General features: G+C 46.1%; 2 protein-coding genes across 2 annotated transcripts in view; both read left to right on the top strand.

Annotated features, from left to right (window-relative positions):
• The window catches only part of LOC144932327 (NXPE family member 3-like), a 16505-nt gene extending 8423 nt beyond the window's left edge, over window positions 1–8082 (top strand). The window contains exons 4-7 of the mRNA XM_078856266.1: window positions 1330–1487; window positions 1822–2065; window positions 7593–7673; window positions 7910–8082. Of these exons, the coding sequence (XP_078712392.1) occupies window positions 1330–1487; window positions 1822–2065; window positions 7593–7673; window positions 7910–8082 (656 nt within the window). The remainder of the gene's footprint in view (window positions 1–1329; window positions 1488–1821; window positions 2066–7592; window positions 7674–7909) is intronic.
• Window positions 8083–44860: 36778 nt separating this feature from the next.
• On the top strand, window positions 44861–61916 carry LOC144932326 (NXPE family member 3-like). Its single transcript, XM_078856265.1, has 7 exons — window positions 44861–44968; window positions 46053–46193; window positions 46960–47714; window positions 53846–53898; window positions 59497–59763; window positions 61043–61200; window positions 61488–61916. Exons 1-7 carry the CDS (start codon window positions 44861–44863, stop codon window positions 61914–61916), a joined length of 1911 nt encoding a protein of 636 aa, XP_078712391.1.
• The last annotated feature ends 10173 nt before the right edge of the window (window positions 61917–72089 follow it).

Here is a 72089-nt window from a genome sequence, read left to right as displayed (position 1 = left end):
CCCTCCTCACTCACCACAAGCTTTACCCCCAAGTGCCAGAAGTATCCTCACACCACCTGGCCACCTGTTATCTCGTATCCGCATCGGACTCCTTATATTAGCTATCTGCTGCCATCTAACCTCATCGTGCCATCTGTGCCTGTATCTGCTTGAAACATATAACGTAAATCATAAACTTGCATATTCCATTTATTGCAGTAACATTTTGAAATGTATATAAGATCCTACAAATGTGGTGAACCACCCTGTACACTGAACAAGTCATCTTGGAGTTATGGTGGTGAGCAAGGCCTGTATTGAGTTGAAGTGCCTCTTCCAAAGATATTCCCCGATTGAAAACACGAATATACGTAGATATACATTTTGTATCCAGAAAAGCCCAATGAGCTATGATTTTCGATTTCACTGGCTTCTATCCCAAGCTGTTCGGCAGTGGCGAAAATTTACTGAAGCCTGTACATTGGTAAATAAATAGCAGCAAGTCACTTGCCGCTCTGCTTCCTGCAAAAGTCAGAAGTGCTCTGCCCCTCCTGGCCCCATTAAAATTTGGGAACTGAGATTGCATAATTAGTAATATAAAGATAAAGAAAGCTAAGTGACTTACTTTGAATCTGGACAGTTTCCCACAAGTAAACTAAGTTATCACGTTGACTGATGGTCTCAAGCTGGTTCATAGACTGGATAAATCCAATGAGCTATAAAGCTCTTTTTCACAGATTTCCAGGAGGGGTTGGTCAGCAAGTTAAAATAAACAATACAAAAAACGATAGAAGTGCAAAATAGGGAAAAAAGGTAAGCAAGCAACTAAATACAAATAAATATAAATTAATTAATTACGTCAGATTTTGCATCATTAAATGCAAGCTTAGGCAAGAAAACAAGACAATAAAAAGTCCCAAACCACACCAAGGCAACACACAATCCCTAAATAAAATGGCTCATTGCCGTGGGCTCAATTATAAAGCATGTTGAAGGACTGACTTAGAGCAGACTATTCTGTGTAAAGCATACAGGAGAGTCGTTTACTGTTTTATGAGAGGCCTAACACGTTCCTTCGGAGTGGACAGATAGGAACTTGGTTGGACAGCGCATTCGTGACGCACTTAAACCAATCCGGGAGCATACATGTTTGGGAGGGGCTATGCACGACAGACAAATAATCCCTGTTGTTCCTACCTGTATTAAAGTGACTCCATAAGTAGGTTAATGATGTTTTTTTCCCAGGGCTAATTCCCGACAAGATGAGTGACCCTCTTCCGTTGTTTGCGTGTGGACAGAGCTCATAGAATAACACATTGCATTCTTCGTTTTTGTTGTCTCTTTTCTCAGCCCTGAAGCAGTTTAACTTACACATTCCAACAATTCACCAACCTCGACTCGCCGTGGACCCCCAAAACGACATCTTGCTTCGCTATATTCCGCATGGTTACCCATACTTCTGTTCCCAGTTGCAGCGTGTCAAGGACTTTCGCCATGCAGCGCTTGAGGTGTGGTGCACAGTAATATTTTCATTTCATATTGCATCATTCATACCAACAGCATCCCAGTGCACCAACATGCGCGTGGTTGATCTCAACAGATCTGATCCGAAGTGTGGAACACAACACTGTGGAACAAAACATTGCATTTTTTTTTTTAGATTGTCAGTGATTGTTCTAATCAGAAGGTGATGGGGATGGTGTTGCTTATATTAACAATAGTTTTGTTTGTTGCATAATATCCTTCTGCATTATGAACTTTTTAGTAATTGTTGGGTCAAAACGCTTTTCCACCAGTCTGACGTCTCGGTGTTCCCTCATGAACCCTTTCCATATTCGCAAGGTGGATGCCATCTCCGGTGGGCCAATGACGGCTGTGGCAGTGTCGCTGGGGGCCCACTTTGTGCCGTTCCCCTTGGTCGACGCGTCCCGGCGGTTACTGAACGTGCGCGCCGCGATTCTACGACTGATCGCACGCAGTCCGAAGACGACCATTGTCATCAAGACCATCAATATGCGCGAGACGGGCATCAAACTTGCCAGTTTCAGCAACTGGCTGGCATTCCGCATTTGGGCATTGACACGACGTGTGTTTATGGACCTCCCCGTTGTGATAATTGACGCATGGGAAATGACGGCGTCGCTCAATAGCTATAATCTACACCCGGCTGAGTGGATCGTGCACAACGAGGTGGATCTCTTCCTGGCACACGTGTGTCCAACATAGTGTTCGCAAAACTGAGCACTTTCAACACTTGCCATTGTAAAGTATGCTTCCATGAAAAACGATATTTAAATAAAATAGATTGACATATGATTGAATCCAGCATCTCACTGTAGAATTTATAAATATGAATTATGACGTAGGAAAGAAACGGTGTATTGTAATATGATTGTACCCATATGCACCTTTCTTTGCTCTCATCACTCTGCACTAGAGCTCCAGGTAGATCTCTCCACAGTAGCACATGTCGCAAGCTTCTCTCTACACCAAGGACCAGGACCGTTCCTGCCCAACGTGAATTCTCCACCGTTTGGAACGGCATCCCACTTCACATTCGTAACATTCAATCAACACCGACTTTTAAAGGCCCCACTTCTCTTGTCTGGCATTCGAGTGAAATTGAGCTTGATTCGGCACCTCAGAGTTCTGGTCATTTATGTCTGTGAAATATTGTGTTACAAATTTCACAATTGTTATTATCAAAAAATGTTGTTATGACGAAATGAAATGTTACATACCTTGCTTAATTTTTTTTTGGGACTGGGTTTAATGGCGGTCTTCATTTTCTAATATTTAGTAGTTGTGGTGTGAAAGGCAGTGTGAAGGACACATCATGAATAAAATACTCATGAAACATTAATGTTTTTAAGATTAGTCACACAAATCAAATAAATGTACTATATATACTGTCATTTCAAATTTAGTTGAAACATCCGAAGTCATAGAAACAAGTCACGTGTTATTTCCAGAGCAGCAAATCACAAGGGTTCCCATTAACTTTATTCTGATGGGGGGGAAATATTGTCTCCAAATCCACAACTCAGTTCCAGAGTCCTTGTTGTAAAGTAACAGCATGATCTACATGCTTGGCTGATTGGCACCCTGTAAGGGTTACACTTTTTTTTTATTAAGTAAGGGAGAGAGAGGAGTTCGGCTCCATTTTCTTTCACATGCAATTCCCTCAATATTATAGGATACCAATGCGGACGTTTAAAAATGATTTAATGACAATAAAAAGATGGACAAATAACTTTATTACAAAGAGTCTTAACAAGATTTGAAATGTATTAACTACTAGCGGGAAGTACCCGGTGTTGCCCGGGCGAAAAACACACACACACACATCGACTTACACATACATATGTACTCAAACATACAAATCGACTCACACACACACATCGACTTACAAGCGCACATATCGACATACACACAAACAGCGACTCACACACACATCGACTTAAACACACACATCGACTTAAAACACACACATACATAGACTCACACACACATCGAACTACACACACATATGGACTTACACACACATATCGACTAACATACACACACATGGATTCACACACACATCTACGTACACACACACACAACTGACACACATAGACTCACACACACACAGCGACTCACGCACACACATAGACACACACACACACGGACTTACACACACACATCGACATACACACACATCGATAAACACACACATGGACCCACACACACAGACACATCGACTTACATACACACATCAACTCACACACATCGATTTACACACACACACATCGACCCCCACATGCACACATCAACTTACACACATATCGACTCACACACACATCGACTGACACACACACATCGACTTACACACACACATATCGGCTTACACACACATCGACTGATATACACACACATCGACTTACACACATCGAATTACACACACACATCGACTTACACACACGCACATGGACTTACACACACACACATCGACTTACACACAGACATTGTCTTCCACATACACACATATCGACCCACACACAAACATCGACTTGCACACACACACACAGCGACTCAAACACACACATCGACTTACACACAACAACAACCGCCATTCACAACTAAGTGGTGGTGATGTCATCACGACGCTTGTGCCAGGCTATGTGCACGTTGAAGCCACGTGAAATGTCGAAGGCCCGCTGGCAGGAGGTCACAGGGCAGATCCAGGTGCCACGAGTCAACTGACTGAGATGACTGGTTGATGCACCACCTGTGCCCTCTACTGTGCCAACTTGCTGTGCTTTAGCCCCCCGGCGCTCCGCTCATTGTTCTGAGCGTCGCTCCTTCACCCTCCATTGTTGTTGGAGGGCGACTGCCTCCAACTGCCCAGTAGTGTCCTTCACGAGCCTACTCCACAGAGGCCGATCTTGACACCGCTGGTACCAGTCATCGGCAAGTCCACTCAGCTCCACATCCTCCTGTACCACATCACTCCATCTCTTCTCGAACCCATGCCGCGCCCGTTTAACCCCCTCTGTTTAGGCATGCGGTGACTGGGCATGCGGGTCGACATGATCCAGCCAATGCAGCTTTGCCTGCCGGAGGAACTCACCGTTGGGACTTTGTCCAGATTTTTCGAGGATTTGTGAGCTCCTCACACAATCCAGCCTGGTTAAACCCAGGATGGATCATAGGCAGGCCAGCCTAAATGTTTCTAACCGACGAAGATGTTCCATTAGGGGGGTCCATGCTTCGCAAGCGTAGAGAAGGGAGGGAATGACCGTGGCCGAGAAGACCTGAAGCTTCATGCGGAGTGACAGACCAGGTCACTTCCATACAGTGTTAAGCAACTGATGAAAAGATAATGCCGCTCGACTGATTTGGAGTGAGATCGCTGCTGTCCAACCGGAGCCGGTCATGAGCACACTGCCCAGGTATGGGAAACTCTCCACTCTCTCCACAACTGCCCCATCCAGTGGAGGTGGAGTGTCCGATGGCGCAAAATAGCCAGGCAAGTGCTTAGTTTTGGTGGGGCTGATGGTAAGGCCCCCCCTCTTAGTGGCATGCTCCAGATTCAGCAGCAGCGCCTCCAACTCCTCCTCTGAGTGAGCGGATGGAAATTCCTCTGGTATAGCCATTAAAGGCTTCATGAACTTCGTGGTCAAAATAGATGTTAACTAATGTGGGAGCAAGAGGACATCCCTATCGCACCTTGTCTCAGACTCTGGATCGCCTTCACTACTTCCTAAACAGATGGCACCTCAGCCAGCCACTCACAGGGGGTGACTTCTTCTTCCCATATTTGAGGCACTGCAGCCTCAGCAGGGTCATCCCCACTTTGTCCCATGATGTTTTCCAGGCTGAGAAATTTCCCCTCCCTCAGGACCTCACAAAAATGCTCAGAAAATCTGCAAACTTTTTCCTGGGGGTCGGAGATTGGATCACCGTTATTTACCCTAATGATGGTAATAGGTGTGGCACTGCAGGTTACTTTAATGGAATTAAAGAGCGATTTGTGATCGCGGGCCACTGAGGCAGACTCCATCTCCTCAGCAACCTGCGACCACCACTTATCCTTGCAGCGCGTCACAGCTCTCCGAACCTCTGAGCGAAGGTTGTAGTAAGCCTCCTCATTCTCCGACGTGGGATGCTGTAGCTAATGAGAGTAGGCCTGTCGCTTTTTCTCAGCCAGCTTGAACACCTCCTCTGTCAGCCAGGGTCTCTGGGGAGGTCTGGACCGTGTACCAAAAGCAGCCATTGCAGCGCGCATGAGCCACAGTCCTAAATCTTGCCCATTTCGTCTCGACATCAGGAGGAGTGGGAGACGATGCTAACCCCAGCTGCAAGTGATGATGAAATTCTTGCTTGCAACTTTTATCAGCTAGCTGAGACCATGCCACTAAGGGTTTGAATGGGATCCTGGGTGTACACCCATCACCAGAGTGGAAGAATGGCAGGCGCATCTTACAGATGACAAGTCGATGGTCAGTGGGCAGATCAGCTCCACGGTAGGTCCTGGTGTCAAGGACATGAGCCCGCATCCGCTGTTAGATCACGATGTAGTCCAGCAGATATTCTTGCTTGGACCCGGCATGCATCCATGATGTGGTGTGGATGCGCCGATGCCGGAACAGCGTGTTAGTAATTACAAGCCCATGGGCTGCACAAAAATCTAGCAGCCTCCTGACGTTGTTATTGAGCTGATCTGGCCCATGCCTTCCAATTACTCCAAATCAGGTGCCAACATCATGACCAACTCAGGCATTGAAGTCACCCAACAAGATGACTCTATTCCAAGGGGCCACTTTAGCTAGCACCTGAGACAAGAGGTCATAGAAGGCATCTGACTCATCGGCCTTGCCTGCATCTCTCCATGGATGTTCGTCTTCAGTGGGGGCATAAGTTACCACGACCACCACTCCTCGCCTCTGGTTGATGGGAAGGCGAGCCCAAATTAGCCTGGAGCTTACAGCTTCCCACACCTCACTGCCACGCTCCCACACACCCTTCAATATTTTATTCAGTAGAAGAGCCACACCCTGTTGTTTGGCAGTTTCCTGCCCCGAGTAGAGGACTGTCCACTCCTCATGGTGGCAGGAGCCAGAGCCGGTCCACCGGACCTCCTAAATATCACAGAGATCCAGGCGGTACCGGTCCAGCTCTCGACAGAGGAGTGGCAGACTTTCCTCCGCAGTGAGCGTTCGAACATTCCACGTGGCTACACGTAGTGATCTTTAGTTGTTTCTGGAGGAACCCTGAGGGTAAAGATTAAATCTCCTGGCTCCGACAAATGGGGTTTGGCCAGTAGAAGTCATCAACGCCTGTTCCCCCGGGGGCCTCCGGCACAAGCTTATTTGTTACATTTTGTGGTCGTGGTTTAGTGGCAATTAATTAAAGGTGGAGGGGTTACCAGCCGCTCGCACCCTTCCAGAGTCCCCAATTAGCCGCTGTGGTGGTTACAAATGCCATGAGGAAAGGTCAATCGGAATTGGCCCTACCCCCACAGCACTGCCCACGATAGCGTTGCCCGTCCGGCACCAAAAGGAGGTAGGGGGTTGTTTTGCCGGACACACACACATGGACTCACACACACACATGAACTTACACACACACATCGACTCACACACATGGACTAACACACACACATTGACTTACACGCACATCGACTTACACACACATACATAGACACACACACATCGACTTACACACACACATAGTGACTGACACACATCGACTCACACACACACATCGACTCACACACACATATCGACTTACATACACACATCCACTTACACACACACAGATTGACTTACACAAAATCGCCTCACACACACACATACACATGGACTTACACACACAAACACAGCGACTGTCACACACACACATTGACTCACACACACATCAACGGACTCACACACACATGGACTCACACGCACAACGCACGCACATATATGGACGCACACGCACATGTCGACGTACACACACACATGATTACTTGTGTAGAGGAGTAATATGGGGACGTGACATCATGAGCGCTGGGCGGTGCGATGACGTCATGTCTCCTCGTGGTACTTAAGGGGGACCCTGTGACTAAAGCGGGGTCGTTGTGGAAGCCCGGGATGAAGAGAGGCTGAAGAGACAGCCAGGGGTAGAGCTCAGGGAGTCTGGAGAGAAGCCGGCTGAAGTTGTGGAAGGTGCTGCTTTCCCCGGTCGGCCGGTGTTGGCTGATCCCCCGATCCGACTCGAGGGAGAGAGCCCAAGAGCTAGCCGAGCTAGGGACAGACAGAGCCGAGGGTCCACGTGAAGGACCCAGTGTAGGGCACCTACCCCTGGTGGAAGTTATTATCAACCCCTATTAATAAACCAGCGCAAGCCCTTACTTGAACACGTGTCTCCGCGTCGTCATTTGCACCTCAATAACTGGTGTCAGAAGTGTCTCCAGCCTTCGTCGACTGGCTTGGCGCGAGACAGAAGAACCCACCTGTTGTGCATTCCGACGACGACAGCATGGAGGAGGTTCCCACAGTGTTCCCGGAAACCAGGGCCCAGGAGATGCACCCCGTGGAGCCGAGCCGGCCGGAGCAAGAAGAGATGGCGGCGTAATATGTACTGGCCATAGTAGCATCTGCTATCACTACAGTACTTTGTACTGGCTGTAGTAGTAGCTACTATCACTACATTAGTATGCACTGGCTGTAGTAGTAGCTACTATCACTACAGCAGTATGTACTGGCTGTAGTAGTAGCTTCTATCACTACAGTAGTATGTTGTGGCTGTAGTAGTATCTGCTGTCACAACAGTAGTATGTCCTGGCTGTAGTAGTATCTGCTATCACGACAGTAGTATGTTCTGGCTGTAGTAGTATCTGCTATCACAACAGTAGTATGTACTGGCTGTAGTAGTATCTAATATCACTACAGTAGTGTGTACTGGCTGTAGTAGTATCTACTATCGCAACAGTAGTGTGTACTGGCTGTAGCAGTAGCTATACCAACTCTACAGCAGTGTGTACTGGCTGTAGCAGTAGCTATACTAACTCTATAGCAGTGTGTTCTGGCTGTAGTAGTAGCTATACTAACTCTTCAGCAGTGTGTACTGGCTGTAGAAGTAGCTATATTAACTATAGCCGTGTGTACTGGCTGTAGTAGTAGATAAACTAACTCTATAGCAGTGTGTACTGGCTGTAGTAGTAGCTAAACTAACTATAGCAGTGTGTACTGGCTGTAGTAGTAGCTATACTAACTCTATAGCAGTTTGTACTGGCTGTAGTAGTAGCTATACTAACTCTATAGCAGTGTGTACTGGCTGTAGTAGTAGCTATACTAACTCTATAGCAGTGTGTACTGGCTGTAGTATAGCAGTGTGTACCGGCTGTAGTAGTAGCTATTCTACTGTAACGGGTTCCGGAGACACTTGTAGAGGTAACTTCTTTATTACAATACAACACTCCAACAGTCCTGATACTCTGTTACAGCCTTTGGACACAGCCTATGGACACAGCCTCCTCCTAGCGTACCTGACTCTGGCTACGCTCTGGGGTCCTCCGGCTACAATTACTCTAGGGGAGGCTACCTGATCCGACCCAGCCAAGGTGCGGGTCTAGACTCTGGCTTCCTCGGAACTCGCTCTTACAAGGACGTAGAGCCGGGAGTCCCAGAGTCCCACCACTGGCCCGCACAGCATCCCGGCCCTTACAAGGACAAGTGGGACGAGGGGGTCCAGGGTCCTAAGCTGGCTGGTCTTGGGTCTTGAGCTGCGACTGGCCCCGATCGGCCAGAGAGCGGCCCTTTTATCCCTGTTGCCCATCGATGGGTGGGGTTGTGTGGGCTCCCAGATACCCCACAGCCCCCCGTTGGTGGCGCCAAAGGGCATAGCTGTCTGGGTTGTCTGGGTTGTCTGGGTTGTCTGGGATCCTAGAGCCCGGCGCCGAGGGCTTAGCTGCCTAGGATCCTAGAGCCCCCAGCAGCCCCTCCCCTCTTGGGCTGGCACAGTGGCCCCTCCCCTGGGGGTCCGAGGTACCTGCAGATGGGCCCTGTCCACCACTGCCGGTAAGTGTGGCCCATCTATGGCACTACATTACCCCCCTCTACGTAGCCTCCAGCCGACCCGGCTGTCAAAAATACAATGGTACAATAAATTATGTGTTAACCATCAGAATGAGTGTATGCGTGTGTGAATGACTAAATGGATGACAAAACAAGAAAAAAATTAGAAGAAAGCACCTCTCCTCCTGTGGTCACGCGTAAAAAAATAACTCTAAGCCACCGATGCAGAACAACTGTATAAACACATATGCAGGACGAACGCACGCCCCAACCGCCCACTATGCATGATGGCAAGGTGAGTGGCGGCGCGTTGGGACGAGAGTTCGTGGGCGGGGGTCATGAAAATCATTTGAGTTTGGAGCGAGTCCGAGTGGCAGGTCCATCGGTCGCGACGGAGGCGGGAGCGGACCGACGACCCGCTGTTGTGCTTGTGTCCTGGGTCGCTGATCCCGTGAGCAAGCTTGTTCCCGCTGGGTCGGCCGTGGCGGGTTTCATTCCCGAGGCACCTGAGGGCAGGACAGCAGGACCTGCCCGTGAGTTAGATCCAGCATCGTCGTGGCGCGGCTCGTCGGACATGTCACGCTCTCGGCCCCCGAGAAGTGAAGAAGGTGTGTAGGGTTGAATGTAAGGTTTTAGGCGTCACGGGTGCACGAACCAACAGCGCTTGCCATGCTGGATCCTGACACACTGCGGGCGGAGAACGCGAATAATAACAACCGGGCCTCTCCAAGGCTTAAGCAGTTTTGAGGAAGAAGCCAATGGTACCTGCGGGCAGTGGAGCCAGGCGCGGTCCCCTTTTACCCAAACGTGGTGGGACGTGCGGAGGTTCCGCAACCGCTCGTTGGCAAGCTGACGGGCTTCTGAGTAATTTTGAGCAGCCTCCCGGGCATCCACGAGACGACGCACATTAGCACGGATGTGGTCGGCAATCTTAGCCTTGGGTGTGGGCTGTTTAATGCGCAATTGTACGTCAATTGGGGGCAAACCTCCCTACCATACATAAGATAGAATGGCGAGTACCCCGTGGCAGCATGGGGCGTCATTCTATAGGCGGCCAAGACACCAGGTATGTGGAGATCCCAATCAGTCTGTGACTCAGACACCTGGTGGCTTAGCATGGAGGTAAGTGTCCTATGTAATCGCTCGACCATACCGTCAGTCTGGGGGTGATATGGCGAGGTGCGAATTTTGTGTGTCCCTAGCAGTTTGCACATATCCCGCAACAGGGTGGAAGAGAAATTTTTCCCTTGGTCGGTCAGCAGGCGTTCTGGAGCACCCTTATCCAGAACGTAGCCCTGGAAAAAGGCCTCCGTAATGGCTGCTGCAGACTGGTTGGGGAGTGGCCAGGCCATGACCCATCGGGTAAAATATTCCACCCCAACCAAAAGGTATTTATTACCCCGAGGAGTAGCGGGAAACGGACCCAAAATATCCAATGCGATGATCTCATTGACCCGAGAAACCTTAATGGATTGGAGCGGCGGGCAGGACGGCCTAGCAGGTGGTTTCCGCCGTGCACATTCTGTGCAACCTTGCACAAGGTCAGCCACATCGTTTGCCATGCCCGGCCAGAAAAATTCCAATTGGAATTTAGCTAGTGTTTTCTGAACGCCCAAGTGCAAAAGGCGACTGTGGGTTTCCCACACAAGCCGCCCCCGCAGGGAGGTGGGCACCACCAACGTGTGGGATTGGGACCCCCCATCCCAATGCATGAAGACGCCTTCCCGGATGACAAATGATACAAGGCCTTCCTGCCCCCTGTGACCCTTGGCATCCCTAACGCAGCGTCTCAATTTGAGGAGGGAGACATCTTCCATCTGAAGACGTCCCCAGTCGTCCAACCCGAGGCCCAGCAACGCGTCCTGCGGAACTTGCGTGGAGGGAGCCCCATGGTCCCTGACCCCATCCCCGGCCACAGCGGCAAGGGATGGGGGTGGTCCCCGTCAGGCTGCCTACAACGCCCCGTACCCTAAAAACAAGCACAGCGCCCGTCGGTCAGCAGTCGCGACAACCCGTCGGGGTTCCCATGTTGAATCCCCTTGCGGTAAATGACGTATTGTAGTGCCGCGTGGTCGGAGCGTACTGTGAAATGCCTGCCATACAGGTAGGGTCTGTACTGCTTTATGAAAAAAACGATAGCAAGCAATTCGCGGCGCGTCACGCAGTAACGTTGCTCCTCGGGCGACAGCACCCTGCTGCCATAGGCGACGACGCACTCCACTCCATTGACAATTTGCGACAGAACCCCTCCAATTCCGGTGTTGCTGGCATCTGTATTCAGAATGAACGGAGTGGTAAAATCTGGATAAGACAGGGTAGGAGCAACCACCAGTGCTTTTCGGATGGCATTGAACGAGGCCTGTTCTAACTCTCCCCAATGGAATTTTACACCTTTGGCCGTTAATGTGTGGAGGGGCTTCGCGATGGATGTGAATCCCGCAACAAATCGGCGATAATATGAGGCGAAGCCGATAAAACTCCGCACCTCCCCAACAGAGGTAGGAGTTGGCCATGAGCGCACTCAGTTTGTCTTTTCCGGGTCCGTGGCAATGCCCGAGCGACTGACAATATGGCCCAAGTAACAAACCGAAGCCCTCATGAGGTGGCACTTTTGCGGTTTGAATTTTAGGTTAGCCACCCGCATTTTAAGGAAAACTGCCTTCAACCGCATGAGGTGTTCATCAAAAGTTTTGCTGAACACGATGACATCGTCGAGGTAGATTAGGCAAGAATCCCACTGGAGCCCAGCGAGGACCAGCTCCATCAGGCGCTGGAACGTCGCCGGGGCTGAGTGAAGACCCATAGGAAGTGTGTTAAATTGGAACAGTCCCTGCGGCGTGCGAAAGGCCGTCTTTGGTTTGGATGCATCATCAAGGGGTAGCTGCCAAAACCCCGAGAGGAGATCCAAGGTGGAGAAGTAGTGCGCACCTGCTAAGGCATCGAGCGACTCGTCAATCCTGGGAAGCAGGTAGGCGTCGGCTACAGAAATCTTATTAAGTTTCCTGAAGTCAACACAAAAGCGGAGGCTCCCATTGTGCTTCTTAACAAGAACGATCGGCGCCCCCCATGGGCTATTTGATGGCGCAATCGCATCGGCCGCCAACAAATCGTTGACGGCCACTCGTACATGTTCCTTCTCGCCGGGCTCAACCGGAATGGGTTTTGACGAATTGGAGCGGCATCACCCGTGTCGATGTGGTGGCTAAGCAATTTAGGACAGCCAATGTCGAATTTGCCTTGACTGAAAACGTCGGCGAAATTGCTCAGCAGCGTGCGTAATTTAACATGCTGTAATGGTGACAAATCGGCAGAAGTGGAGCAAAGCGCGTCGAGCCATTCTGTGTCAGGACCTGGCTTGGCAACGGAAGAGGACTTGCCCCCTACGTGACCCACGATCACATCTCCTGACGGGGCTGGCATCGCGTGAGCAAGCACTATTCCCTGTTGAATAAGGCCGTTTCCAATCCCGCGTTAAGGACCTGGATAAAGGGGTCATGGTCGCTTCGCACGAGCGTTTGTGCACACACGAGGTCCGACACCCGCTCAGCTGAACGCGAAGGCCCGATCACAGCACCCCCCCTGAACGCGTCGTAGTCAAGGGGTTTACGCAAGCCGGAGGGGAACCAACATCTGAGACCCGGGAGGAATGTGAATTGTACAGACCGCCAATGCCTGCACCGTCATAGATGCGGAGTGCAACCGAGTGGGTGTGGGCAGGAAAGCCATGCGTCGGCCGGAGGGGAGCTCAATACAGCCCTTGTTAATGATAATTTTAATGTTCCGAGGAGGCACGGAACGGCGAGGGTTGATGAGACCAAAATGGGCCCAACTAATTGGACGTCAGCAATGCGGATCTGAGCATTGATCCGTCTGGTGATGCCCAATGAACCCCCATTTGCGGCATAGCATGGCACATCAACTGGCTGCAAGGGACGGCATGTATCGGGCAGAATGTTATAAATTATGTCTGAAATGATGGTCGCCGACGCACCCGTGTCGATCAACATACGAACATCAACCCCCTCAATGGAACCCACTACGGCGGAGGACCCTGCTGCCGCGGCAACGACCCTATGGGCCAACTCGGACCATTGACCTGGTCCGAGCGCCCAGTTGCTCAATGATGGGTCCGAATCCCCCTCCTCCGAAGCATGACCCCCCTGTGTGGTGTGAGGGTGCGTGCTTGGTGTAAGCGGGGGCCGAGAGTGCGAGGTGTCGCGACTCGCCTGGGTATGCCGAGGATACGGTGGTGAGCGAGGCGCCGAGGTCGGAGGTCCTGTAGTCCGGCGTCGGGGGACCGGGCAGCCGGACGCCACATGACCCCGAAGGCCACAGTTGTGGCAGATGATGGACGCCCCGTCCTGGCGCGAGGTTGGCTGGTCCCGCTGGTGGTGATCCCGCTGGGATCGCCAGTTGGACGATCCGCGACTTTCTGTTGCCGCGAAGGCCTGATGAGGCCCCGAATGCACGTCATAGGCTTGTGCATCAAGTGGGCCTGCGCAGGCGGCGACGGTCGTGTCCTCATCACAATGGAGATGTGCTTGGATGCACCTGGCAGCACGTAGCGACGAGAAGTCGTAGTCGTCAGATGCCGGCATGGCAACTCAAAGCTGCCGGGCCAAGCTCATGAGCTTCTGCAGCATGAGTGACTCCACAGCGTCTTCATCCATGCGAGGGTAGGCAACCCCCGCCATGGCCAGCAGCGCGCTGCGGTACCCCAGCGCCGACTCGGAGGCCTTCTTCTTCCTTTCATCGAAGCGGTGACGTGCTTCGGACGGGGGTCCGTAAATCAGCCGCATCTGATGAAGGGCGTCCGTCAGCGTGGCTCGTTTCGCCTGTGGCACCGAATGGAGTGCGGCAAGGGCGTCGTCTAGCATGGCCAGGAGGGCGTGAAGTGCTTCATCCCCCGACCATTCGGACGTCTTTATATGAGAAACGAACCGGCGTTCGAACGCTGCCCACTCACCCCCAGCTGCAGAAAATGCGTTGAGTGCCGGCAGGCGTTGCTGGACGTGAGCCCCGCGTTCGTTGCCTGGTGACCTGGCTGAAGCTGGCCCCGCGTTCCCAGCGCTGTCACCCGGCGGTGAGGGACGCAGCGCTGATGACGCGGCGTTGCTAGGTTGCAGACAGCTGTCGTCCGGTAGTGAAGGTCGCAGCGCTGATGACGCGGTGCTGCTAGGTTGCAGACATCTGTCGTCCGGTGGTGAAGGTCACAGAGCTGATGATGTGGCGTTGTTTGATTGGACCCCGTTGGGCCCAGAAGTGACGTTGCTCCCAGCGGTCATTGCTCCCCCGGCGGAAGTGACGTCACTCCCGGAAGTATCCCCCACATTTGTGGCGGGAACGACGGTGGCGTCCGCCATCTTTATGGTGGAGCCGGCGGGCTGGGGCGGCCACTGCGCCGCTTCTCTCCCTCCCGCCATCGCCTGTGAGCGAGGTATGTTGTCCAGGATGGAGATGGTGGCGTGGAGCAGCTCAGTGAGACACAGCAGTGTTTCCTCCATTGCTGCTCCCGACGCTGGAGGAGGGATGGCCGGTGCAGTGGATGGCTGCTCAGCCGGCGGTGCGGCGTCGATGTCGGCCCGAGTTGGCTGCCCCGTCACCGCTTGTTCCACGACATCGCTGTCAGGACTGTCTCCATGGCCACTCCCGGAGACACTTGTAGAGGTAACTTCTTTATTATAATACAACACTCCAACAGTCCTGATACTCTGTTACAGCCTAGGTACACAGCCTAGGTAGACAGCCTAGGTACACAGCCTAGGTAGACAGCCTAGGTACACAGCCTAGCGACACAGCCTAGCGATACAGCCTACTCTTAGCGTACCTGACTCTAGCTACGCTCCGGGGTCGTCCGGCTACAATTACCCTAGGGGAGGCTACCTGACCCGACCCAGCCAAGGTGCGGGTCTAGACTCTGGCTTCCTCGGAACTCGCCCTTACAAGGACGTAGAGCTGGGAGTCCCAGAGTCCCACCACTGGCCCGCACAGCGTCCCGGCCCTTACAAGGACAAGCGGGATGAGGGGGTCCAGGGTCCTAAGCTGGCTGGTTTTGGGTCTTGAGCTGCGACTGGCCCCGATCGGCCAGGGAGCGGCCCTTTTATGCCTCTTGCCCATCGAGGGGTGGGGTTGTGTGTGCCCCCAGATACCCCACAGAGCACACACAGCCCTCCCGTTGGTGGCGCCAAGGGGCTTAGCTGTCTGGGATCCTGGGATCCCAGCGCCTGGTGCCGAGGGCTTAGCTGTCTAGGATCCTAGAGCCCCCAGCAGCCCCTCCCCTCTTGGGCTGGCACAGTGGCCCCTCCCCTGGGGGTTCGATCTACCTGCAGATGGGCCCTGTCCACCACTGCTGGTAAGTGTGGCCCATCTATGGCACTACACCTGTATAAAAGACACCTGTTCACAAAAGCAATCAATCAGATTCCAAACTCTCCAACATGGCCAAGACCAAAGAGCTCTCCAAGGATGTCAGGGACAAGATTGTAGATCTACACAAGGCTGGAATGGGCTACAAGACCATCGCCAAGCAGCTTGGTGAGAAGGTGACAACAGTTGGTGCGATTATTCGCAAATGGAAGAAACACAAAAGAACTGTCAATCTCCCTCGGCCTGGGGCTCCATGCAAGATCTCACCTCGTGGAGTTGCAATGATCATGAGAACGGTGAGGAATCAGCCCAGAACTACACGGGATGATCTTGTCAATGATCTCAAGGCAGCTGGGACCATAGTCACCAAGAAAAACAGTTGGTAACACACTACGCCGTGAAGGACTGAAATCCTGCAGCGCCCGCAAGGTCCCCCTGCTCAAGAAAGCACATATACATGCCCGTCTGAAGTTTGCCAATGAACATCTGAATTATTCAGAGGACAACTGGGTGAAAGTGTTGTGGTCAGATGAGACCAAAATGGAGCTCTTTGGCATCAACTCAACTCGCCGTGTTTGGAGGAGGAGGAATGCTGCCTATTGTTGTATGTGTCGGGTTATGAAATTTTGATAAAAATAATAAAAATTAATAATTTTCCGAAAAATGCGCAAATCGCATTAATTATGTTAATGTGTGTATTAACATGCATAAATTATGATAATGCGTGTAATGATATGCATAAATTATGATAATCACGGAGATATTTTATGCGGATGCTTGCGATGATGTTAGTGTGTGCAGTTATGATAATTTGGCTCAGCTTCGTCTATCCAGAGTTGTCAATCAGGATAACACGATTATCATCGATTAAATATTTACCGATTATCCTAGCGTGTGTTATGATATTTAAGGTCACAGTTTCAGATCTCGTCACAGGTACAGCTCTTATGGATAAGAGAGTTTTGCATGGACTTGGAAAGAAGCACTCGAACAGTTGGTGTGAAGCAATTTTATTCTAACAAGCATGTGACATTCTATCATGCAGGTCAAACATGCGTCAATAATTCATGAATAACCAAACCCCTATGCATTTGCGATATCATGCGTTCGATTAATATGAATAACTAAAATTCTTATGCAATTACGAGACTATGCGTTTGACTAAAATGAATGAATAACTCAAAACTCTTATGCATTTAACGAACTGAATGACAAAAAAAAACCCTCCTAACAACCAGGCATCTCATTAGTTCATTTTTGTAACGATCACAATCGGCGACTGGCCGAGTTTGAAAACAAGCATGACACACTTCATTTTGCGGTAATTAAAATCACTTATTATACCCAAGAGGCGAAAGTATATGTCAATAGATTCATCGGCAAGTGTGAAATCCTTTTAACGGAAGGTTGGAGTCAATGGTGGGTGAGGCGTGTTGCGGGAGAGCGAATTTGGCTCGGTTTTAATTAATTCTTCCGCGAGACTCTAAGACAAAGGAAACTGGTTTGACAAGATTTCCTCTGTGTTTCCTTGAGTCTGTGTGTGGGAAGCGATACGACCTCTCTGCTGTCTGTGCGAGCGTCAGCTGACACTTTTTCCGCTGTGAGGTGAGCGGCGGCGCTCGTCCAGAAGGCTTTGACTCTTTTCCTCCACGGCGGGATGACGAGTCGGTTTTGGTTGATGCGGGTCGATCTGGGTGTCGCTCGTTGTCGCTCGGTGGCGCGCGGTGGCGCGCGGTGGCGCTCGCTTGGCGCAAGGTGGCGCAAGGTGGCGCAAGGTGGCGCAAGGTGGCGCAAGGTGGCGCAAGGTGGCGCAAGGTGGCGCAAGGTGGCGCTCGTTCAGCGATCTCCGCCTTTCCTGCGGGTTGTTCGCTGGTCGTCACTCTGACGAGGAGCGATGCTTCGTTCGTGGCAGGGTGGACGTTGGCGTCTTTGTTGGCTTCACTCGCAGCTCTGCGACTCAGGGTAGCGATTCTTCTCAGTTGGTGCAGACCTCGGCTTGTAGCGGCGCGTCGCTACCTCGCGAACCTCGTCCTGCTGGATGACGAAAACTTCTTCGTTGTCGGCGTTGAGATGAGATGGGGCCCGTGGCCCGGACGATGTGGTGGGGCCAGAGGCCCTGACGATCTGAGTTGGGGCCCGTGGCCCGGATGATCTGCCCTGGCGATGAGATGGGGCTCAGAGCCCTGGCGATATATTTTGGATGGATTTTCCTTCGGTTTATATTGAGAAAATCCCCTCAGTTTCCCGAGTTGTTCAAAGTCTGTCATAAAACCTTCCTGTGGGTGGGACCATCTGCATCCGTGTGTGTGTGTCGTGTGTGTGTCGTGTGCGTGTCCGTCCGTGTGTTTCGCGTGCGTGTTTGTCCGTGTGTTTATTAGCTTTGAAGACACAGCTGTGTGTCGTTCTGGAAAAGGGGGGGGGGGTGGGGCCTCGTGACGGCGCCACCGAAGTTATCCATCAGACCGATGATTCGCGTCGAGTTATATATATATAAAAAATATTCGAATCCATGTTTTTGTTACTGAATAATATTTGTCGCGAAAACCTACGCGTTAAGCGAGCTTAATTGTTCCCTCCCTTGTGGGATCATATCTTCTGTCTCACACAGCTTAAGTTGTTTTGGTTTGGAAGTTGAAATGCGACTTATTTCCATTATGCCCCAGTTATGCCGAAACCGTGTTCCCGATGTTTCATCGTGACCCGATCTCTCATGGAAATGTTATTTCCTTGCGTGTGCAATTTTTGCTGTCCGTGTTGTGGGAAGACAAAGACGGTTGTTTCCACGGTGGAAGCACCCGGCGTATGCGCTCATTTATTTATTTCCGAGAGCGTGTTAATTTCCTTTGTTAAGAATATAATTATATATTCCTCCGTGGTGCCCGGCCCTGCAAGGCTGTTTCCGAGAGGGTGTCATTCCAACCCCCTGCCTGCCATTCCCCCCTCCCTTGTTCCTCCTGTGTGAAATTCGGGGAGTTTTTATGATCTTGATTACCCTTCTTCCATGCCCTCTTTTCTTTGAAATGAGGTGTGCGCACATCTGTGGGAGTGTGGGGGCGTGTCTGTTCTCACGTTGCTTCGTGTCTATTAAAAAACGATATTTTATATGTTGGCAGAATAATTTTAAAAAAAATTAACAAATAATATAAAAAAAAAATAAAAAGGGGGCGTATACACAACAGTCCGCCCGTTTGAAAATTATCAGGGGTCGATTTGGCCACTGGCGAATTTTCAAACAAAGTAATGCCCCCTTTTTATGTCATGCATCCCATCAGCCGCCCTTACTCTCGGCGGTTATTTCTTATGACGCGCGTGCACGTATTACAATCTTAACCTGGTTACATCTGAAATAAGCAAAGAAAATAAACAACACGTTAAACATCGATATTGCGTTACATCGGTTCTCATACATCATAACTCCGACGAATTTCCTTTTTTGTTTTTGCTCAACAGGGTTACATTTGAATTAAGCAAAGAAAATTACAACACGTTAAACATCGATATTGCGTTACATCGGTTCTCATACATCATAACTCCGACGAATATTCATTTTTGTTTCTGTTAAATCCTGGGAAACGCTAGGTAGCGGTTTCGAACGCATTTATGCGTCACCTTCCTCATGTTGCCTGGTTTACCACTTATCACTTTGATAATTCGATTACGGTTTTCGGGTTCGTCTTTGTAGTTTCCTTTCTCACTCTCTCGCGTCGTGATAGTGTGTGGTGAAAAATTGTGCTGCACATACCCAGAATTCGCGCACACGACCCACTTTGACACTTGGTTCGTGGCGTTCGCTCTCTCTGCGATTACATGCACATTTGCCGAGTCAGTGTGTCGATTTACTCCTGTGCCTCGTAATGTTGCCCTCTTTGTTTTTACGAGTGTGTTAGATTCCAACACCATTCCCGATATGTCATGAACATTCGTCTCCATTTTAGCACTCCGATCCACATAAATTTTGGTTTCCCTTGGATATTTTTCATTCAAAGGCTCACGCCTGCGCTCCTCAGGGCGTGTCTCTGTGTGCTCTCTTTGTCTCTGCTGTCTGTTATCTACTGTCCGATCACGCCTCAATGCAACCCCGCCCCCGCATTCGATTCGCGCGTCATTTACAAGAGCACTGCTCGTGTTTTTGCCCGCCCTGTCACTTGCAGCCTGCTTGTATTTCCCATTGAGCTCGGGGTTTAACAAAACCTCGGCGGGTGGTTCATCCTGTATTTGGACCGCATTCTGTGTTATTCCTCTATTCCCTCCTGGTATAGCCGGTGGAGGAATTGGTCGGAATTGGATCGATTGTGTTTGACCTCCCATCCTGCGATTCTCCTGAATGTTCGCATCCATACCTCCGCGGTCTGTGTAACACCTTCCCGCTAGGTGGTTATCTCGCCATCTTAGTGTGCAACTTTGGCCTCGTGTGTGTCGTGGCATGGGGTGTTGGTATGGTTCTGTTTTGAACCTCCCCCTCCTGCGATTCCTCTGAATGTTCGGCTTTGTGCCGCTCTCATTCTCGTGCCAACCTCTCTCTGGGTTATTTTGCCATGTGTGCGTGCGTTTTTGCTCCGTCCTGCATTGTGGGACTGCTCGGTGATTTTTATTCCTCTCTGAGAGGCTGGGTTCCTTATCCCTCTCCCTGTGTTCTGGATCCGAATTACGATTCTTAGCTCTGTATAACCATGTCATGTACGCCTTGCTCTCTATGCGGCGTAAGGATGCGGTTTCTGGATTCAAAACCATTCTCACCCTTTCTGTAATCTCTGGGCTCAAGGATTCGAAAAACATAATTTTGAACATTTTATCTCCTTCGTGGTATTGATTCACATCGCCTGCGTAATACGCTCTTTTAAATTGTACGAGGTAGTCACGTGGATCTTGGTCCATGCCCTGGGTCATCGATTTTACAGCATGAAACCCCTCAGTGAGTGTCGAATATTCTCCAAACTTCCGAATCACTGCCAGGCTCAGTTGTTTAAAATCATTTCTAACCTTGTGTGGTAGTGACTTTACCCATGGAATAGATTCTTTCTGTAAGCTCCGTTTCAACAAACTCGCTTTTTCATCCCGTCTCCTCAGCCCTCTAATCATTGCCTCCTCTTCTACTGTTGCGATATGTGTGTGTATATCCATAGTCTGATTGTGTGGGTCAAAATCGGAAATTCTGACTAGAGCCTTGTCCATCAATTTAAGGGTTTTACTGTTGAATAAGTATTCCGAAAGTTGATCGCCGACAGCGTCATCATCAAACAAGTTATCATCAGGCAATCTGTCACTTTTATCTGTGCTGTGTCGCTTGTGTTTAAGTGGCGTGTATTTTTTGTGTGCGCGCCCGGTGCTGTGTCGCTCGTGTTGCCATTTCCCTTCAGTTTTTGCCTCTGCCCTTAGTGGAGCATGTCCAGTCGACTTTACTTTAACATTTTGCCTCCCTCTATCTGTGAAGTTGTCAGTCTCACATGTTTTTGTTTGCATATGTATCTCTCCCTCCCTTCTCTCGAATTGTGAGGGTTTCCCTTTGTCAAGGATTTTTTGTTCGATATCCATAATTTTTTTCCGATCAGTCCCTGGACTCTGTCCACGTACACAAAAGTGTGATTTACTGTTACTTCCATATTTATTCTGTGGATCAACGTCTGTGAGTTTCGCTGGTGTCGCGAGCACTGATTTCTCCTCCCTTACGATGGTGTGAGGACATTTTTCCTCGTTTATTAGAGACGATTTCTCTCCTGTTTCCTTTCCGAATTTTCCTTCATTCCACAATCCCTGTCTGTATGCCTGTGTGAAAAGGAATGAGTCCTGTCCTGCCTTCTCTGCAGCTTTTGCATCGTGTTCGCCTTCGTTACATTTTATCCAGTCAATTAGTTTCCCCCGAGGTGTGTTCGTGTTATCGATACAGCTCCCTTCCCATATGTCTCTCTGACTGTACTGCTTTGTAACAGATTGGTCGGTACGTTTTAATACGAGCTCCCAGTATCCCGTAACCCATTCAAAAATTATTCTTAATCCTAGCATCTTAGGTATGGCCAGAGTTACTTTGACAATTCCTTTTAGAGTGCATATAAAACAATTATCTCACAGAGTGTAGTCAGTTTGACTCGAGCTATTGTTATTTTCCGATTCAGAGTGCGTACCTCTAACACCATTTATCACAGGATGCAATCGGTTTGATACGATATTATCTTAATTCCACTGTCTCTGTTTCAACCTGCTATTCTGGGTTTTAACCTTAGAGGGCGTTTTTTTTGTTTTACGCCCGTTTACAATCACAATGCAATGTTTGGTCACGATATTCTGGTTAACACGAAGTGATTCATTCCTTCATCCATGCAAAACACTGTCTGTGAGAGATCCCGGACGACGCCATCCCATTATGTTGTATGTGTCGGGGTTATGAAATTTTGATGAAAATTAATAAAAATTAATAATTTTCCGAAAAATGCGCAAATCGCATTATGTTAATGTGTGTATTAACATGCATAAATTATGATAATGCGTGTAATGATATGCATAAATTATGATAATCACGGATATATTTTATGCGGATGCTTGCGATGATGTTAGTGTGTGCAGTTATGATAATTTGGCTCAGCTTCGTCTATCCAGAGTTGTCAATCAGGATAACACGATTATCATCGATTAAATATTTACCGATTATCCTAGCGTGTGTTATGATATTTAAGGTCACAGTTTCAGATCTCGTCACAGGTACAGCTCTTATGGATAAGAGAGTTTTGCATGGACTTGGAAAGAAGCACTCGAACAGTTGGTGTGAAGCAATTTTATTCTAACAAGCATGTGACATTCTATCATGCAGGTCAAACATGCGTCAATAATTCATGAATAACCAAACCCCTATGCATTTGCGATATCATGCGTTCGATTAATATGAATAACTAAAATTCTTATGCAATTACGAGACTATGCGTTTGACTAAAATGAATGAATAACTCAAAACTCTTATGCATTTAACGAACTGAATGACTAAAAAAACCCCTCCTAACAACCAGGCATCTCATTAGTTCATTTTTGTATTGATCACAATCGGCGACTGGCCGAGTTTGAAAACAAGCATGACACACTTCATTTTGCGGTAATAAAAATCACTTATTATACCCAAGAGGCGAAAGTATATGTCAATAGATATCATCGGCAAGTGTGAAATCCTTTTAACGGAAGGTTGGAGTCAATGGTGGGTGAGGCGTGTTGCGGGAGAGCGAATTTGGCTCGGTTTTAATTGATTCTTCCGCGAGACTCTAAGACAAAGGAAACTGGTTTGACAAGATTTCCTCTGTGTTTCCTTGAGTCTGTGTGTGGGAAGCGATACGACCTCTCTGCTGTCTGTGCGAGCGTCAGCTGACACTTTCTCCGCTGTGAGGTGAGCGGCGGCGCTCGTCCAGAAGGCTTTGACTCTTTTCCTCCACGGCGGGATGACGAGTCGGTTTTGGTTGATGCGGGTCGATCTGGGTGTCGCTCGTTGTCGCTCGGTGGCGCGCGGTGGCACGCGGTGGCGCTCGCTTGGCGCTCGCTTGGCGCAAGGTGGCGCAAGGTGGCGCAAGGTGGCGCAAGGTGGCGCAAGGTGGCGCAAGGTGGCGCAAGGTGGCGCAAGGTGGCGCAAGGTGGCACTCGTTCAGCGATCTCCGCCTTTCCTACGGGTTGTTCGCTGGTCGTCACTCTGACGAGGAGCGATGCTTCGTTCGTGGCAGGGTGGACGTTGGCGTCTTTGTTGGCTTCACTCGCAGCTCTGCGACTCAGGGTAGCGATTCTTCTCAGTTGGTGCAGACCTCGGCTTGTAGCGGCGCGTCGCTACCTCGCGAACCTCGTCCTGCTGGATGACGAAAACTTCTTCGTTGTCGGCGTTGAGATGAGATGGGGCCCGTGGCCCGGACGATGTGGTGGGGCCAGAGGCCCTGACGATCTGAGTTGGGGCCCGTGGCCCGGATGATCTGCCCTGGCGATGAGATGGGGCTCAGAGCCCTGGCGATATATTTTGGATGGATTTTCCTTCGGTTTATATTGAGAAAATCCCCTCAGTTTCCCGAGTTGTTCAAAGTCTGTCATAAAACCTTCCTGTGGGTGGGACCATATGCATCCGTGTGTGTGTGTGTCGTGTGCGTGTCCGTCCGTGTGTTTCGCGTGCGTGTTTGTCCGTGTGTTTATTAGCTTTGAAGACACAGCTGTGTGTCGTTCTGGAAGGGGGGGGGGGGGTGGGGCCTCGTGACGGCGCCACCGAAGTTATCCATCAGACCGATGATTCGCGTCGAGTTATATATATATAAAAGAAATATTCGAATCCATGTTTTTGTTACTGAATAATATTTGTCGCGAAAACCTACGCGTTAAGCGAGCTTAATTATTCCCTCCCTTGTGGGATCACATCTTTTGTCTCACACAGCTTAAGTTGTTTTGGTTTGGAAGTTGAAATGCGACTTATTTCCATTATGCCCCAGTTATGCCGAAACCGTGTTCCCGATGTTTCATCGTGACCCGATCTCTCATGGAAATGTTATTTCCTTGCGTGTGCAATTTTTGCTGTCCGTGTTGTGGGAAGACAAAGACGGTTGTTTCCACGGTGGAAGCACCCAGCGCATGCACTCATTTATTTATTTCCGAGAGCGTGTTAATTTCCTTTGTTAAGAATATAATTATATATTCCTCCGTGGTGCCCGGCCCTGCAAGGCTGTTTCCGAGAGGGTGTCATTCCAACCCCCCGCCTGCCATTCCCCCCTCCCTTGTTCCTCCTGTGTGAAATTCGGGGAGTTTTTATGATCTTGATTACCCTTCTTCCATGCCCTCTTTCCTTTGAAATGAGGTGTGCACACATCTGTGGGAGTGTGGTGGCGTGTCCGTTCTCACGTTGCCCCGTGTCTATTAAAAAACGATATTTTATATGTTGGCAGAATAATTCTAAAAAAAAATTAACAAATAATATTTAAAAAAAATAAAAAGGGGGCGTATACACAACACTTTGACCCCAAAAACACCATCCCCACCGTCAAACATGGAGGTGGAAATATTATGCTTTGGGGGTGTTTTTATGCTAAGGGGACAGGACAACTTCACCGCATCAAAGGGACGATGGACGGGGCCATGTACCGTCAAATATTGGGTGAGAACCTCCTTCCCTCAGCCAGGGCATTGAAAATGGGTCGTGGATGAGTATTCCGGCATGACAATGACCTAAAACACACGGCCAAGGCAACAAAGGAGTGGCTCAAGAAGAAGCACATTAAGGTCCTGGAGTGGCCTAGCCAGTCTCCAGACCTTAATTCCATAGAAAATATGTGGAGGGAGCTGAAGGTTCGAGTTGCCAAACGTCAGCCTCAAAAACCTTAATGACTTGGAGAATATCTGCAAAGAGGAGTGGGACAAAATCCCTCCTGATGTGTGCAAATCTGGTGGCCAACTACAAGAAACGTCTGACCTCTGTGATTGCCAACAAGGGTTTTGCCACCAAGTACTAAGTCATGTTTTGCAGAGGGGTCAAATACTTATTTCCCTCATTAAAATGCAAATCAATTTATAACATTTTTGACATGCGTTTTTCTGGATTCTGTTGTTATTCTGTCTCTCACTGTTCAAATAAACCTACAATTAAAATTATAGACTAGTCATTTCTTTGTCAGTGGGCAAACGTACAAAATCAGCAGGGGATCAAATACTTTTTTCCCTCACTGTAGCCCGCATGCCCAGTCACCGCATGTCTAAACAGCTTTTGTTCGGCCGGATCGAGGGGGCTAAATGGGCGCAGCATGGGCTAGAGAAGAGATGGAGTGATGTGGTACATGAGGATGTGGAGCTGAGTGGACTTGCCAATGACTGATACCAGCGGTGTCAAGATCGGCCTCTGTGGAGGAGGCTCATGAAGGACGCTACTGGGCAGTTGGAGACACAACAACGAGCAGAGCGCCGGGTAGCTAAAGCACAGCAAGTTGGTACAGTAGAGGGCACAGGTGGTGTATCAGCCAGTCGTCTCAGTCAGTCGACCTATAGCATCTGGGTCTGCCCCATGACCTCCTGCCAGTGGGCATTTGACACTTCACCTGGCCTCAAGGTGCACATAACCTGGCACAAGCATCGTGGTGACGTCACTGCCACTTAGTGGTGAATGGCGGTTGTTGTGTGTGTACGTCCATGTGTGTGTGTGTATATAAGTCGATGTGTGTGTGTGTAAGTCGATGTGTGTGTGCGTAAGTCGATGTGTGTGTTAGTCGATGTGTGTGCATGGCTCCATGTGAGTGTGTAAGTCCATTTATTCGTGTGTGTGTAGGTCCATGTGTGTGTGTGTGAGTCGCTGTATGTTTTTAGTTGAAGTGAAAATATAAAAACATTGTGTGTGCATGTAAATCGATGTGAGTCGATGTATGTGTGTGTAATGTGGTATATGTTGGGTCTTTAAAAATAAAAAATAACGCGTAGGTATCAGAATTATGCTAATTTATGTAACTATACACATAGTTTCCCCGATATAACAGTAATGTATGCGCTTATGCTAATGTATGATCATTATTCTTAGCTTCGTTGTCTAGGGTTGTATTATCAATCGGGACAATACAATAAATTGTATGAAGTTATGCCAGTGTGATGTAATTATGCTAAATTAAGCTCGGCTTCGTTGTCTAGGGTCGTATTATCAATCGGGATAATACAATTATTCTCGCTTTAACATTGACTGATGTCTTAGTGTGTTTATGTCAGGTCTCCAAATTCAAATCTCACCGCAGGATACAGTTCTCATAATTGAGATTATTACGCATGAACTTAGGAAGGTACCAATCAGACACTTCTGTGTTCAGCAATTTTAATTTCTAAACGAAAACATACACTCTAATATGCGAACTCTTATGCTTGGAATTGTTAACACAGTACTCCTGGAGATGTTCTCCTCATTGAACCGTACATTTAACCCTCAATTATCCGTACGTTGGAAGGCTTTCTCTCTATGAGATGCATTTAATCTTGGTTATGTGTGGTTGACTTATTTCGCCTTTTATTCTTCTGGATGACCCTCGGCCCAATATTTCATAATTATTAGTTGGTTTATGTTTATCCAAGATTCGTGATTTAGCATTGTTATTACCACGTATATTCCGAGGGTTTTATTAACCTTTGTTCCCCCGTCTGTGTCCCGGGATTTGTGCTGTTTATTCTAGAGTTACTATTATTATTATTTGATATCCCGAGGTTGGAGAATTACGTTTTGGCTTAAAAACATCCCTGACTGCCAGAATTCACTCTTTGGTGCTTTGGTAAGGTCGCGTAGGTAGAAGAATAAAAAAAGGTGAATCATTAGTATTAAAATAGTAAATGAGAAATAAGAATCCACTAATGTAGATTGTAGCCTGGTTCTTAATCGGAGTGTGTGGATCTATGATGTTCACTTATTCTTGTCGCTAAGTTTTTTAACTTTTACCGTTGTTTTAAAATAACCGAAAAAAAACTTGCCTGTTTGGTTTTCGCTGCTCGGGAAGTTGGTGATGCCTGGTTTTTATTACTTTTTATGGCTTATCTCCGGCTCTCTGGTCCCGAGTGTGAAAGGCGGCTGCTCGTGAGGAGAGGGTTTCGCGTGTGTAAGTCGATGTGTTTGTGTGTGTATGTCGATGTGTGTAAGTCCATGTGTGTGTAAGTCCATGTGTGTGTGACAGTGTATGTGTGTGGCGTGTACGTCGATATGTCTGCGTGTAAGTGGATGTGTGTGTGGCTCGATGTGCGCGTGTGTGGCTCGATGTGCGCGTGTGTGGCTCGATGTGTGTAAGTCGATGTGTGTGCGTGGGTCCATATGTGTGTGTAAGTCCATGTGTGTGTGTGTAGTTCCATGTGTGTGTGAGTCGATGTGTGTCTGTATGTCGATATGTGTGTGTGTGTAAGTGGATGTGTGTGTGTGAGTCGATAAGTCAAAGTGTCTGTTTTTTTCTTCTTGGTTCTTTCGGTAAAGTCACATAGAAGGGAAGTAAAAAAAAACATAATAAAATAATGTCTGTTTTTTGTCTTTGTGTGTGTGCATAAGGCGATGTGTGTGTGTGAGTCTATGTGTGTGTGCTAGTCTATATGTCTGTGTGTATTAGTCGAAGGGTGTGTGTAAGTCCATATGTGTGTGTGTGTAGGTCGATGTGTGTGTGGGTCGATGTCTGTGTGTGTGTCTTTTTTGCCCGGGAAACGCCGGGCTACTTCCCACTAGTAAATAAATAAATAAACGGAAACACCACTAAATTGCTAATTAAACTACTTTAAAGGTACATCATGGAATCTCCTTCTCCAGTACCAAAATATGAGAATAAGTTTTTCGCCTTTTATCTGGCAACAAAACAGGTCTCTCTATTCACCAAGGTTCCAGTGCCTGACACCATAACAAAAATTGGAGACTTAGTCCAACATGGACTAAACCCTGATCTCCCTGCGCTGGTTAGGCACTGCCTCACCAACACGTACTTCACCTGGAATGGTACCTTCTATCAACAAAATGAGGGTACCCCTATGGGTTCCCCCTTGTCACCAGTGATAGCCAATGTTTCCATGGAGAAATTTGAAACAGACGCCATCCAGACATCCACCCTGCGTCCTTCCCTGTGGGAGAGATATGTGGATGACACTTTCGTCATTTGGCCACATGGCCTCCCAGCATTGAACCAATGTTTAGACCACATCAACTCCATACCCCCATCCATCGAATTCACCATGGAAGTGGAGAAGGATGGCAAGCTCCCATTCTTCGATGCTCTGTTTGAGAGAAGGCCCAATGGCTCTTTGGGACATTCTGTCTACAGGAAGGCCACCCACACAGATTCCTACCTGAAGTCTGATTCCCACCACCATCCAGCACAAAATAATTCCCTCATCAAAACACTATACCATAGGGCCCACTGCATCTCTGGCAAACACCACCTGGCCAGTGAATTAGAACATGTACATCTGGCCCTCAAGATGAACGGATACTCGGACCGTGCTATCCGCCAAGCTGTTTCTCTTACCGTGGAGAAGCAACCCCCTGAGACTCCGATCAAAATCATTAAGTTGCCATACATAGCAGGCGTTACCAAAAATATTTTCAAAATTGTAAACAAACACAAGATCCAGGTCCGATTCAGTACAGTACACAAAATCCGTGATCTCATCCCATCCGTAAAGGATGTCATTCCTGACTTACAGTACCCCGGTGTCTACAAACTGAGTTGCATTTGTGGTGACTTATATCGGGGAAACGAAACGTCATATATCTGATCGCATTCGCGAGCACAAGTCAGGTTTAAAACACGGTAGGACGAATTCTTCTGCCGTAGCTGATCATTGTTTCAACACAGCGGGTTTTCATGATATTGTGTTCTTTGATACCAAAGTACTCTTTTAGCCGTCTGGATACTGCCAAAGATTTGTCCATGAAGCCATCCAGATATACAAACATAAACACAACTTCAACCGAGAGGATGGTTTCAAATTATGCAATCATTGGAAGGATGTCATCAACCAAGTCAAACTTTAGCTGCCTTATAATTTTACAGCCATATCCATATTTCCAGTCTTTTACTCCCAGCCTGATACACCACCATCACTAAGAAATTTTGATGTGCAACAGTGTTTCAATAGCGCAAACAATTGTCCCCCCCATCCCACTCTCCCCCACCTCCCCCCCCCGTTCCCCCACCTCCACATTCGTCGTACAGGAACCGTACTCACACTCACCCTCCCATCCCCTGGCATCACAAAAAAATAAGATGGTTATCTATCGGCTTAACTCATGCTAATCCCCTTCCCAACCGCCCGCGACGCCACACGGCCTGCCACATGCTCCCTCCCCTAGTACCCTATTTAGCTATTTAGAGAGCTATTTAGAGACGTGTCTCTAAATAGCTCTCTTCATACGCTACAGTAATTTTTTCTGGAGCGGCCACACCTGATGACGGATGTTTGTGTTGCTTCCGGAACGTCGTGATTTAATTTAGTTGTTTTAATTTTTAATTTATTTCATTTTTTACCTACGTGACTTTACCGAAAAAACCAAAGAGTAACAAAACAGGTGTTAATTTTGAAAACACCAAACTGAAACCTTTTACAGGGAATCATGTCTGCATTAACCACAATACTTGTGGTCAAAATGCAAACAAAAACATCCTCTGACACCGTTTGAGATGAGGCTCAAGAGAAAGCTGTCTCTGGTGTGGACCAATCAGTTACAAAGACAACACATATTATCAGAGTATTTTTTTGTTTGCATTTTATTTTCATACTTTAAAGGTGACGGACGCGAAATCGGAATCGTGTTGGCTCAGCACGGGGCTTATGGCGTGGTACCTGCCTACTTTTTTTAACGTCAACCCCACGGTTTGCGAGGCAAATCCTTCGCAAGTTTCGGCCACACACACACAAAAATGATTGTCATAGATATGATGGGTGGAGAAGGATTTTAGAGAGGTGTGGTTATATATGCATTGTGGAGAGTATTAGTTGAGTCATCTTTGACTCTTCCACGTCGGTTCATTGTCGAGGGAGGAGTGGATTACATCGTTCTTATGCCTCTTATGGAGTCAAAAATGAAGACCTCTAAGACAAAGCACGTAAGCATTACTTCAGTAATAGACATCAACATAAACTCAGGTTATCGCGATAATTCCACTTAATTATTTTCCTGTACATTTATAGATGTATCGCTCTGTGCACACTCGACTGCTTTATACAGTAAGACTAGGAACATTACTACTTTCAGGATACGAGTACAACACACAGATTTGAATCGGAAACTCTCTCAGGCTTAGATCCAAGATAGTCCTTCGTGACATGATGCAATAAAAATGTAACATTCCAGATTTTTTTAATGTATTGTCAGATTCGATAGTACAGTAAAAAATTTTGGTAAAGTTGCATCATCTGTGTATGAGTGTATGTCTGTGCACGCTCTTATAGAAAAACACAATGATTGATTATTCATAATACAGGTTTTGGGGTTATTTATTAACTTCGGGGAGTGTCAGTGGTGTTTAAATAACGGGTGCGAACACAATGTGAGTCATTCGGTCATAGGCGAGTTTATTCGATGTTCCAACAATTCATTTTCAATCATTTTCACATGCTTAATTCTCGGAAAATGTTCTAAAGTATTTCAACCTCAGCATTCTTAATAAGTGCCCACGAAGAGCATTTGGTAAATTGGTTAAAAAAAGAACCCCCCCCCCTCAGATTCTAATCTGAGGGGGGGGGGGGTTTCTTTTTATTATCTGAGGGTTTTTTGTTTGTTTTTCTTGGTGTGTATACCTGTCAACCGGAAAATCGAGTTTTCAGGTCCATATGGCATACAGCCGTTTCAATACGGACAAATAAAGTTTTCTATAATTATTTGTGTTTCTCCCTTGTGATGGGACTTTGTAGGATGAACATTGAGATTTATAAGGTCTGTACTAATGTAGGCACGGATACGGGGTTGTGAGAACCAGTGCAATTAGCGAGCTTATATTACCTACTACGCCTAGGACTAGGAGGGGATGGCACTCAAAGCTCCACTTAGAGAGATTCAAGAATATGTTGTACTTTTATCTCCTGACCACATCACAGCTCTAACCCTAAAGCCTGAATTAATATCATATTGTAGTCCTGTATGAACCAGTCTGAACCCTGGCATTGTAAATTCAAAATATTTTATTTAGAGCAGGGGTGTCCAAACTTTTTGCAAAGAGGGCAAAATTTGATAAAGTGAAGATGCCCGGGGGCCAATAGTTCCTTCCGACATTTTTACCACAACAGTTACGTGAAAACACACACTGTTATAAAACAATTATCATTGTCACAATTACCTTTATTTTTCAAATGACAATGTAGCCAAATATAAGCCACTCAGGCAGACGTGAACAACTCTAAAAATACAATTCTGCCTTTCATTCAGTCAGATAACATTGAACAAACTGTATAGAATACCTTAAATTTCCATGAGTTAAATATATTTGCCTCATGAACATTTTAAACAGGAGTTATAAGTAATGCAAAGTGGTCTGTTATCATTAAACTTTAAAACAAGTGAATTTTGCCCTTGTCTTTTACAAGATCTTTAAGAAAGCAAGAGTTTGTGTCACATCTACAGGTACATAACATCACCAGTTATAACCAAATCTTATTCAAGAGTTTAATAAAACAAGTGCCATAAGTCCAAGTGCATTAGTGTGCTTTAGGCTTTTCACTGTTAATAGTGACAGATGTTACCGTTCAAAACACTCAATTTCAGATTGATCAAGGAACAGATAACTTGCTGACACTAATGAGAAGGGTGATACTGAGATCTAGATTTCAGTAAAGAGACCAGGTCTGGCTTGAGGGCAGTGGTTGAGATGCGTAAAATGCCACGCAAGTGGGAGTCACTCATCCTTGACCTCAATCGGTTCTTGTTTAAGTTCATGACTGAGAATGTTTGCTCAACAAATATGTGGAGCCGAATAAGCTCAGCATTTTCTTAGCGAATGACCGCATTTCTGGAAACCTGCTTTTGTCCAGCTGCCGGTAAAAGTTAACAAGAGAACACTGCTGGTGTTTCCCGCGGCACTCATCGTCAAACTGCAGCTCAATGAGTTCCAGCTGCAGCTGTGGAGGAGCATCATCAGGGTCCACGGAGAAGGGAGAAGAGAAAAGCAACATGTCCTTTTCAATAACTGCAAAGTCCCGAAAGCGTTTGTTAAATTCCACAAAAAGAGATGCGATAGCTGTTGCATAACTCTTCATTTGCACACCGATGTTGTCCTGTGGGAAACTGTCAATGACCTCTTTCAAAGCTGGGAAGTGCGCGGTGTAGGGCTCTGTTTAGGACAAGTGTCTTTGGAAAAGTTGCAGTTTGGTTCCAAAGGCCTTGATGTGAGCATATAGCTGGCTCACCAATGCATCTTTCCCTTGAAGATTAACATTCAGCGTATTCAGATGCTTCAACCAAAAAAGCCAGATTTGCCAGCCATACAGAATCGGACAGTTCTTCCATTGATTGTCCCTTCTCACCTAAAAAATGTCCAATTTTCTCTTTGAGAGAGAAAAATCGCTGCAGTGCGGACTCCCGACTTAGCGACCTCACATCGTTGTGATATATTACGTCACCGTATTCAGCCTGGATGTCACGCAAGAACTGCTGAATCTGTCGGTGGTATAGAGCTTTAGAGCGAATAGAATTGATTGCCTTTGCCACTGGTTTCATAACATCGTCAAACTTGAGATGTTTGGCGCAGAGAGCCTGCTGGTGAATGATACAGTGAAGTTTAATAGCGTTGCCTGCTTCTTCGCTGACATTATTGGAGATCAGTGTGGACAATCCACTTCGCTCACCAGCCATGGCAGGCGCACCATCGGTAATGATCCCAGAAACTTTACTCCATGATAGTTTCATATCATCAACAGCTTCACAAACAGAAACGAATACAAATGTTCCTCTGGTTTGCCCTTCAAGGCTTTTGAGGTCAAGCAGCTCCTCTGTCACGTTTATGTTGTCATCAACTCCTCTTAAAAAAATAAGTAGTTGTGCAGTGTCAGATGCATTGGTGCTTTCATCGCAGGCTAATGAGAAATAATCAAAAGCCACTCCCCTGTCCCCCAGTTGTCTCTGAATATCTGACGATATGTACTCAACTATCCGTGCCACAGTGTTGTGTGCCAGGCAAACATTCATAAATTCTTGCTTCTTCTCGGGGCAACTGTTCTCCACCATTTTCATGACACAGTCTTTGATAAACGCACCTTCAGTAAAAGGTTTGCCATGTTTAGCTATTAACATGGCCACTTCGTAGCTGGCTTTGGTGATGTTTTCCTTTAACTCACAGGCCGGCGTGAAGAATCGCTGTTTGCGATGCCAGAGCAGCTTGAAGATGCTTTACTTTTTCAGCGCGGTCACTCCCTATTAGCTTGTCGTATGTTGTAGCATGTTTAGTCTCGTAGTGTCTCTTTACGTTGAAATCCTTAAACAAGGCATCCGTCTCTTTAAAAATTAGACAAACACAATTTCCTCGATTTCCAGTTAAGAAGTATTGTAGTTCCCACCACTCCTGAAAGCGGCGGCCCTCACTGTCAACTTTTCTATTTTTTTTTGCAGTCGCCATGGCAGAAATGATTCGAGAAGGGTTCGCGGCACGGATGCAGAGCCAGAGAGCATTAGAATGGTGCTGCCACCGTGTGGCGGAAGGAGAAATTACATCTTTAAAGTTTTATGATTTATTTATTCTGACAGAGCTAGCGAGCCATAAATAATACATTATAAGACCGAAGCTGCGGGCCGTATGAAATCTGACCGCGGGCCATGATTGGCCTGCGGGCCGGACTTTGGACATGCCTGATTTAGAGGGTTTACATTTATCCCAAGAGTGAATATTGGATGGAATCCTTTCTGTTCAACGTATGGTAACTCGACTGAAAAGTAATTCATGGCATCCTAAATGCATGTCTTGAATAAAGTTTAAACTATGCATATAATTTTATCCAGCCTGCTAGTAGGATAAGCTAATATTTGACGGGGAATATAATGCATCAACAATCTTACAATTTTTCCCAAACAACTGACTCTTTGAATAAGATTACAGTTCTTCAGCACTGTAGCGGCATATCCCGTTTTTGCTGGGTTGAACACCTTAGCTGGTGAGAGATCTCAGCCATGGGTGGAGGCCTCGTTTTAAGAGAGACCTCCGCTTCCGGGAAAATAAAATTTAACCCACAAGCTTAAAGGCAGAGCTAGAGTTCGAAGCCAGATGGTTCCCATTCCTATGGAGCCTGGTGATTGGCTATGCTTGCAAATATACAGTATATTGTGTTACTTTCTACGTGCAATCTCAAGTGTAAATGACCCGTTTTTGTAAGGCATAAATACCATGGAGAAATATAAAGCATTTCATTTTCTGATAGCATGATCATTAAGACAACAAATGAAAGTGAACTAAATTAAATTACGGAAAATAATCATAAGCAACATTGTGGAGACTAAGTAACAAAATATATTCATATATCTTTCCATGTGTAGTGACATAGAATTAGCTATGTAGCAGCTGACAGGGAAGGGCATCTGTGGATTACATCAGCCCTGACGTCAGCAAAGCCAGGTGATATACCAGAGAGGATATCTGGTGGAAAGGTTACAGAAGGGGCACGTAGGGGAAGCCCGGGAACCCGCTAGTAGGTTATAGAGAGGGGGCGTGGCCGGGGCGGAGCGAGGCCATGCTGGGAGCATAAAAGGGGGCCCTGAGCGAGAGCTCGGGGCTGTCATTTGGAGTGGGATTCCCTTGATGCTGTTGAAGATCGTCGCCATCACCACTGTCGTCTTGTCGCCATTGTTGCTGTCATCTTCACTCGATATTGCGCTGCTAGACGGTAGTTGGCTGTCTCGGTTCAGCGCCGTCAGTGTTAGATGGCTAGTATTGTGTATAGGCTCGCAACCCATGTAGAGTTGTGTATAAGCGAGCGACAGAAGAGTGTGTACCAGTGTAGGGTGTGTATTGTGCAAAGGGTGCTCGGTTAAATAAAATAAGTCTTAGCATCTTCAAGTCAAGTCACTACACATGTGTAGTGACATATGACATCACTCCTATGTCGAGACTGTACGAGCGAAGGGACATATGACGTCACTACCGTGTCGGCTCGGTATGGGGGCTGTAGGCGGGTGTCACGGGGGTCCTGTCAGGTGTCAGGTCGTGGCACTCCGTGTGAACCCAACAGGACACGTGACCAGATAAAGGGGGGGCCAGGGGCCCCAGGGGGAACCTTGGGGGTCACGTGGTTGGGGGCCCGGAACTTCCCGAAAGATTGAGAAGGGGGGCGTGGCGTGGTGTGAACAGGGAGCTGGGATGTTCTACTCCGGGATGAAGATGCCATGAGAAGTCCTCAAGTCTCCGATCGTCATTCGTGACCAGGCAGCCGTCACCTGCCCTGGGTCACGCTGTGTAGTGTTCCCCGAGTGTTAGTGAGATGAGGAAGGTAGTCACCACCTTATGTATAGTGTTCACGTGGGTATTATGTATTAATAAATAGTGTTGCCTCCAAGTCGAGTGTGCGCCTCAATCGAACCTATTACACATGTAATATATAAAACACATTTTGTACAAAACCCAGCAGCCCGACAGACTTCTGGGAGTACATAAATTCAGCAGCAATGATTCAATAGAGCAAACTCTGGACTGGCTTTGCCACAGTGTATCTGCAAAGGCTTCTAAGATGTGCCCAAAATATAATTTTGATTCAATTACAGTGGCTTCTCTCCACCACCCACTGAATGCGCGCTTAATGGACATATTTGAACATAAAAACACTGCAAATCTTCTTCCTAAGGTCTTTTATTACTGCTTCTGTCCATGATGAGAGATATTTACATGTTTATTTATGCATTTATTCACCATGTCCAGGAAATGAAGTCGTCTTCGCAGATAACTGGCTACTGGATCATGATGTTGATCATGATACTCCTCACCCTTGTCTATTTTGCTGTGACAAGAATCTACACCTTCAAGGTAACTTGTGTGTCTGAGGAGTGTAAGGTATTTCAAAAGACAGCAATAGTAAAATTGAAGCCAGGAAGTTGAAGTAGGTGAGGCAAATTATGATAATTAAATGAGAAATTGAAAATAACCTGCACAGAACCATTTGTAATTAGTTGTAGGGGAGTGAGTGTGTATGGAGAGAGAATTACAGTAGTCCAGATGGGTAAATATCAGAGCATGCACAAGAAGTTTGGTGGCAGAAAGTAAATTGAGATGGCGAATTTTCCTCATTAAATACATAAAAAGCAACAGATCCGAGTAGTGACAGCATTGTGGGTGAAAATGTGGGGGAGCAGTCAAAGGTGACACCAACGTTGAGAGCAGAGGAAGCAGGAGTGAGGGAGAAACGAGGGAAGGATATAGTGGGAACGGGAATGCGAGAGGCCAGAAAGAAACGCAATGTTTTGGACGGATTGAGAGAAAGTGAGGCACCATCGAGGATTAAATGGCAGCCAGGTAGGAGGAGGTGTGGGAGGAAAGGTCAGGGGTTAAAGAGAGAAATGAGAAGATGTGGGTGTTGTGAGCAAAGAAATGGTGAAGTAATCATAAAGAGGCGATAATAGATTTGAGGGGCAAAATATAGAGAGATATTCTTAGGTTTTTTCGGTAAAGTCACGTAGGTAAAACATAAAAATTAATAAAAGTAAAATAAAATAAAAAATCACGACGTTTCGGAGGCAACACAAGCCTCCGTCTTCAGGTGGAACCGTCACAGCCACGACAGCTGTATCAAGTAAATGAGAGATTGCAGGAGCTACCACTCCGTTTATATAATGGTTGGAGAAGGGGGTGGGGTAAGGTGAGGCTTAAGCGGGTGAGCCTTTGTTATGGAGAGGTACGGTTTGTGACTCAACCTGGCCTACCTAACAATAGTGTGAAAAGGAGAAACATGGTAGACCTGTAATAGTTGTCTGTCAAATAAGATTGGCCAAATAAGTGTAGTTAAATCTTTTTTGCATGGTTAATCACATCTTTCCAATGTTTACTCAGTTTGTAACCATCATCACGGTTGAAATTATGTCTGTGTTTGTATATTTGTATGGCTTCGTGTACAAACCTTTGATGGTAGCCAAGAGGTTTGCAGAGAACCTTGGTCTCAGAAAAGACAATTTCATGAGAGCCCACCGAGTTGTAGCAATGATCGGCAACGGCCGAAGAATCAGTTCTGCCGTGTTTCAGATCTGACTTGTGCTCGCGGACACGATCAGAAACATGACGTTTCGTTTCTCCAATGTAGCAATCACCACAAACGCAACTCAATTTGTAGACTCCAAGACACTGTAAGTCAGGAACGACATCCTTCACAGATGGAATCAGATCGCAGATTTTATGCACTGTACTGAATTGGACTTGGATCTTATGTTTGTTTAAAATTTTGGAGATCTTTTTGGTCACGCCTGCTATGTATGGTAACGTGATAGTTTTGGTCGGAGTTTCATGTGGCTGTTTCTGTGTGGTGGGAGAAACAGCTTGGCGGATAGTGCGGTCAGAGTATCCGTTCATCCTGAGGGCCCGATGTACATGCCTTAATTCACCGGCCAGGTGGTGTTGGTCAGATATGCCATGGGCTCTGTGGTATAGCGTTTTGATGAGAGAATTCTTTTGAGATGGGTGGTGGTGGGAATCCGGTTTCAAGTAGGAATCTGTGTGGGTGGCTTTCCTGTAGACAGAATGTCCCAAGGATCCGTCAGGCCTCCTCTCAAACAGAATATCCAAGAATGGTAGTTTACCGTCTTTCTCCACTTCCATGGTGAATCTGATGGATGGGTGTCTAGAATTGATGTGGTCCAAGAAGTGGTTCAATGCTGGGAGGCCATGTGGCCAGATGACGAAAGTGTCATCCACATACCTCTTCCACAGGGAAGGACGCAGGGTGGATGTCTGGATGGCGTCTGATTCAAACTTTTCCATGAACATGTTGGCTATAACTGGTGACAAGGGGGAGCCCATAGGGGTACCCTCATTCTGTTTGTAGAAGGTGCCATTCCAGGTAAAATAGGTGTTGGTGAGGCAATGCCTAACCAGCGCAGGTACATCAGAATTCAATCCATGTTGGACTAAGTCCTCAATTATTGTTAGGGTGTCTGGTACTGGGACTTTGGTAAACAAAGATACTACATCAAAGCTGACGAGGATGTCATCAGGAGATAGTACCATGTCCTTAACTGTAGAGACTAATTGGGTTGAGTTGAGTACTGCCGAAGAGGTCTTGCCTGTGAAGGGGAGCAGAGTATCTGATAGAAGACGGGCTAGTTTGTACGTAGGAGAGTTTATCGTCGACACGATGGGTCGTAGCGGGGTGCCTTCTTTATGGATTTTGGGAAGACCATAGAGTCTGGGAGGTCTAGCCGCCGATGGTTTTAGAGAGGGACGTTTGCTTGGTTCGATTAGGGATGTCGAACTCGTGATGATACTGTTGGTTTTTGTCGTCAGGCTTTTAGTGGGATCGTTTTTAATTTTGGAGTAACTCCCATCATTAAGAAGGTCCAGGATTTTGTTGTTGTATGAATCTTTATCCATGATGACCGTGGCATTGCCCTTGTCTGCCGAGAAGATGACTATATCATCTCTCTTTTTTTGGTCCGCGAGTTCAGAGCGTTCGTTTTTGCTGATGTTACTGGTGGGTTTCTTAGCATTTTTAAGAATAGTAGCTATTTCAGCTCTTGCTACATCCGCATGGATGTGTCCTATGCCTCTGAGGGCTACATCAATCTGAGAAATCATATCCTCTACTGGTATATATTTAGGGGTGACGGCGAAATGTAGTCCTTTGGCCAGTACCTTTTTAGATTGTCAGAAATTGGGATGTTACTCTGATTAATCACGGTCTTGTTAACATCCAGCTTTGCGATGTGTGGCTCTGGTGTCTTCTTAGATAGGAGGTTGAATTTAGAAATCAGGTTAGCTTTGCACTTGGCTGACATTGAGTCAGCAGAAGCAGAAGTCATGTTATCAATGTGGTTCCAATCGGAAGGTGACATTTTTTGTGTTAACATTAAATGTGTTTGTAAGAGAGTCTTGTCTAAATTATCAAGTTCAGATCGGAGTAACCTTATTCTCTCCGAGATTAGTGATAGGCTAGCTTTAAATAAGATCTGTTTAGAGTTCGGTGAGGACACAGCAGTGGATGTGAGTGTGAAAGCGATGGGTATTATCTTGTTATCTCGGCATCTCTTGAGGAAGGCCAGCGTCTCGAGAAGCTGTGACTTCTTGTCTCGTCTGTTAAAAACTCTAACAGATAGGTGGAATTCCTCCCCGTAGAGGGCATTAATTCTAGATTTGAAGCTTTCGTGACTGCAAGGATTCATATTCTTAGGTTTTTTCGGTAAAGTCACGTAGGTAATATATTATTATATATACGGAGTGGTAGCTCCTGCAATCTCTCATTTACTTGATACAGCTGACGTGGCTGTGACGGTTCCACCTGAAGACGGAGGCTTGTGTTGCCTCCGAAACGTCGTGATTTTTTATTTTTTATTTTATTTTACTTTTATTAATTTTTATGTTTTACCTACGTGACTTTACCGAAAAAAAACTTAAGAATATGAATCCTTGCAGTCACGAAAGCTTCAAATCTAGAATTAATGCCCTCTACGGGGAGGAATTCCACCTATCTGTTAGAGTTTTTAACAGACAACAAGACATGAAGTCACAGCTTCTCGAGACGCTGGCCTTCCTCAAGAGATGCCGAGATAACAAGGTAATACCCATCGCTTTCACACTCACATCCGCTGCTGTGTCCTCACCGAACTCTAAACAGATCTTAATTAAAGCTAGCCTATCACTAATCTCGGAGAAAATAAGGTTACTCCAATCTGAACTCGATAATTTAGACAAGACTCTCTTACAAACACATTTAATGTTAACACAAAAAATGTCACCTTCCGATTGGAACCACTTTGATAACATCACTTCTGCTTCTGCTGACTCAATGTCAGCCAAATGCAAAGCTAACCTGATTTCTAAATTCAACCTCCTATCTAAGAAGAAACCAGAGCCACACATCACAAAGCTGGATGTTAACAAGACCGTGATTAATCAGAGTAACATTCCAATTTCTGACAATCTAAAAACGGTACTGGCCAAAGGACTAAATTTCGCCGTCACCCCTAAATATATAACAGTAGAGGATATGATTTCTCAGATTGATGTAGCCCTCAGAGGCATATGACACATCCATGTGGATGTAGCAACAGCTGAAATAGCTACTATTCTTAAAAATTCTAAGAAACCCACCAGTAACATCAGCAAAAACGAACGCTCTGAACTCGCGGACCTAAAAAAGAGAGATGATATAGTCATCCTCTTGGCAGACAAGGGCAATGCTACGGTCATCATGGATAAAGATTCATACAACAACAAAATCCTGGACCTTCTTAATGATGGGAGTTACTCCAAAATTAAAAACGATCCCACTAAAAGCCTGACGACAAAAACCAACAGTATCATCACGAGTTCGACTTCCCTAATCGAACCAAGCAAACGTCCCTCTCTAAAACCATCAGCGGCTAGACCTCCCAGACTCTATGGTCTTCCCAAAATCCATAAAGAAGGCACCCCGCTACGACCCATCGTGTCGACGATAAACTCTCCTACGTACAAACTAGCCCGTTTTCTATCAGATACTCTGCTCCCCTTCACAGGCAAGACCTCTTCGGCAGTACTCAACTCAACCCAATTAGTCTCTATGGTTAAGGACATGGTACTATCTCCTGATGACATCCTCGTCAGCTTTGATGTAGTATCTTTGTTTACCAAAGTCCCAGTACCAGACACTCTAACAATAATTGAGGACTTAGTCCAACATGGATTGAATTCTGATGTACCTGCGCTGGTTAGGCATTGCCTCACCAACACCTATTTTACCTGGAATGGCACCTTCTACAAACAGAATGAGGGTACCCCTATGGGCTCCCCCTTGTCACCAGTTATAGCCAACATGTTCATGGAAAAGTTTGAATCAGAGGCCATTCAGACATCCACCCTGCGTCCTTCCCTGTGGAAGAGGTATGTGGATGACACTTTCGTCATCTGGCCACATGGCCTCCCAGCATTGAACCACTTCTTGGACCACATCAATTCTAGACACCCATCCATCAGATTCACCATGGAAGTGGAGAAAGACGGTAAACTACCATTCTTGGATATTCTGTTTGAGAGGAGGCCTGACGGATCCTTGGGACATTCTGTCTACAGGAAAGCCACCCACACAGATTCCTACTTGAAACCGGATTCCCACCACCACCCATCTCAAAAGAATTATCTCATCAAAACGCTATACCACAGAGCCCATGGCATATCTGACCAACACCACCTGGCCGGTGAATTAAGACATGTACATCGGGCCCTCAGGATGAACGGATACTCTGACCGCACTATCCGCCAAGCTGTTTCTCCCACCACACAGAAACAGCCACATGAAACTCCGACTAAAACTATCACGTTACCATACATATCAGGCGTGACCAAAAAGATCTCCAAAATTCTAAACAAACATAAGATCCAAGTCCGATTCAGTACAGTGCATAAAATCTGTGATCTGATTCCATCTGTGAAGGATGTCGTTCCTGACTTACAGTGTCCTGGAGTCTACAAATTGAGTTGCATTTGTGGTGATTGCTACATTGGAGAAACGAAACGTCATGTTTCTGATCGTGTCCGCGAGCACAAGTCAGATCTGAAACACGGCAGAACTGATTCTTCGGCCGTTGCCAATCATTACTACAACTCGGTGGGCTCTCATGAAATTGTCTTTTCTGAGACCAAGGTTCTCTGCAAACCTCTTGGCTACCATCAAAGGTTTGTACACGAAGCCATACAAATATACAAACACAGACATAATTTCAACCGTGATGATGGTTACAAACTGAGTAATCATTGGAAAGATGTGATTAACCATGCAAAAAAGATTTAACTACACTTATTTGACCAATCTTATTTGACAGGCAACTATTACAGGTTTACCATGTTTCTCCTTTTCACACTATTGTTAGGTAGGCCAGGTTGAGTCACAAACCGTACCTCTCCATAACAAAGGCTCACCCTCTTAAGCCTCACCTTACCATATGAATAAAAAGTGTGCCGCACTTGCCACTTCCCCCCTCTCCAACCATTATATAAACGGAGTGGTAGCTCCTGCAATCTCTCATTTACTTGATACAGCGTGGCTGTGACGGTTCCACCTGAAGACGGAGGCTTGTGTTGCCTCCGAAATGTCGTGATTTTTTTATTTTTAGTATTTTACTTTTATTAATTTTAATGTTTAACCTACGTGACTTTACCGAAAAAACCTAAGAATATGAATCCTTGCAGTCACGAAAGCTTCAAATCTAGAATATAGAGAGAGTATAGTAAAGGACCCAGAACCAAACCTTGTGGAACACTGACATTGAGAGGGGAGAGAGGGGATATAGAGTGATTGAAGGAGACTGAGGATGTATGGGAAATAAGGTAATACTTGAGCCAGGAGTGGGGAGTGCCAAAGATGCTGAAGTCGGACAGAGTGGAAAGAAGAGTGGGATGATCAACTGTCAAAGGCAGAGGAAAGGTCGAGAAGAATGAGAATTGGAGACTGGCATGGAAAGAGTTTGCAAGATGGTTCTGGACATTGACAAGGGCTGTTTCAGTGGAATGGAGAAGGCGAACTCTGGATTGGAATTGGGGGTAGAGGGAATGAGAAGAAATGTGTAGTGATAGCTAGTGATGAACAAGACATTCAATTATTTTGAAAAGTAAGGCAAAAGAGATATGAGAGGAAAAATGATGGCAGATGAAGGTGGAGGGGAAGACACCATTGGAGAGGGAGTTGAAAAAAAGACACAAGGTAGGGAAGGATAAGGATTAGGCAAGGAAGAAGGGATAACTTGATACAATAAATTTAGCTGTGACTGTCCCACCCGAAGACGGACACTTGTGTTGCCTCCGAAACATCGTGATTTAATTGATTTATTTCCTTTATTATTATTTTATTATTTATACTTTTTTTACCTGCGTGACTTTACCGAAAAAACCTAAGAGTATGAATCCTTACAGTCACGAAAGCTTCAAATCTAGAAGGAAGAAGGGAGGCAGAAATGGGGTCAAGGAGGGAAGAGGTTGAGATAGTTTTGGAAATGACCATGGAGAGCTCAGCTGGAGAAGTTATGGTGAAAGAGGAGAGAGGAGGGGCAGTGGTGCATGAAGGAGAGGAAAGGGCAGGAGATAAGAGCAGTGGGGAAATGGATAGACACAAGGGACGACCGAATGTGCTCGATCTTTGAGAAATAGTGGGAGAAAGCGGGAGCGAAAGAGGCATTGGTAGGCGAGGAGAAGGTATAAGGATGGAGCAAGTGGTTGATAGTGGAGAAGAGTAGACGAGGGTGTGGGGCAAGGGAAAAATTAAGCATTGGAAGTAAGACTGTTTTGCAGATTTGTGATCTGCAGGAAATTTATAAAGAAGAAAAAGGTAAAGTGCATGAGTCTGGGCTGAGGGATAGGCTTTCCAGCAGCACTCGGCTTTGTGGACCGGGCGCCAGTCAAGTTTAAGGGAAGGAAAAAGCCATGGCAGAGTGGGGCGTGGGGATGGAGAAAATGAATGCAGAGGCACAAGGGTATCGAGGGAGAAAGAGAGCCAAAGCAATAGTATAAGTGGCATCATCTGGGTGAAGAAAGGAAGAGTCAAAGGTGGGGGGGAGGTCAAGGATGAGAGGGAGATCAGAAAAATGTATCATGAGAAAATGGATATTGTGGCGGAACAATTTGGGGGGCAATAGAGGCATGAGGGGAGGGTAACGTGATGAGCAAAATGAGAAGGTGATCAGAAGGTGGGTGAATATCAGTGGAGATGAGGGAAGCTGTGCAATCGGGGATGAAAATTAAGTCTAGAGTGTTGTCTAATGTATGGTTAGTGAGGGTGGAATAAGGTGTAGATTAAAGGAGCCGATTAAAGGGATAATTGCCGAGATGGAGGGCTAATTGAGGTGGAAGTTGAAGTCATGAAAGAGAATAGCGACATGGGGGGAGAGGGAAAATAGAGGCAAGAAGGCAGTGGAGATGGTCAAACAAGGATTCAGGGGGACCAGGTGGGTGATTACAAGGAAAGAAATGGAAGGGAATGAAAAATAAGAGAGTTGGTCCTCAAAAGAGGAAAAGGAAGAGACAACAGAGAGGGAGGGGTAGGAGACCAGAGAGGGAATGAGAATACCAATTCCACCACCTTTTTGCGAGTAATGCGGGGAGAATGAATATATAAACAACATGAAGAGGAGATAATAGCAGGGGCTGCAGTATTTATGGGAGAAATCCAAATTTCTGTGTGGACCAAGGTGTCAAGGTGAATGGATAAGGCATCCAGAGTGGCAGCAGTTTTATTGCAAACAGAGCATGAGTTCCACAAACCAAGTTTAAAGTGGGGGAGAGGGGGGGCGGGGAAGATGGGGAGATAGAGCAGGGATGGGGAGAGATGAGGTCTGGTGTGGGTGTCTCCAACGTTGGCCATTAAGAGACCCAGTTCACGTAGTCAACCAAAGATGGACAATGGCAGGAGCTGGAAAGAGCGACAAGCTGAGGCGGACCACCCTTAGAAGGGAAACAAGGGCCAGGGTTCGAGTGGACTCTCACAAAAAAAGAGCTGGGAGCAAGAGGGTAAGCTGCAGAAACGTGGCGCGATGATGGAGTTGCCAGGGCAAGGGGATCGAGCTGCCTATCGACCAGAAGGCCCGACAGTGAGTCGACGCAGCCCAAGGGCCATGTGTCACGGCGATGGAACTGAAAGGGCAAGACGATGAAGCTCTCTGTTGTGACAGAAATACGTAGCGTGGTAGGTTGCGAGGACTGGTGATCTCTCTGCCTGTACAGTATACATGTATGATTGTGATTTGCGCCGTGCAATGAACCTGAAAACATAAATATAATGCCTGGCACTCGGTAAGTCCTGAGTGCCCACTTCTCCAACCCTCACCGACAGGCATTGTGAAGTATGGTTAAACAACCCACTTGCCTGACACAGCAGTGGATTGACAGGGAGCTCTACACTGTTTTACAGATGAAAAACGCATGAAGGGCAATCATTGACTTACAATTTGAGTGAAATTTCCACAGGATATGAGCCAGATCTCACGGAGGTCCATGGAATATGAAGGGAATGCTGTAAGCCATGGGAATCCCATAACTGGAATTTATATTTAACATTTTAGTCAGGGGCAGTATACATCACATGAGGTGATTGGATTGGATTGTTCTTCTTTTTGGGTTGAAATTATAGTTTGACTCACAATAGGTTCCAAAGATATAAGTATTCTCCTTGACGTTAAACATCACTGAACCATTTACCTGGGTCATTTCCATGTTGAACGTGTGATTTATAGAACCTGTTACCTTATTAAGGGGCCAGGTTGATAGATAACTAATTGTACAAATCAGAATTTGCATGCATGATTGATAATCGCGGGTTACATTTGGATGGTATCAAAATTAAACACTCTTCATGTGGTGGAAAATTGGTCTTACGTTCCACCCAGTACCTACCTATACGTTGCAACAACCATATGACCATAAATAAACATGCTTGCTGAGAGCACATGAAAGAACTACTGTATTGTAGTGTTTGCATTGTGCAACATACTAAAGTAATTGTAAAAAAAATATACCGTTGTTGCTACTACAACTGTATGTGTTACTCTTTGCTACACCACATTCACACGATACTGTTTATTTTATACATTTGCAGAGGAGTAGTCGGGGACACTATGTCACGCTCACCTTCCAGTGTGATGACGGATGTGACGTCATGCTGACTTCCTGGTGCGATGACATCATGGAAAGTGACGTCATGCACAGGGGCGGGGCGATGACGTCATATTTCCCGGGGGTACTTAAATGAGCGGGGTCGTCGCAGGAGCCCGGGAACGTGAATGGTGGAAGTTAGACCCAGGGGTAGGGCTGACGGAGCCTAAAAGGGAACCAGCACTAGCAATGGAAGTGGTCGGCCGATGTTGGATGATCCCTCGGCCGGCGCAGAGGGAAGAGCCCGGGAAGCTAGTTGTGCTTGGGAGCCTAGGACCCCTACCCCTGGGGATAAGTCCCTTAGCCCGTTATTGGCGTAAGCCCCGAAGAAACCCTTGGCGTAAGCCTGTCAAGATTCAATTTTGGGGAATGATATGCAATGTGCAGAATAGTTCTTGTTTGAAATAAAGTGTAGAGCTTAATGAAGTGCAGAGACTGTTATGCTGTGATTTGCACTGACCTATTCACATAATCATATTCAATTACTGGTATGAAAGTAGAGGTACCAGGGTTAGTAGTGAGTAGTTTTAGAAAAAACATGATTTATTGCTGTAAATAACTCCGTTCCCCCAGTCATCCATGCTGTCAACTCCTCGCTCCAATTGATGTCGAGAACCAAGACCTTCCCTTTTTTCTTCCTATTTATCGACGGCTTTGACTACAACATTAAACATGCAAACTTTTTCTGTGCAGTATCTTGACATATGCTGAAATGTAGATGCTATACATATACAGGCATTTCCTGCGTCTACCAAGTTATTTGCAAGAGGTACTGCATTATTTATTCTCATGCAATTATAATTCAAATATTAGAATTTCAAATATCTCTGTGGATATGGACCCTGTTGCAGGACATCTCCCTGGTGATTATAGGTGGTGAACTGAGTGTCAAGCATGACATGGGTGACAAGAATGACATGTGCTCACCTCTCCCCCTGGAGGACCTCTCACGCTTCGCCAGTGACCCCAAGCAACTGGGCACCTACCCTGATGTGACGGTGCCATGCCACGACAGGCTCACCCTTGAGTCAACGCTCAGTGACCTCAATGGCACCACCTCTCACAAAGGCAGCTCCTTCAAAATCCTCGACCCTAATCGTGAATACCACGTGGGCGATGTCTTAACAGTGCATGTCCAAACAAAAGACTACAGGGGCAGAGCGAAGGGCCACGGTGGAGACTTCCTCATCGGCCGTGTATTCAGTGAAAAGAGGATGTCATCCGCGATAGGCGTTCTGGAAGATCATTCCAATGGCACCTACACGCTGTCGTTTGTCCTACGCTGGCCTGGAGTGACAAACGTTGATGTGCTGTTTGTACACTCGAGCGAGGCAGTGGCTGCGCTTGAGGTGGTGCGTGAGGCCTTTCCTGTCAAGATTCAATTTTGGGGAATTTTTGGGGTGAATAAGGCCAGCCAGGAGACGACGGAGTGTGGGGCACGGTTACTGACCAAAGGCCGTAAGCTGTGCAACCTCACAGAGCCAGTACTTGGTGAGCCCTGGCTTTGTTACGAGCCACAGCATGTCCCCTGTACCTCCCTGCAGTGGTTCTTCTCTAACAACACTGTCTACAGCTTGAGCAAAGAGCATGAAGAACTCTTCACAAGGCAAGTGCTTAGCTCATTGAGATATATTTTTAAAGCAATTTAGGGAAAAATACAATATTAAGTATATTGGCAGTGTCACACAAGCTGGCTGATGTTTCACGAAGTGGTCCTTATTCAGAGTTGTCCATGAGAGGCCATTAACCGTGCCACGTTTCAGACCCAGTGATTCGTAAATCCTGGATCTATGTGATAACTTACATATACTTTGTTAATTAAATTGTAATAAGTCAGAGATTATGTTATTGGGCTCTACATCAATTGCATTAATTAAATGGTTTTCCTCTGAGGTCAGACCTGGGTGTTATTATATAACTCAATTCGACATTTGAGGCCCAAATATGTGACATTACAAAAATCTCGTTTTCCATTTACGCAACATAGCTCCCCTTAGACCAACGTGGTCACAACCTGATGCTGAAATGCTTTATTTGTTCCTGGTTAGATTACTGAAATGCCTTGCTTGCTTTAAAAAAAAATCTAAACAGACTACATTAGTCAATTAAAGTTAAACAAAATGTTTGTTTACATATGTGCCGCTGTCCTGGCGCAAATCTGCCACTCAAAGCTCCATCACATTAGAACTCAGTAGTGTTTGGGTTGTTTTGCTTGATCTGTATATTTCTGGTGTAAGGTGGAACTTGGTTGTGTATTTTGCACTCGTGATAACCTAGGTTATTAGATTTGCGCATTTATAAATGTACTTACTTATTGATGTATATGTTAATAGGATGATGTTGAAGCATATTATGTATTTGATTGGTAATCAGTGTACCTTTTTTGAGTTTGTGTGATGTGGGATTTTTCTGGAGGTTAACAATTAGTCGAGCGACATTATTCTGGATCTTTATTTGAAGCTTTTCTTGACTGCAGGAATCCATACTCTTAGGTTCTTTCGGTAAAGGCATGTAGGTATAAAATGTAATAATCTTATAATTTTATACCTACGTGACTTTACCGAAAGAACCAAAGAGTATTATTCTGGATGGGTTGAAGACGTTGTAGGGGTTTGAGGTATGCCAAAAGTAGTGAGCTGCAATAATCTAACCGAGAGATTATGAATCTGTTCATGAGGCATGGTCTGCTCGTCATAGATATGTTGCGTAGATGGTAGTGCGTGGGTTTTTGATTTGAGATATGTTCTCAGAAATCTAGGCTGATGTATAATGTGATGCCTAGGCAGTTTACTCTGTTGATTGGTTGCATCGGCAAGAGGTCTGTAATATAGACATTGACTTTGTTGTTTAGCGCTAGTTATGAGGAGCTCCGTTTTTGTATGATTAGTTTTAAAAAGTTATTTGTGAGCCATGTTTTGATAGTGTTTAGTACTGATATATTTTCTAGGTTGTGGTTAGTGGATCCTGGTGTGATAGTGAGTAAAAGGTTGATGTCATCCACGTCGAAGTGATATTGGAGACCAAGATGTGTTATGAAGGTGCAGTGGAGTCTGATATAAAGGTTGGCGAGAGGTGGTCCCAGAATTAAGCCCCAGGGGTCTCCAAATATGCACAAGGAGTTTTGCATTCTTTATATAGTTTACTGCATGTTAATTTATTTATTTTAAGATAAATGAAATGCATACAGAAGTGGATAAAGGATAGTTAATGACTGGTAACTTTTCCTTGTCGCAAAACCTTTACATGTAATTCTCAATTTTATTTTGCAGAGAAAAAACACATGCATATCTAAAAGCAAATGGAAACTCCAACATACTTGTTAAAGGTGAAGGTAGGTTTCCTCTTGAAACTTATATTTAGAGCATACAAAATTGAGAATGTGAAGCCAGATGTCACTCTGACACTATACATCTTCTCATTTGGTATTCTGTGGGTAGGTGGTGTCATGGATACAAATTCAGTCAGGTGTTGCTATAAATGGGTGGTTCGCACCCCATAGTATGTGTACTCCTGGGGGGACGTGTGAAATCTCTAGGGCCTACACAAGATACAACATTTTAACACGTAGGCTTTCGCGATATCATCTATTTCTGGATATTTTTCTCGGACGTGGCCAAAATGGTAAAATAACACACATCATTTACTGAAATAAAATGCACACTGACGCCTATCTGAATGCACAGTCACACCATTACGCAGGACAGAAATCCTCTCTCATCAAGACGCTCGTACATCGGGCTAAGAAAGTGTCAGATGGTGATAGTCTGAGAAGTGAAATTAAACATGTTAAAGCAGTGCTGCAATTGAACTGTAGCTAAAACGGATTTCAGACCATCAGAAACAGAACTGTTTTTCCATAAATATGCTAAATTTTAAAATTTAGCATAAATATGCTAAATTCCTCTGTTGATATGCAAATTCCTTTGTCAAGGCGCCCTTCCCTCTCTAAACCAAGCTTAAATATACGCTGCCAAGCTTGGTGGTGTTCATTCAGACGCTGTCTTTCCGACAGACCTGTTCTTCACCTGAGGACGGCTGCTTGCGTTGTGGCCGAAACGTCGTGAGAATTGTATTTTATTATGTTTTATTTTTATTATTTTATTATTTCCCTTCTACGTGACTTTACCGAAAGAACCAAGAAGATGAATCCCTGCAGTCACGAAAGCTTTAAATCGATATGGCTATCTCAATCAAGAGGAACCCTTCATGGGGTTGCTAAAGGGGCTCGCAGTGAATCGAGAATTTGTATGGTTTTGTAAGTTCATTATTGTAGCTAAGTCTAAATTATCCCCGTAATCTGACAGTGGAATATGTATACCTCGATCAGTGCTCGATTGGAGCTCGATCAGAGTTTGATCGGTGATCAATAAGTACATGATCAGAGCTCGATTGGAGTTTGATCGATGCTCAATCGGTACTCCGTCAGTGCGCAATTGGTGCACATTACGGTTCGGTCACATGCACATACGTTACTGCTTCACTTAATTTGTTATATCTCACAATGTTATATTTTAACATTAAATAAATAACCGTGACTGGCTGCGCCCATATGTTCGTATTGTTGCAAAAAAAATTGACACAAATTAATGTTAACTTTGCAATTCACATACAAGGCTTTTAAAATACCTTCAAACGGTACAGACCATCTGGAGTGTAAGTTTGCATCCGTAAAATATAAGTAATATAGGAAACACTAATTGGGTTAAATTAAATCTGGCTTAATAATCACCTCATCATTACTCAATGATGCTTTGCTTTGCTGAAAATCACGTGTTAATTATATAATTTGCAGTATGTGGTACTGCTCATAGTGGGCGGAGGGGTTACTTCCAAAATATTTTATGAACTGATAAAACTGTTCATAATAAATCTTGCAATTCACGCTGGTGACTGTTTATTTATAAATTGTGTGTTTAAATTCAGTCATATTGAGTGAGAAAGCGATTTTTTTTCACTTTATTGTTAGAATCATCATATATGTAATGTTGAAATAACAGATTACATTATGATCAACTGGCAACATGTGATGTGCTACGCAACTCTACACTGCATGACACTGCAGTAATGTATTGTCCACTCGTTATAATCAGCAGCGGCTCGTGACATTTCCACTAGGTGGGGCTATTGTTTGTGACCTCTGAAAAGAAAAAAGAAAAACCTCGTCATGTTATTGGCCTTCCCGTGAAAGTGATATAACTGTCTTATCTACCAACGGTAGGCATTGATAAATAATACAAACAATAAAGCACTAAAATGCTGTCCCCATGACCTTCAAGTCCACATTACACAACCCCTTTGACACTGCCAAAAGCCTAAAGAACAATTAAAGCTCAGCTGACACGACTCAACAAATTAGCCAAGGCAACCAAGACACCGCATACTGTACAATAACAGCCACATACCGTCGTACACCCACCTAGACAAAACGCTTTGATCAGTATTCACTGGCGACATTAATACAATGTACACAGGCCTACTATTTACTTCACTTTTAATTGGAGCTTGTTTCGTTGTGTGGCCACTGTCTCACTGTTATCTGTGGCAACTGTAACATCACTTTACACTGACTACATTGTCGAATGGAAAGCTAGGCCTATACTGACATTAGCCTACACATTTGATTTGGGGTTTAAGCCACGATTAAGTGCAATGTAACACATACTTCTGGTTTCAAGGCCACATGAACGCTATTCGGCTACATGCTTAACCATATTTCAATCAACCCATTAAATTGCCATTCAATAATTAACAAAGCTTACGATACATCAAAGTTGGCAAGGGAAACAGAAAAGTGCATTCTGCTTTGCACATCCACATAGCCAGGCCTTTCTAGCATACCAGCTCTGGATAAATGTCCTTGCGTATGCTTTTCTCTGGTCGCCTGAGCGCTGGTTGATGTAAATTTTCGGTTGATCAGGACCCAGTTGCTTGACATTCAACTTCTCCTGCATAGTCATCCTTTCAAATTTAATATTAGGAGTGACTCCACAGTGTCCCTTGCTAATTCTTCGTTTGCTGCACCTGTTGCTATCGCCATTGATGTTGTTTCCTCCGAGCGCGTGTAGACCGTGACCTGCTACATTTGCACAGTGCAACCTAGCGTTGTGACATCGTCATCACAGCCATGGGCGCCCTTTTCACCGCCCTGAATGGGTCTCAAACGGCGTGGCTAAATGCGAAGCTAATCTCAACGAATGAAGGGGGACATCTCTCACTTGGACGCCATCATAGCCGCCCAAGATCTCCCCGAGGCACAAATCAGACTGTGGTGTTGCAGCGGTTTCTAATATGAACAACTTAAAATGCTATCTTCATAAGGCAATTCACGTTGCAATAATCATTACATTTAAAACATGTTAAACACAACAAAACAGTTTATAGAAGAGTATTTTTTGAAAAAAATATTTCTCATATCGAGCTGCTTGGTGGGGCGGCCCCAACGCCCCTAGTGGACGAACCGCGCCTGGATATAATATAGTAAACCACAGTCAGACAGCACTTGCTTTTATTGTAGCAACACTACATATTGGTCCATAATAAAGGGTTTTTTTGAGGTAAATATAAATGTGTCGTTAAACCCACCACCACCCGACACAGCCATTTAAGTAAGGTTTGTCAGAAACAGAACATGCCAATTCATTACTAGTCCAGCACACCGGTGTGTTGGAGAGTACATCTACAACATTTTAAAATTGAGTACGACGTTTTGCCAGTAATTACAACTAGCATCATCAGGCGACACCCGTGCGCTGTACTAGTAAGGAATTGGCATGTTCTGTTTACGTGACAATCCTTACTAATTGGATGTGTCGGGTGGTGGCGGGTTTAATGATACATTTATATTTACGCGAAGTAACCCAAACACCTCTTATGGATATTGGTCGCGAAAGCCTATTGTTCAACTGATTAAATAGTGGTGTGACACATTTTTACCTGTGTTCCACTTTAGAGAGCTTTTCAAATCAATGGACTATCCTCGAGAAATAATCTTTTGATTCGGATGTGTACACGTGTTTGTGTGCCTTGTGTGGGCTTTCTGATTTTCTTCCAATTATCTTCCTTTTCACCCTCACTATGTTTCACTATTGAACGCCTAAATATATCTATAAAAGTTTTTACGGAAATTCTCCTGTTTTTGCCAGGTACGTGTTAGTTTACTTTAGTATGTGTACGTGTGATATAAAATATAAAATTTGTGCTTTTCAATTTACTTATTATTCAAGATGCATTGCAAAAGTGAGTGCATGTGTGCGAGCATTGGTCCAAGCATGTTGCATCATGAAAAGGGAATACCCACAGAGGAGACCCATCATTTTTCTTATTTTTTGTTACCTTATTCCTTTTATCTCAAACTTATTAACGATTTTACTTTAATTTTAATTGGGTTTTATTTTTGGTTAAAATTTCAAAGACTAGTTGGCGCTGTGACTTCTCTTTGATGTGGACGTGCGCAGCCTGCTCTTGCTTCAAAGCACACATATAAGCTAAAATGGACTGATTTTGTTGGAGGCTTCCCGTGTTGCTGCATCACTCAGCGAGGACTTGCCTTGTAGCACAGCAACAACAGCGTCAGCAACAACTGCTGTATAAGCAGCAAAAACAGAAGAAAAGACAACAGTAATAACAGCAGCAGCAAAAGCAGAAACATCAGCAACAAAAACAGCAATAACAGAAGCAACAACAGCTACAATACCTTGCGATGGTGACACTGCAAATTCTGCTTTTGCTGCTGCACAGCTGCTTGCGGCCAGGCCCTGCTCTCGCAGGACTCCAGCTGAGCAAGCTGAGCGGTGTGGTCAAGGCAATGCCTCCCATCTTCTCCGGAGAATGGGGGTCTGTGCCGGCAACTTAGCTTGGCTTGGATAGACAAATCAATTATATCTCACCTAATCATTGCTGATACTGCGGTGGGACTCACTAGCAAACTCGGGCCAGGATCCAACGTGCAGAAAGGAGTGCGGATTGCCGGGTCAAACTACTCGAGTTCCGCACCCACTGTTCTATAGTCTGCTGTGGACATGCTGACCCCTACCCGACCATGTTTATCACTTGTTGCAGCGCCTCGCACATGGTTGTGCTGCAGATCTGGTCTGTTCTTCTTCTGCCCTACATCCACACAATCACAGAAGAGCGCCTTCATCTTCATACTGCTGCCGATGCAAAACACTATGGATTGGTCAATGCACGTTTTATAGTCAACAAGATGGAATTGATCCACGATCTGATGAACGATTGTGGACTTGACATATTGGCCGTTCCCGATACCTGGGTATATGATGACTCACCGGTCGAAATTAAGCTTGAGGCTGCACCTACATCGGCACCATCTTAAGAAGCCTGGCACTGGCAGCCCACATGGTCGAGGGATTGAACTGATTCACTGTGAAGACATCTGCATGAAAGTCCTCAGCGACTCATCAACAATTACGTCATTCCAGCTGCTGCTTGTGAAAAAAACGAACAGCATGCGGGGGCTTACTACCACGCTCATAAATCCACCGCCGCCCTCACTGCTGTCACAATTCTTTTCCGAGCTTTCCAGTCTGCTAAACTGTAGGCCACTGTGCTCTCGCTATATCATCTGTGGTGACCTGAACTGTCCCGGACCAACTGGTTCGTGTGGTAAAATCAACAGTGATCTCGCCAACTTTAACGACAATCACAGTTTAACCCAGCACACCATTGATGTAACATGTCGCTCGGGAAATATATTGGATCACATCTTCACATCCGCCGATGCCATAACTGTGAAGCACATTGTTATTTAAGATGTGGGTATTTCAAATCAGTCACGTGACGTGCAAAGTGGCATTACAGATTGATAGCCTAACCGTTACAACGATATCAAAGAAAAACTATAAATGACTGGACCACGATGCTTTCCGTAAGAAGATCCGGTCTTCATCGGCGTGTCTAAATCCTGCATTGACAGTCGATTAATTTGCAGCTCAATTAGAACATGACATCACTGCTGTTCTTGATGAACTCGTGCCCATCCGAATAAGCACAAAGAGAAAGGGAAAAGCGCGCAGTAGCTATCTGTCACTGGAGGCAATCGCAGCAAAGCAGTCCCGGAGGTGGCTGGAGCATCTTTGGAAGAACACTGATTTTGAGACTGTCTGACTCGCTTACAGAGCTGCCTGCAGATCTGCCAACCAACTCATTATTGAGTCTCGCAGATCATGCTATGCTCTGCGCTTCAATGAGTCAGCTCGCAACCCCATGCTTTTTGGCGCTTCGTGAAGGGTCTGGTGCACTCCAACCACTCATCAACGAGGCAACCTGGTCTGTGTACAGCACTTGCGACGTTCTTCGCCAATGAAATAGTGACGGTCAAAACGGCAGTTTCTAACTTGAAGTCAACGCATTCTCCCAGTCTGCCATGTGAGTTTGATCATCCTAGAACCAAAACTCGAGACCCTGGCACCAATCTCAGTGGCAGAGGTGTCCATGTTCATCGCACAGCGACCATATAAGACATCGTCGCTCGACTACATCTACACGTCAATTCTAAATCATGCTTAGACATCCTTGTACCGCTGATCGTCCAACTGGCAAATCTTTCATTCAGCGAGGGCTCTTTCCCATAATGGTTTAAAATGGTGCAGGTAACACCGCTCTTGAAAAAAGTTGGCTTGAACTGTAGTGACCCCACAAACTATTTCCCTATCCCAAACCTGAGTACAATTTTAATGGGCAGATTCAACACATTGCAGTCAGCATACCGGAAGTCCCGCATCACTGAAACGCCTCTACTCAAGATTACTGATGGATTCTACAAAATCATGGATGGCCGGTGCACCGCAGTGTTGCTTGGCCTCGATCTCTCAGCTGCCTTCGACACCATCGACCAAGACATACTCGTCGTGTGGCTATTTAACATTGTTAGGGCAGATTGAGTCATACCTACATGTGTAGTGTGCTATACGGAGGCACACACTTGTTCTTGGAGGCAACACGTTTATTACAACACCCCAACAGGGTAACTACATAAACGTACACTGGTTCTACATCTAGGTAATAACTACGCGGTTAACTAGACCACAACGGGGTAACTACATAACCGGGTCAGTCAGTAACACACTGCCTGACCCACGATGCCATGCGTAAACATCGAAGACTGAAGACCCAGGACCGAGGATCGAATAAACGTAGCAACGACGGGTTCCATTCCAACAGAGAGCCTCGATCGCTCTCGGGACTTCCCTTTTATGCACCCTAGCGTGGCCTCACTCCGCCCTCGGCCACACCCCTTCTAGAATCTACTAGAAGGCTCTGGGCCATATCACGTGTCCCTAGAGCCCCCTTTCAGGCCCCCTTGCTACCTTGCCCCGGTCACGTGCCCTCTCGGGTTCACACAGAGTATCACGTCCTCACTTGCTCTCTCTCTGACCCTCACCAGAACTATGCCCCCTAGGGCCCGCTTCCATGTCATACCCACTCTGGTGCCAGAGAGAGACTCAAGACGTACAGTTCCACTCTTGTGACAGTAGCTGGTGCTAAAAACCAGAGTGACTCCATATAAGTCACTGCACATGGACCATCAAAGTTAGTCAAGCTAGGTAACTAACTGTCATCGCCTATGCTGTGCCTAGTTGGCCTACCACAGGGGTCCATCCTCGGGGCTTTCCTATTTTCAAAATATGTCTCTCCGATCGCCAATGTCATCTCATCGCGTGACATCAAGTTCCATCAATATGCTGATGATACACAATTATACACCAGAGTGACATCAAATTTAGATATCTGCTGGTTGGCATTCAGGTAAAAAACATTGAGGAAGATCAGGTGTGGCAGTCGCAGACTACATGATTCAGTTTTCTATTCATCTAAAGAGCCTCGGAACCATACTCGACTAGAATATGTCGTTTGAGCACCATGTGCAAAATATAGTCAGGTCCTACAATTTCCAATGAAGGGCTCTCAGACACATCCGATCTCTATTGAGTCAACACAGTGACATGTAGCATAGTATCGACAAGGCTCAATTATTGCAACTCACTACTCTATGGGATGTCTGGCAGAAACATTAGCAAGCTGCAGCATGTATAAAATTATTTGGCACATATTGTGACGGTTACTCAAATATCCGTCCATGCCCATCCAGTGCTCACCGAGCATTGGCTTCTGGTTGCTGAGCAAATTTATTATAAGGTCGCACTCATTACACACACAGTGCTTGTAACCAATTAACCACAATACCTTACTGATCTCGTCAAGGAGCATAAACCATCACGCAAACGCTGGTCATCCTCGCAGTGGCGTTTGGCTAGCTATCGAAAAAAATTGTCACTGCATCACACACTTTCAGGTGGGCTTCTGCAGCCATCTAGAATGCTCTTCCTTCCAATATTAGGAAAACTCATTTCTTTAGAACTGCTTTTTGTATTTACTTTATTGTACTTCCCACACACCTTCGATTAGCATGGTTGGCTATGTATGGTGCAAAATATAGTCAGGCTATGTATGGTGCAAAAGAAATTCAACATACAGTACGTACAAATTATCTTCTATGGAGCGTCAATAGAGCACCGATCGAACCATGACATTTTGAGTAGGTTGGTGTATTTGATCGAGCATCAATCAAGCACCAATCGAGCACCGATTGAGCACCGAACAAACTCCAATCGAGCATCAATCAAGCATTGATCGAGCTCCAACCATGCACAAATTGAGCACTGATCGAGCACCGATTGAGCTCTGATCGAGTTCCGATTGAGCATCGATCGAGCACTGATCGAGCTTAGATTGAGCACCGATCGACCACCGATTGAACTCTGATCCAGCACCAATTGAGCTTTGATTGAGCACCAATCGATCTTCGATTGAGCACCAATCAAACTCCGATCAAGCTCTGATTTAGCACTTATCGAGCTATGACATTTTGAACACATGCGTCTATGTGACATCCCAGTGATTGAGCAGTGATCGAGCTATTCCATTTTGAATACATGTGTTTATGCGATCAAGTCGTGATCAAGCAGGGCGATTTTTTTAAATCAGTAAAGTGATTCCTGTTACATTATTTCTGGATCAAATTAGATTATTTGTTGATCGAACAAACCTATTGGTGGAATTTTTTACTTTTAGCCCACCCATTGATGCTGACGCTCGCCCATTGAAACTGTTTTCGTATTTTATATTTTCGTTTTGCACACCATTACAGAATAATGATCGTCAACTTACACCAAATTTGCTAAATAGAGAAAATTTGTATTGAATAAATTCAATACAATCTTTATATTTTTTCTTTTTCATTAAATTACATTTTTATGAACCTGCCAGATGACAGCCAATTACAATAGTTACAAATAACCACAGATTTTATTGTTAAATTCAAATATCTATGTAATCTTATCTCTGTGATTTTGTATTGCTTGTTGTAACTTGCTGACCCACCCCTCCTGGAAATCTGTGAAAAAGAGCTTTATAGCTCATCGGATTTCTCCAGTCTAAATAAAGATTGTGATTCTAAATAAAGCATTTTCGTGTATTGTTTGGTCACCAGCTTGAGACCATCAGTCAACGTGATACCTTAGTTTACTTGTGGGCAACTGTCCAGATTCAAAGCAAGTCACTTATCTTTTTTCGATTTCAAGCTTTCGTGACTGCAGGGATTCATATTCTTGTTTTTTTCGGTGTGAAAACTACAGCAATAAAAACACATTTTCTTGCTGTAGTTTTCACATCTGATGATGATTGCTTGTGTTGCAATCGAAACGTCGTAATCATTTTTATAATGATTTATTTTTATTATTGTATTATTTCCCTTCTAAGTCACTTCGCTTTCTTTTTCTTTACATTATTAAATATTCAATATCAGTTGCCCTATTTTAATGGGGCCAGGAGGGGCAGAGCACTCGTGATTTTTGCAGGAAGCATAGCGGCAAGTAACTTGCTGCTATTTATCTACCAATGCTTCAGTGCATTTCCGCCACTGTCGAACAGCTTTGGATGGACATCTGTGAAAAATAGAATCATAGCTCATCAGGCTTTTCCAGCTTAAAGAATATATCTATGCATGTTCACCACAAGTACGTGTGGTTAATGCAGATATGATTCTATTTGGTGTTTGAACATCTAAACATCTGTTTTATTGCCAGAAAGGGTAAAACGTATTCTTCTTTTTTCATGCTTTGATACTGGAAATAAAGGATCCATATTATATTCAAGCAGAATGCTACTTTTATTGGCCCTGTATTGGATCACACGGTTGGCATCTGTTTAACTCATTGGCTTCAAAACCGAATAACTTTGTATTATTCTAGCCTGTTGATACCGTTCATTATTATTGACCTCATCACGATCAGCTTCATATATCCTGAGGCATTGTCGGTGTGCACGTTTGAGCATGCTCGCTCTCTACATCGACCCTGTTTGCCTGCCAGCTGTGCAGGAACATCTGCTACCTGTGTGCGGTGGAATCCAGAAAGACAAGAGCAAGGCTGATGCTTTTGGGGCCAGCGAGTTGAAGAGCAGAGTGCAGCAGCTCGGGTATTACCTGAATAAGGAGTGGCAACCGGCCAACTGCAAAGGACGCAGGTTTCTCAAAGCTGAACAGGTCACCGCATGCCTCCGCAGACGCAACATCTACCTCTTGGGCGACTCCACCGTGCGTCAATGGTACAACGTACTAGTGGACTCGGCCATGCCCAGTAAGAGACCCCCCTCCTCACTCACCACAAGCTTTACCCCCAAGTGCCAGAAGTATCCTCACACCACCTGGCCACCTGTTATCTCGTATCCGCATCGGACTCCTTATATTAGCTATCTGCTGCCATCTAACCTCATCGTGCCATCTGCGCCTGTATCTGCTTGAAACATATAACGTAAATCATAAACTTGCATATTCCATTTATTGCAGTAACATTTTGAAATGTATATAAGATTCTACAAATGTGGTGAACCACCCTGTACACTGAACAAGTCATCTTGGAGTTATGGTGGTGAGCAAGGCCTGTATTGAGTTGAAGTGCCCCTTCCAAACATATTCCCGGACTGAAATCAAGAATATACGTAGATATACATTTTGTATCTAGAAAAGCCCAATGAGATATGATTCTCTATTTCACAGGCGTCTATCCCAAGCTGTTCGGCAGTGGCGGAAATTTACTGAAGCCTGTACATTGGTGAATAAATAGCAGCAAGTTACTTGCCGCTCTGCTTCCTGCAAAAGTCACAAGTGCTCTGCCCCTCCTGGCCCCATTAAAATATGGAAACTGAGATTGCATAATTAGTAATGTAAAGAAAAATAAAGCTAAGTGACTTACTTTGAATCTGGACAGTTTCCCACAAGTAAACTAAGTTATCACGTTGACTGATGGTCTCAAGCTGGTTCATAGACTGGAGAAATCCAATGAGCTATAAAGCTCTTTTTCACAGATTTCCAGGAGGGGTTGGTTAGCAAGTTAAAATAAACAATACAAAAAACGATAGGAGTGCAAAATAGGGGAAAAAGGTAAGCAAGTAACTAAATACAAATAAATATTAATTAATTACGTCAGATTTTGCATCATTAAATGCAAGCTTGGGCAAGGCAACAAGACAATAAAAAGTCCCAGACCACACCAAGGCAACACACAATCCCTAAATAAAATGGCTCATTGCCGTGGGCTCAATTATAAAGCATGTTGAAGGACTGACTTAGAGCAGACTATTCTGTGTAAAGCATACAGGAGAGTCGTTAACTGTTTTATGAGAGGCCTAACACGTTCCTTCGGAGTGGGCAGGTAGGAACTTGGTTGGACAGCGCATTCGTGCACGACAGAAAGCTCGCGGTCACGTGACACACTTCAACCAATCCGGGAGCGTACATGTTTAGGAGGGGCTATGCACGACAGGCAAATAATCCCTGGTGGGCAGTGTTGTTTGCGTGTGGACAGAGCTCATAGAATAACACATTGAATGCTTCGTTTTTGTTGTCTCTGTTCTCAGCCCTGAAGCGGTTGAACTTGCACATTCCAACAATTCACCAACCTGGACTCGCCGTGGACCCCCAAAACGACATCTTGCTACGCTATATTCCGCATGGTTACCCATACTACTGTTCCCAGTTGCAGCGTGTCAAGGACTTTCGCCATGTAGCGCTTGAGGTGTGGTGCACAGTAATATTTTCATTTCATATTGCGTCATTCATGCCAACAGCATCCCAGTGCACCAACATGCGCGTGGTTGATCTCAACAGATCTGATCTGAAGTGTGGAACACAAGAATGTGGAACAAAACATTGCATTTTTTTTTTAGGTTGTGAGTGAGTGTTCTAATCAGAAGGTGATGGGGATGGTGTTGCTTATATTAACAATAGTTTTGTTCGTTGCATAATATCCCTCTGCATTATGAACTTTTTAGTAATTGTTGGGTCAAAACGCTTTTCCACCAGTGTGACATCCCGGTGTTCCCTCTGAACCCTTTCCATATTCGCAAGGTGGATGCCATCTCCGGTGGGCCAATGACGGCTGTGGCAGTGTCGCTGGGGGCCCACTTTGTGCCGTTCCCCTTGGTCGATGCGTCCCGGCGGTTACTGAACGTGCGCGCCGCGATTCTACGACTGATCGCACGCAGTCCGCAGACGACCATTGTCATCAAGACCATCAATATGCGCGAGACGGACATCAACCTTGCCAGTTTCAGCAACTGGCTGGCATTCCGCATTTGGGCGTTGACACGACGTGTGTTTATGGACCTCCCCGTTGTGATAATTGACGCATGGGAAATGACGGCGTCGCTCAATACCTATGATCTACACCCGGCAGAGTGGATCGTGCACAACCAGGTGGATCTCTTCCTGGCACACGTGTGTCCAACATAGTGTTCGCAAAACTGAGCACTTTCAACACTTGCCATTGTAAAGTATGCTTCTGTAGCGCTCAAACCGACACGACAGCTTCTTGTCTTTCCTCGTTACTTTATTTCGTGTATTTCGCTCAACACTCCTCCATCGAACATCGCTCAACGTTCCTCCCGCTAACACCGATTCACAGTTCTCCTCCACGCTCTCCGCTCGCTCGCCGCGTTCCGCCGGCCTCACTCGCTCCCCTTTACTCCTCCGTCGACTCTCCTCTCCACTCTCTCCGCCACAGTTCGGCTGCCCTTTATCAGCTCCGCCGTCCCACTCCATCGTAACTACATCAGCTTCTCTTCCCACACTCCAGCCGCTTCCTACTGGCTTCGTTGTCTCACTGTTACTCTACACTTCTCCACCGCTACCCTACACTTCTCCACTGCTACCCTATACTGTTACTAGCTCTGCTGCTCCGACTCTTCCATCCTCTGTCTCCTCCCAGGTGCGAACTCCCGTCTCCTCCGAAAACCCCTGTTTTCATCCCCGAGCCAATTAATTCCCAATTAATCAGGGGCATCCCCCGCGACGACACTCGCTCCCAGCCCCCGCTGCCACGTGGCATGTTTTTCCAGACAATGCGGCACCACTCTGCGACAACAACACCCTCTCGGCCAATCAGCGCCCTGCGTCCTTAATTACTCCCTGCCACCTGCTACCATCCTCAGACATCACGTCACCTCCTTTTGGACAACAACAACGACCAGCCAATCAGCGCCCCGTATCCTTATTTGCTCCCACTGTACGCCGGGTGCGCGCACACCGACTTCAGCATGTGACGCATATCTCAGGCACTACACTTCCATGAAAAACTATATTTCAATAAAATAGATTGACATATGATTGACTTCAGCATCTCACTGTAGAATTTATAAATATGAATTATGACGTAGGAAAGAAACGGTGTATTGTAATATGATTGTACCCATATGCACCTTTTTTTGCTCTCATCACTCTGCACTAGAGCTCCAAGTAGATCTCTCCACAGTAGCACAAGTCGCACGCTTCTCTCTACACCAAGGACCAGGACCGTTCCTGCCCGACGTGAATTCTCCACCGTTTGGAACGGCATCCCACTTCACATTCGTAACATTCAATCAACACCGACTTTTAAGAGACAGTTAAAGGCCCCACTTCTCTTGTCTGGCATTCGAGTGACATTGAGCTTGACTCGGCACCGCAGAGTTCTGGTCATTTATGTATGTGAAATATTGTGTTACAAATTTCACAATTGTTATCAAAAATGTTGTTATAACGAAATGAAATGTTGCATACCTTGCTTACATTTTTTTTGGGACTGGGTTTAATGGCGGTGTTCATTTTCTAATATTTAGTAGTTGTGGTGTGAAAGGCAGAGTGAAGGACACATCATGAATAAAATACTCATCAAACATTAATGTTTTTAAGATTAGTCACACAAATCAAATAAATGTACTATATATACTGTTATTTCAAATTTAGTTGAAACATCCGAAGTCATAGAAACAAGTCACGTGTTATTTCCAGAGCAGCAAATCATAATGGTTCCCATTCCCTTTATTCTGATGGGGGGGAAATATTGTCTCCAAATCCACAACTCTGTTCCAGAGTCCTTGTTGTAAAGTAACAGCATGATCTACATGCTTGGCTGATTGGCACCCTGTAAGGGTTACACTTTTTTTATTAAGTAAGGGAGAGAGAGGAGTTCGGCTCCATTTTCTCTCACATGCAATTCCCTCAATATTATGGGATACGGATGCGGACGTTTAAAAATGCTTTAATGGCAATAAAAAGATGGACAAATAACTTGATTACAAAGAGTCTTAACAAGATTTGAAATGTATTAACTACTAGCGGAAAGTACCCCGCGTTGCCTGGGCGAAAAAGACACACACACACATCGACTTACACACACATATGTACTCAAACACACAAATCGACTCACACACACATCGACTTACACGTGCACATATCGACGTACACACACACATCAACTGACACACACAGACTCACACACACACAGCGACTCACACACACACATAGACGCACACACGCACGGACTTACACACACACATCGACATACACACACATCGACATACACACACATGGACCCACACACACAGACACATCGACTTACATACACACATTGACTCACACGTACACATCAACTCACACACATCGACTTACACAAACACATATCGACCCCCACATGCACACATCGACTGACACACACACATCGACTTACACACACACATATCGACTTACACACACACACACATAGACTGAGATACACACACAGATCGACACACACATCGACTTACACACATCGGCTCACACACACACGTCGACTTACACACACGCACATGGACTTACACACACACATCGACTTACACACAGACATCGTCTTCCACATACACACATATCGTCCCACACACATACATCGACTTACACACAACAACAACCGCCATTCGCAACTAAGTGGTGGTGATGTCACCACGACGCTTGTGCCAGGCTATGTGCACGTTGAAACCACGTGAAGTGTCGAAGGCCCGCTGGCAGGAGGTCACAGGCCAGACCCAGGTGCCACGGGTCAACTGACTGAGATGACTGGTTGATGCACCACCTGTGCCCTCTACTGTGCCAACTTGCTGTGCTTTAGTCCCCCGGCGCTCCGCTCATTGTTGTGAGCGTCACTCCTTCACCTTCCATTGTTGTTGGAGGGCGACTGCCTCCAACTGCCCAGTAGCGTCCTTCACGAACCTACTCCACAGAGGCCGATCTTGACACCGCTGGTACCAGTCATCGGCAAGTCCACTCAGCTCCACATCCTCCTGTACCACATCACTCCATCTCTTCTCGAACCCGTGCCATGCCCGTTTAGCCCCCTCTCTTTAGGCATGCGGTGACTGGGCATGCGGGTCGACAGGATCCAGCCAAAGCAGCCTTGCCTGTCGGAGGAACTCACTGTTGGGACTTTGTCCAGATTTTTCAAGGATTTGTGAGCTCCTCACACAATCCAGCCTGGTTAAACCCAGGATGGATCATAGGCAGGCCAGCCTAAATGTTGCTAACCGACGAAGATGTTCCATTAGGGGGGTCCACGCTTCGCAAGCGTAGAGAAGGGAGGGAATGACCGTGGCCGAGAAGACCTGAAGCTTCATGCGGAGCGACAGACCAGGTCACTTCCCATACAGTGTTAAGCAACTGATGAAGAGATAATGCTGCTCGACTGATTCGGAGTGAGATCACTGCTGTCGAACTGGAGCCGGTCATGAGCACACTGCCCAGGTATGGGAAACCCTCCACTCTCTCCACAACTGCCCCATCACCAATTGGGAGTTGTGGAGTGGAGTGTCCGATGGTGCAAAATACGCAGGCAAGTGCTTAGTTTTGGTGGGGCTGATGGTAAAGCCCCACCTCATAGTGGCAAGCTCCAGGTTCAGCAGCAGCGCCTCCAACTCCTCCTCTGAGTGAGCGGATGGAAATTCCTCCGGTACAACCATTAAAGGCTTCATTAACTTCGTGGTCAAAATAGATGTTAACTAATGTGGGAGAGGAGATCCCTATCGCACCCCAAGGTGTACAGGGAATGGCTCTGAATCCTGGCCACGTCGTTTTACCCGGGCCTGCTCACCATCATGAAGGTCTTTACTTATCGTGAGCAGCAGATCAGGGACTCGGAAAGCACAAAGAACAACCCAGAGCCCAGACCTATGGATGGTATCATAGGCCTTGACCAGATCAATAAAGCAGAGATGTAGGTCTTGTTGGAATTCCCTACACATCTGCTGTAGCAGACGGACAGAAAATATGACATCTGTGAGGACCGCCCTTTTCTAAAACCGCATTGGGGCTCTGCAAGCCTCTCCTCAGCGTGCCTAGTAAGGCGATGTTTAATAATCCTTGCCAGGACCTTTCCCGGCACACTGAGGAGTGAGATGCCCCTGCAGTTATTACAGTCTGTGCGGTCCCCTTCTTAAAGAGAAGGACCACCAGGGCATCCTTCCAATCCTGTGGAACCCGTCCAGTGGTCCAGACTGTTGTTATGATGTCATGTAGGGCAGTCTGTGCACAAACGCCACCCTCCCTCAGCATTTCGCTTGGGAGATCATCTCTGCCCGGTGCCTTTCCTTGTCTCAGACTCTGGATCGCCTTCAGTACTTCCTAAACAGATGGCACCTCAGCCAGCCACTCACAGGGGGTGACTTCTTCTTCCCATATTTGAGGCACTGCAGCCTCAGCAGGGTCATCCCAACTTTGTCCCATGATGTTTTCCAGGCTGAGAGATTTCCCCTCCCCCAGGACCTCACAGAAATGCTCAGAAAATCTGCAAACCTGTTCCTGGGGGTCAGAGATTGGATCACCGTTATTTACCCTAATGATGGTAATAGGTGTGGCACTGCAGGTTACTTTTTTGATGGAATTAAAGAGCGATTTGTTATCGCGGGCCACTGAGGCAGACTCCATCTCCTCAGCAACCCGCGACCACCACTTATCCTTGCAGCGTGTCACAGCTCTCCGAACCTCTGAGCAAAGGTTGTTGTAAGCCTCCTCATTCTCCGACGTGGGATGCTGTAGCTAATGAGAGTGGGCCTGTCGCTTTTTCTCAGCCAGCTTGAACACCTCCTCTGTTAGCCAGGGTATCTGGGGAGGTCTGGACCGTGTGCCCAAAGCAGCCATTGCAGCTGCATGAGCCACAGTCCTAAACCTTGCCCATTTCCCCTCGACATCAGGAGGAGTGGGGGACGATGCCAACCCCAGCGGCATGCATCCATGATGTGGTGTGGATGTGCTGATGCCGGAACAGCGTATTAGTAATTACAAGCCCATGGGCTGCACAAAAATCTAGCAGCCTCCTGCCGTTGTTATTGAGCTGATCTGGCCCATGCCTTCCAATTACTCCAGACCAGGTGCCAGCATCATGACCAACTCGGGCATTGAAGTCACCCAACAAGATAACTCTATCCCAAGGGGCCACTTTAGCTAGCACCTGAGACAAGAGGTCATAGAAGGCATCTGACTCATTGGCCTTGCCTGCATCTCTCCACGGATGTTCGTCTTCAGTGGGGGCATAAGTTACCACGACCACCACTCCTCGCCTCTGGTTGATGGGAAGGCGAGCCCAAAGTAGCCTGGGGCTTACAGCTTCCCACACCTCACCGCCACGCTCCCACACCCCCTTCATTCTTTTATTTAGTAGAAGAGCCGCACCCTGTTGTTTGGCAGTCTCCAGCCCCGAGTAGAGGACTGTCCACTCCTCATGGTGGCAGGAGCCAGAGCTGGTCCACCGGACCTCCTGAATATCACAGAGATCCAGGCGGTACCGGTCCAGCTCTCGAAAGAGGAGTGGCAGACTCTCCTCCGCAGTGAGCGTTCGAACATTCCACGTGGCCACACGTAATGGTTTTTAGTTGTTTCTGGAGGAACCCTGAGGGTAAAGATTAAACCTCCTGGCTCCGCCAAATGGGGTTTGGCCAGTAGACGTCATAGACGCCTGTCCACCCGGGGCCTCCGGCACAAGCTTATTTATTAAATTTTGTGGTCGTGGATTAGTGGCAATTAATTAAAGGTGGAGGGGTTATCAGCCCCTCGCACCCATCCAGAGTCCCCATTTAGCCGCTGTGGTGGTTACAAATGCCATGAGGGAAAGGCCAATCGGAATTGGCCCTCCCCCCACAGCACTGCCCACGATAGCGTTGCCCGTCCAGCACCACAAGGAGGTAGGGGGTTGTTTTGCCGGACACACACACATGGACTCACACACACACACATCGAATGACACACACACATCGACCTACACACACACACACATGAAATCACACACACACATCGACTCACACACATGGACTAACACACCCACACATTGACTTACACACACACGCACATCGATTTACACACACATACATAGACACACACACATCGACTTACACACGCACACACATAGCGACTGACACACACACATCGACTCACACCCACACATCGACTCACATACACACATCCACTCACACACACACAGATTGACTTACACACACACATCGACTCACACACACACACATGGACTTACACACACAAACACAGCGACTGTCACACACACACATTGACTCACACACACATCAACGCACACACACACACATGGACTCACACACACAACGCACACACATATATGGACGCACACGCACATGTCGACGTAGAGGAGTAATATGGGGACGTGACATCATGAGCACTGGGCGGTGCGATTACGTCATGTCTCCTCGTGGTACTTAAAGGGGACCCTGTGACTAAAGCGGGGTCGTTGTGGGAGCCTGGGATGGAGAGAGGTTAAAGAGACAGCCAGCGATAGAGCTCAGGGAGTTTGGAGAGATGCCGGCTGAAGTTGTGGAAGGTGCTACTTTCCCCGGTCGGTCGGTGTTGGCTGATCCCCCGATCCGACTCGAGGGAGAGAGAGCCCAAGAGCTAGCCGAGCTAGGGACAGACAGAGCCGAGGGTCCACGTGAAGGACCCAGTGTAGGGCACCTACCCCTGGTGGAAGTTATTATCAACCCCTATTAATAAACCAGCGCAAGCCTTTACTTGAAGGCGTGTCTCCGCATCGTCATTTGCACCTCAATAACTGGTGTCAGAAGTGTCTCCAGCCTTCGTCGACCGGCTTGGCGCGAGACGGAATAACCCACCTGTTGTGCATTCCGACGACGACAGCATGGAGGAGGTTCCCACAGCGTTCCCGGAGACCAGGGCCCCGGAGATGCACCCCATGGAGCCGAGCCGGCCAGAGCAAGAGGAGATGGCGGCCGTAGTATGTACTGGCCATAGTAGCATCTGCTATCACTACAGTACTTTGTACTGGCTGTAGTAGTAGCTACTATCACTACAATAGTATGCACTGGCAGTAGTAGTAGCTACTATCACTACAGTAGTATGTACTGGTTGTAGTAGTAGCTCCTATTACTACAGTAGTATGTTCTGTTTGTAGAAGTATCTGCTATCACGACAGTAGTATGTTCTGGCTGTAGTAGTATCTGCTATCACGACAGTAGTATGTACTGGCTGTAGTAGTATCTACTATCACAACAGTAGTGTGTACTGGCTGTAGTAGTAGCTATACTAACTCTATAGCAGTGTGTACTGGCTGTAGCAGTAGCTATACTAACTCTATAGCAGTGTATACTGGCTGTAGTAGTAGCTATACTAACTCTTCAGCAGTGTGTACTGGCTGTAGCAGTAGCTATTTTAACTATAGCAGTGTGTACTCGTTGTAGTAGTAGCTATACTAACTCTATAGCAGTGTGTACTGGCTCTAGTAGTAGCTATACTAACTCTATATCAGTGTGTACTGGCTGAAGTAGTAGCTATACTAACTCTATAGCAGTGTGTACTGGCTGTAGCTGTAGCTATACTAACTCTATAGCAGTGTATACTGGATGTAGTAGTAGCTATGCTAACTCTATATAGCAGTGTGTTCTGTCTGTAGTAGAAGCTATAGTGACTCTAAAAGAGTAATCTTTGGTTCTTTCACGTAGATAGAAAAATACATATAAAGTGAATAAAAAATAATAAGAAAAGAAAAAGAATAAAAAACAAATAACCATTAATGTAGACTGTAGCCTGGTTTTTAATGAGGGAGTGTACTGGCAGTCTATAATGTAGCCTGCAGCTTGGTTATTAAATGTGGTGAGTGTACTGGCAGTCTATAATGTAGGGACAGAATACAGTTAATAAAATATGCAGTTAATTCATACTCCCCGGGAATAATATGATGATGTGATGCTTGCTCATAATTATAGTGTGAGCACTTCAAGCCCAAGCTTGTTTTATTGGAGATAGAAAATAAACGTCAGCTACTCTGTGGCTTTTTGCAGGCAGCATATAATTTGATTAATGTTTAACTTGTAAGGGCTGAATAAATGTTTGATATTGTTGCTTTTATATGTATGAATAACTTATTTCACACCATACATAGCCAACTGTGCTTATCGGAGGTGCTGGGGAAAGACAACAAACTAAACAAAAATAGCGGTTTTCAATCTAGATTTGAAAGTGCATAACTCCAGTGGCGTCCTAATTTTGGAAGGGCCTTCCAGATGGCCGCAGAAGCGCATTTGAAAGTGCGCGATGCAGTGACCATCTTTGTTCGATGGTTAGCCAAAAGCAGCTGTGTGAGTTTGCATAATGATTTTCTCTTCCTTGACGAGATTAGAAAGGTGTTGTGGTTCATTTGTTGCAAGCACTCTGTATGTAATGAGTGCGACCGTATAATGTATTCGTCTGACAACCGGATGTGGTGATCAAAAGACGCATTCTGTATGTTGGACTTCTTTTGCACCGTACGTGGCCAACCGTGCTAATCGGAGGTATGGGAGGAAAAAAAACGTGCGTCGGCTGCATATGGGCTGGAATTAGCACTGCCCTGTTTTTTCAGGAGCAGTGTTACCTGCGCGATTTCCCATCAATTACAATCAACGAGAAATGTATACGCCAGGGGTCGGCAACCAAAATAACAAGAAGAGCCATTTCATTCCAATTCGGTACAAAATTCAGTATTTCAAGAGCCGCAATGCATCTATGTACATACGTACATATCGTCAAGAAGCAGCCCGTAAAGAGCCGCATGCGGCTCCGGAGCCGTAGGTTGCCGACCCCTGGTATACGCCATGGCATTCCTCAATGTGCTCCAATGGAGGACCCGTACACAAATCATAGCACAGTGCTCACATTATAGGCCATATCAAAATATTCTGGTCGAGTATATCTTTAGATAATTAGAAAACGGAATTCTGGAGTCTGCGACCGTCATACCTGATCTTCCCACCATTGTTTTCACCTGTGCCCGAGTGCCAGCAAGGAGATATTTAAATTTTACTTCACTGCGGTGTACAAATGTGTATCGTCAGCATATTGATGGAACTTGATGTCATGTGATGAGATGACATTGGCGATCGGAGAGACGTCTGTTGAAAATAGGAAGGGCCCGAGGACGGATCCCACCTGGTACGCCAACTAGGCACGGCATTGGCGATGACAGTTCATTGCCGAGCTGAAGAACTGTGATTGGCCATGTAGGTATGACTCAATCCTCCCCAGTGCCATACCCAGTACACCAAACCTTGACGGATAATCGAGAGTCTACTGTATATTCGATGTTGCACAGTGCAGATGTGACAATTCCACGGACATGACGGAAAAAAATATGCGTGTAAATGTGGATTATATATTAAATACTGGATTATATGTCGTGACACTCCCTTCCCATGAACATCGAGGGCCATACCCTGGCAGCCAGGAGAAATGCGGTAGACCAAAATACAGACTAATATCATCGGTATGGGATACAGTGTTGCCCCCTTGCATGCGTCAGTTTTCTCCAGGTGCTCCAGTTTCCTCCTATATGCAGACAATTGTTAATTGGCCAATGACACCTTAATATATACAGAATCGCAAAGCTTTGGTGATTGTTGGTGCCATCTGCCTACCAGCTTGTCTGTGGATCCTCATTGATTGTAAGATGCAATCTGCGTGAACGACGCAATATGACGGCTCCTATATAGTCAGCCAGGTATGTAGTGAGCATCGTGTTTCAGCTACATAGTCACTCAGTTGTAAATTAGTCAACCTGTGTCCATCTGATAACCTGTCATCAAATCGGGTAGACTGTATTGTATAATAAATATATATATAATTTAAGTAAGACAGCGTCTCTGAGTGCTACAATACACTTACGTACCATACCAGGTACTCGTTAAAGACTCAGTCAACCTAGGGGAGGCCCAGTACCGCTCCAGACATAATTTGGGCACTTATATTAGCCATGGCCAGGAATCAAACTCAACATACTGGGTTCATATTGCAGCGTGCTAACCACGGAGCAACCGCTCCCAACAACATTCATCATTCACCACGAAGTAGTGGTGGCATCACCATGGTGCTTGTGCTAGGCGAGATACACCCTGAGGCCACGTGAAATGAGGAAGGCTCGCCACAAGAGGTCATGGGACAAAACCATGTGTTATGGATTCACTGAATAAGATAACTGGCAGATGCACCACCTAGCTGCGTTTTAGCCACCTGACATTCCACTCACTGCTGTCACCACCACTCCTCTGCACCCCGGGCAAACAGAAGCTCCTTGGCATACGGGCTAAATTAACCAACTGTGCCCATGTCTTTAAA

The sequence above is a fragment of the Lampetra fluviatilis genome, chromosome 5 (assembly GCF_964198595.1).
Source record: "Lampetra fluviatilis chromosome 5, kcLamFluv1.1, whole genome shotgun sequence".
NCBI classification, from domain to species: domain Eukaryota; kingdom Metazoa; phylum Chordata; class Hyperoartia; order Petromyzontiformes; family Petromyzontidae; genus Lampetra; species Lampetra fluviatilis.
This window is presented reverse-complemented; position numbering and strand designations above follow the sequence as displayed.

Coding starts and splice junctions, on each gene's coding strand:
- LOC144932326 (XM_078856265.1), top strand. CDS start 44,861: ATGGCAGGAGCTGGAAAGAGCGACAAGCTGAGGCGGACCACCCTTAGA. Junction 46,194..46,959: donor TGACGTCATATTTCCCGGGG/GTACTTAAATGA, acceptor ACCCTGTTGCAG/GACATCTCCCTGGTGATTAT. Junction 53,899..59,496: donor CCAGCTGAGCAAGCTGAGCG/GTGTGGTCAAGG, acceptor TTTGCCTGCCAG/CTGTGCAGGAACATCTGCTA.